This window comes from Pelecanus crispus, chromosome 15 (genome assembly GCF_030463565.1).
Source record: "Pelecanus crispus isolate bPelCri1 chromosome 15, bPelCri1.pri, whole genome shotgun sequence".
Taxonomy (NCBI): Eukaryota; Metazoa; Chordata; class Aves; order Pelecaniformes; family Pelecanidae; genus Pelecanus; species Pelecanus crispus.
The window spans coordinates 4,397,248-4,468,703 of NC_134657.1; the positions used below are offsets into that span (position 1 = coordinate 4,397,248).

The following is a 71,456-nucleotide window of genomic DNA, read 5'->3' on the forward strand; positions in this document are numbered from 1 at the left end:
TGAAAGCTACAGCCTTGACAATTCACATGCAGTCAGATTCTTATCTCTGCTACACCAGCACCATGCTGGTGCCACCCTAAATTTTAGTGGAAAGCTTCCCAGATTTGCCCTGGTGTAACAAAGATCAGCCCCTGGTCATGAAGGGAGACAGAACAGACACAGGTATTTTATTTATAAAGCCTCCCACTCTCTGCCTCCCTGCAAATCGCATATCCTGCCAAATCACTGCACGCTGAAACCAGAATTAAAATACAATAAATTATCTTAAGAAAAAAGTGCTGAAACCTCATCCTCATAACATTTCCACAGATGAAGACAATTGAGTACAGAGGATCCAATTAGGAATAAAGAGAGAAAGGCTCAGAAGAATGATAGCACTCAGGGAAGCAAAGTGGCCTTTTAAAGGGCTACATTTGCACGCAGAGCACAGTACAGGCAGGACAGGGAAGCAGCCTCTGAAGGTGGGACTGTCACCAGGATAAGCAGCAGGTTTTGGCTGACCTACTAGTGCCAGGCAGATAAGGGAGGGAAGCTTAAGCCTAGCTAGGGTCATTCTGGCGGTGGAAGCCTGGACACCCCCCAAACAAACAGGAAAATTGCTCACCACTGACTTCCCTGGGTGCAGGATGAGGCTGCTCCAGGTCAGGGCTCTGGGCCAAGACTCCAGAGCAGCTCACTCCTGGCTCTCCCATCAATCCTCAGGACAGGCTCAAGACAGATGAAGGGCAGAAACCCTCTCACGGCACCTCCTTATGGTGACAAATACCGTAACAATATCTCGGCAAATTAACAAAGCAGAGTCTGCCCAGCATCTCGCTTCCCCTGCACAATGAGGTTTACACCTCTGTCACCGGCCAGTCGCATCCACTTGGAGTGTAATCCTTCAAACCAACTGCATCCTTCCCCTTCACAAGGGCAGCGGGCGGCACAGGGGAGCCCTCATCTCAGCCAGGCCAGAGGCTTGTCCAGAACAAGTAATAACACTGTAGCCACAGAGCATATTGCTCTAGCAGCAGATGAAACCCCACATTAAAAAACCTCTTGCGGATCCTGCTTGCCCAGAACCACACCAGGGGAACATGAGTGTCCTTGAAAAGTCCGTGATCCACCTTGCACTTACATCACTCTCAAAGGCTATTCCTCACCCAAGATAAATAGCCCTCTGCTCAGCAGGGCATCAGAGTGTTTACAGATTAATTTTTTTCCCTAAAGAACATCTACTCCATAAAACAACAATTAGCTGCACTCTGAATTTATGAGTGTAATTTGCAATGCTGTTAAAGCACGGGCAGCCGTGGCTTTCACGCAACGGTAATTGTTTGCATTGCTGTGAAGGAGCCAGAACAAGGCACACTGCTGGCTTTTTCGGGGGGTGCTGGAAAAAGGAGAGACTGTTGGCCTTCATAGAAGAAAACTTCCACCATCTTCACAGGGGCATGGGGCACACACTGGTACCATTATCGCCCGCAATGATGCGGTGACCACACCAAAACCATTTGATTTGATTTCCAACACAGAGAGTTGGTAGGAAGGATTTTGTTGTGGGTTTTGGCTAGCACATTAGTCAGCTTGGATTACATCAGCAAGAACCAAATGAGGCAACAAGGACCAAGCAAAAGGTGGAAGCTAAACATTTCAGAGAAGCGACAGTAATTAAAATACTTCACATCATTTAGAAGTGAAGGAAAAACATTAGGAGCGGTGCCTCCCCCATCAAGCTACTTTCTTAAGTAAAAGTCACTAGTCTGATAAAAAATTATTAGCTTAGAAACTTAGATGTCTCCAGGGGAAACACAGGTACTAAAAGAGATGAGCCTTGATGGAGTTAATGGTGTTTTCACATAGCCAAGATCCCTAATGAAAGTGAATTCATTTACATATCCAACCACTCAGCACTAGCCTGTGCCAACTAACCAGCATTCTCCTACAAGAGGCAAAAAGGGCAGAAGCACCAAGTTTCCTTCCCAGTTTTTCCTCTCCCCCTCCACCCCCCAGGTCTCCCAGCCATCGCAGCAGCAAGCTGCTCTGCCCGTGACCCGACCCAGTGCAGGCAACCACGTGCTGCCCAGGGCCAGCTCCAGGGTACCAGCAGGTTGGCTGGAGTGCTGGCAGATGAAAGAGGCAGTTTTAACATTAGCTGGAGAGCTTGTGAAGCCAAGAGGCTGTTTTCAAAGGGAAGGGAAAAAAGGCTTTTAGTTCATAGCTGCAAGGTATTTACCTTAATGTTAAATGACAATTGCTTGCAAAACAATATTGCAGATACTCCCTGGAGGCATTAATCAGAGGTCGTATCTCCCACTCTCACTAAGCATGGAGAGTGACAGATACTTACAGATAGCACTGCAGGGCAGGGGCTTTCATCACAGGCTGCCAGCAGAAAAAGCATCAAACTCCCATTTGGGTTCCTAAATTGGCAGCCTCAGTGCCTTTATGGGTCTAGACCCAAAGCCTTTCCACAGGTTTCTGAAGATGATGACCAAGGCACTAGAAATCAGAGAGGTCCGTTATCAGACAAAGCCCTTCTGGAGCCAGGCGCTCCCCGAGTCCCTGCAAGCACAGTCTGCTGCGCCAGCAAACAGCCCTGCAGCTGCTGGAAGAAAACGGTGCTGCCTGCCAGATCACTCCCATGACCAAGGGAGGGTTTCCGATGCAGAGGAAACAAGTTGCTCTTCCCAGCCTTTCCATCTGTGGGGAGAAACGATCAGTCTGACTCACTACAGCTGCCCAGGGTAATGGGAGGCGGGGTTTGGTTGGTTGGTTGTTTTGTTCCCCTTCAAAGTACCAAGACAGCAAGGAGGTATGGGGAACAGCAGCATATGGGAGCTGAAGCCCTCCTCCCCAGCACCCCTCCTGCCTGTCAGCAGCCTGCACTCACAGAAACGGATGGTCCCTTCAGGTCATGGCTCCTCCAGACTCATAGCGTGCAGCCAAAGCCAAAAAGGCAGAAATAAATAGCATGAGATTTAAGGGGGGAAAAAAGAATTTCATACATAAGAGGCCAAGCCCCATCTGGCCAGAGGAAACAGCAACAAGCCATGGAGCACTGCTACAGACAGCTGGCACCAACGTGCCTTTCTGCAAGGAGAGTCAGGGCTCCCCCCACGCCATGAGGGCAGCATCATTGCTTCTTGCTTATGACAGACTTCAGCAGCACCGAGTCCTGCATCCCTCCTGCCCCATGCAAGACGCATGGCACTCGTGGTGGCTCATGTCAGGAAGACCATGGTGCTGTGATGCCAAAGATCTCACCCTGAGGTCTTTCCAGCCTTTTCCTCTCTTGCCACTCTCCCATCTTGTCCTGTTTTGGGTCTCTACCTCAAGCTGCTGCTCGCCTCCACTATCACCATCAGCCCGCTTCCCCTTTCATTTGCCACCTCTCATTCCACCTTCTGTCCCCGAACTCCTCTCAAGATGTGCTGTTGTATCTGATTTCCTGCAAAATATATACAAAATAAAGTGTATTCTACAACATGGGGCTCTAAATCCTTATTACCTTCATTGTACACATCTTAAGGCATCATTTTTAAATGGTAGAAGCATGTCTACAGATTTATGTGCATCTTTAAGGTCTAATTTACATAAAAAACAAGTGCAGAGTGTTTCTTAGCCCCAGGGCACAGAAGATACAAGGAGAACACCTAATGAATTAAAAAAATGTTTGGATAAAACTTATATAAACTCTTACATATGCTAATAAGATGAAAGGCTATAATTACAAGCTGAATTGTGTACTGACACAAGTAGCTCTGTGCAATAAACAACAGAATTTCAGTGTCCTTGAATCCAAAATAACATATTGTGAGAAGACACTTTCCCATAAATCTATCTCTGTAGGTTCTTTTCAACACCTCCGGAAGCACAGCCAATGCTAAGGGATGCAATAACAACCTCTCAGTTGGTATACATTTCATCTTTACAGGGATCACCCCCCATTTAAGGGCACCTTTCCACTTCCTAAAGAGCGCTGATAGAAGATAATTATAAGCCTTATCTCGCATGATTTGGATCATCAGCTGGTGTTCATAGAAAAGGTGTATCTAAATGAGGTGTGCATGTGCATGGAGGGGGTTTATTCTCACCAAGTTTCAATCTACTGATCTTTTCATCCAACATAAATTTTTAATGCAGGAGGAATTTAATTTTGCAATACAAAGCTTGGAAGCAATAGAGTTTATGTAAACAGCCAGCCACAGGGAGACTGCACTCCACAAATATGTACTGCCAACAAAATCCATTTCCACAGCCATTTAATTCATGAGTTACTGTCCGTCACGCTCAAAACATAATTCAGCACTCAACCTCCCCATCCATGGCACCAAATAACGCCCAGGGCACTGCTCAGGGTGTTGCCAATTTAGACTGTAATCTCTGTACAGCACTGCCTGCCTCGGTAGCCTCACGCCGCGAAACACACCCATGTGAAGCGGGGCTTGCAGAAAGCAGCTCTGCAAACAGGAGAGAAGCCCCTTCTTCCCTCTCATGACCTCAGGCGGCCATCTCTTCCTGCCCCAGTTACTCAGCCATGCGGTAGGGACAATAGCTCCTCATCTGCGAGAGGAGGAATTAATTAGCATTTCTTATGCCTCATGCATTAGGGTGATGAGACACAAAAAGCCCAGATCATCCATTTATTAATGCCAGTGCTACAGAAATGCTTTCCAAGCCAGTGGAGTTGCTCCAGATTAGCTCCAACATGACACCAGTCTGGGCCTCCTGGCAACTAACAGTTGACCAAGCTGAGATATCAATTGCTGACCTTCTGCTAGCACCTCAGGGCTCCAACCTTAGCTCCCTGTGCTAATATACACACGCCAGTCAGGCTGTCCCCTAAAGTATTTACAACCTTTGCAGGCAGGATGAAGTGACATAAGAAAAATGAGGGGAAAGAAAGTCACACAAAGGTGGAAGCTGACACCAGAGCAGTGGCGAGGCTGGAGACTGCCTCCCGGGCCAGGCTTGCAGCACGCAGTCCGGCCGTCGCAGCAGCAACGACAGCGCTTCACCTCCCGCCTCAGGTTGGTCTCAGACTCCACGCAATCATCGCCCCACTTTTAATCAATTTGGGGACGTGTTGTTCCCTTACAACTATAATTAGAACTTGGCTGAATGTTTTTTCCCAGTACTATGAACTGCAAGGTTATTTAACAATACCAAATCAATCAGCTACTTTAATGTACCACCTGGAGTTAATGTGCACCAAAAGAAAGTTATTATACAAGAAATATGCAAAGGCTGCAGTCTTTCCCAGAGTGCTTTCCTACCCCCTCTTTGCCACAGTGATGGAGACAGTCAGCACTTTTTTTGCAGATCAATACTGCACTTGAATGTGACCACCACTCCAATTATTGCCTCAATTAGAGAGGCATGAGTTTGCTCCAGCACACCTACCCCTTTATTGAAAAAACATAATGCATATGCTGCCCATTGAAATGATACCTGTGGGAAACCATTAACCCGCTAGTTTGAAATCAATTTAAAGTCCATTTGCCTAATGACATGAGCACTGTAAATTATCTATAAATTGTTAATTTATGAGAAAATGACATCAGAATTTTTGTTTTATTAATTGGCTTTTCCAGATGCAAGTTATTTCTAAAGCTTTATAATCCATGTCTCTTGGTGAGCAAACATTAAAACCCGCTTAATAAGATGCCTTTTATGCCAAGAAAAGGAGTAAAATGAGTAAACCCGCTCTTGTGAACACTCCAGTATAAGGGTTTATGCATTCATCCTAGCAATTAGAGAAGGAGAAGTCATGGGGAGAGTGAAAAAAGGTCCTTTGAGTGTCTGTTCACGTTCTTGAACAAAATTGGTTCCAACCACATTTGCATTTTTCAGAGGCAAAAATTCCTCTGAGTGCAGAAACCAACACCAGCCCAGGTCACCTTTCCCATCATCCTTGTGCCTCCTTGGCAAGGACTCAGCCAGCCACAGACTGAGCTAAGAACCTCACCTCTCAGCAAATATTTGAGCGACAGACTCGCTGGCCAAAGCATTAGCAGGAAATGATTGTCAAAGTCTGTGTCCAGGGACCAGGTTGTGATTTCTTTACTGATACAGAGGTACTAGAGACTAACTTTTCCTAACAACTTCAGTACATCTACTTCTAGTGTGGGAATGCAAAGTCCTTCTTCAGATTATTTTCTTGTAATAGCTTTTGTGGACCTGGGTACATAAGTATCTGGTCAACTAACTCCTATTTCAGTCTATCACTCCAATTGGATCTGTGTCCTTGATCTGTCATGCAATACTCCAGGTCCTGAATTTCCCTCCTACCCCATGCAGCTGCTTGGTAATTGCTTACACACCCATCCACAGCCACCCACAGAAATCAAGTCCATGCAATTTCTGTACCCCATGGTAACCAGGCAACATGACTAATTTTCAAATATTGATATCTACCAACAAAAATAAAAGTGTGAAGAAATTGGGGTTTGATTGACCCAAAGAGCAAATGCACCTGAGGAAACTGCAGCCTGCTCCCAGACAGTCACTGGGCACAGATTTATTGCAGATTAGTTTCTTGGTCCTAGCATTCACCTTTACTGAACAGTCGGGGGGGGTGTTGGGGGGAGGGTGGGGCAAAATCTCCAAGTGCACCATGACCGTAACAGGAATAAAAAAGGGAGCACAATGATTTTGGCTGCAGTCTGATGTCTAGCAAATCTTTCAGCACTGGATTCTCCAATTTCAGTACAATTTAAAGGGAAAAGACAGCACAGGAGTGAGGTAACGGGAGCTCAGCAGAGCTTTGCTTCAAAGCCCCAATTTCCACCTGGGGAGAAAGGCAAAGCCACAAGGTCTTTCCCAGGTCAAGTGTCCAGCAGCAACTTGCAGATCACCAGGCCACGCTGCTTTCAGCTATGTCTAGAAAAAGGCAAGTGAGCCCCAAAGCCGGCAGCAACGCTGCTCATTCCACCATAGCAGGCACACACGAGGCATGGGGTAAGCCAGCTCCACTCCCTCTTTTCTCTTCCTGATCTTTTTCAGGACCTGATCCAAAAATCCCCAAAACAGCACAAAGACTCTCAGGAATGCTTGTGCCCACATAAGTGAAAGCTCCTCTGTGCAGGGACCAACCACCCCTGCACTTGAGCAGCAGCCAGCACACAACAGAAAGCTCTGGTGTTGCCAGAATAGAAAGCTGCGATCTCAAACCTTCCCTCTCCCATTAATGCCCTATTTAAGTCTGTCTTTGAATCTGTCTGGATTACAAACCCACCCCCTCCCTAGACAGCCCTCCCCCTCTTCTCTGCTAAATACGTACTAAATATAAATACATACCAGGGAGAACTTTTGGCAAAAAGAGGGCTGGGATTTTTTAAAAGCTTCCCCCTCCTGCATCTATTCCACAAACACACACACCAAAACAGAGCTGCGCTGTTGTTTGCTTTCACAGCTCACAACCGAGAGCTCATCCCTCCACCGCCATTCATTGCCACAGCTCCTGCTGCAAGAGTGAGATGCTGGGAATCCCCTTCCCCAGGGATACGCCAAGCCCCTCTGCTGCTCTCCTCTAGCAGATCCCAGCAATGCCCCGGCAGGTCAGGTGATGAATGCAAGCGTGCTGAAAGAAAAACTGGCAGCCGAACACTGGCCCTGTTCCCCCATCCCCTAGTGAAACCAACCCAGTCAGAAGAATTTCTGCCTGCTAATATGCTAATATTTTAAATGAGCTTTAATTGGTTTTCCAACACTACCCATGTCACTCACACACCCATGCTAGTTCTCATTGCTGTCAGCCCTGTTGTGCTGCATCAGCACCCTGCACCATCACCCGTACAGCCCAAATAGGAGACACTGGTTCCCATGGGTCTGTTCTGCTTGCCCCACTTGTGCTCTGAATATATTTATTCCGGTGTGAAATCGCAGCACCACCCGTTCTGATCATTTCACAGTTCCCATTTAAAAGAAAACACCCTTAGGGTGGGGGAGAGCAGATAAGAAAATCCAGCACTCCTTGTGCTGGCTGCTCTTAGAAACAGCATGAGGGGAAGGGTGCGTGGGTGAAGGTACGTGTAGATTAGTGAGTCACACACCATCTTTAGCCTCCTCTGCAGCTCTTGCAGAGCTCAGTCCAAGAGTCCGTTGATATCTCTGCAGCTGACTGTCAGTAACGTACCTGCACAGGGCTGAGCTTTGCTGCTGCAGCAGATCAGACTCGCTCACATCATTTCCTCCAATTTTGTGCTGGCATTAAATGAGCATATCATTTGTTCCAGCTCTCTGCTCAGAGGGGCTATGGCTTACAGTCCTCCACGCAAGTTACTTGAAGCAGCAGGATGATGTGCCTGGCCCTCAGGAGGGCCGTGTCCCCCCCAATAACAATCATTTCCCTCCATGGCCCTCTGGAGGACCTTGTCCCCACTCCCCAGTCCTCCCTCCAAGCCATAAGGTCCCCCAATAACACAGCCTGCTTTGGGTTCAATCAAAACGACACTGTTCGACCTGTACGGCTTTATAATCAGACCAGAGGTAACATCACCAAGGACAAGAGCTCCGCAGTGTTCCCAGGGAAGAGAGCAGTTGTCTTCAGCTCTTGCAGCACCCCATGTTTTTGATCAGCACCTCCTCCTCCTCCTCTCCCCAAATTTTCTCCCCCAACTGCCACATCCCTCCCAGCCCATCCCCCCGGAGAGAAGGCAGCATAACCAATAGCCTGATGCAAGGGCTCTTGCAGCTGAGGCACCAGAGAACCTCAATGCTGTCTCTTCCCAGGTACAATACGAGGCCTTGCCTAGATCCCTGGGAACATCTTCAGTTTTACGTTTATTTTTCAGTGTGATCATCAAGCAAGACAGCAAAGAGACTCGTCACCATCCATCACGAGCTTCATTGTTTAGTAATAAGATGTATTGCCCCCTTGCAGCAAAATAACACTCCAGCCAGAGCTCCCATTTATTATGATCTGGCTGACTGGGACAGCTGTTCGTGTCAATGCTGTAAACACTCCATTTGGAGCAGAGACAGCAAATTTTAAGTGCTAATAAATGGGATTGCATGCTGCCGAGCGCATGCAAGGTTAGCAGCTGGTCACCACCACCCTTCCCCAGTCAGGCTCCTTCAGCAGCTCCAGCCCATTGCTGCCTGCCCACCCCAACCACCAACCCCCCTCAAACGCCGCCCAGGGAGCATGGCCCTGCTGCCGAGCTGCCCCAGCTCTGTCCCACACATCCCCCCCGGCACCCAGTTAACCCTGCTGGGAGCTGCCATAGCACAGAGAGTGCCCCCAAACACCAGCTGCAAGGTGGGCAGGGAGGGTTTGTTATCACAGCCAGTGGGGTAAGGTGGCTTTCTCAGCTCAGCAGGAATGGGGTCAGAGCAGCTGTGCTGGAGGAAGAACTTACTTGTCTCCATGTGTCAGGAGGAAGCTGAATCTGCTTTTCTGTAGTTAGCTTTATTAGAAACAGCCTCAGCAGATCAGACAGCAGAGAGAAGGCTTTCTGGAGAGCACTGGTGGACTTCTCCAGTAGCACACAATGATAACCTGCAGAGGACAGAATTAATGCTTAGCTGGGTGTCTCTGACCCGGTGCACTCTATGCTTTCCAGGGTTAGAGGCACGTTCTTATCTCAGGTTTATTACCAGCTGCACAGACTGCTCAGCCCTAAAGCTCCAGAGCAGCAAAGGGCCAGCAAAACAGCCTCTGGCAGCAGCTAGAAGATGATCATTGCATACTGGGAGGGTAGAGATTATCTGTCACCACACCAGATGCCTAAACACACATGGGGGCAGTTCAGAGCATGCTTTCTCTCCGCACATAAGCTCCACTGTGGCCAGCGTAAGCCAGGCCCCAAGTAAACAGCAGCCTTCCTGTATTCCTAGCTAGCGGCAAGAGCCCCAGAACGCTGCGAGGGTGCCTGCACAACAGCAGCTGAGCAAGGGCAGAGACTCTGCAGAGCAGCCTTTGATGATGCACGAGGGCCTTCTGGCAGCATCCATCAGTGGATTGCACTGGGGTCACAGCCTCACACATTAGACACAGATGTCACTTCCATTTTTACATCAGGAAAAATAAAGCTTAAAAGACATACAGACAAAGCACTGGCAAGATTTCATGATTTATCATCACTGTCATCCCAGGCATTCACAACAGCCTGGGTTTACCCTTTGGCTCCCTTATAGCAGCTCCTTTTAGAGGTACATGAATACCAGAGGCAGGGGACAGGTGTGCTGCTCATTCACACCTCTAGTATGACTCTGACAAACCAGAACTCTGACAAGCTTAAGAGTGAGTTTCTCTTGCCAGAAACTTCCCCCTCTCCAAAGAAAGGGCTGGAAAGAAAAATCCCACAGGCAGCAGATCCTTCAACACTGTTGGGCTGCGTCTCATTCAGGAAATGACCACAAGCCCAGGTGACACTCAAGGAGATGAACCACCACTGTTTACCCTCCAGTGACAAAACTATATTGTCCATCAAACAAAAACTCCTTGAAGCAAAGCAGAGTAGCTGTGAACTCATCATGCTCTTGAATACCATCAAGAGATAGCTTGTGGCTCTCATCACTCCCCATAACATGGAGCTCTTCTGACAGGCAGTCCTCAATGCCGAGACAACAAACTTTGGTCCAGACTCAGCCAGCCATTTGTGGGCCAGTAGCTTATGCGGCAACTGCTTGAGCAGCTCATCTCATTTTTCCAATCCCTTTGTTAGTCTGAGAAAAGCTGAGGGGAAGCCCAGGCCATCACATCTTGGGAAAGGCTCCCAGAAGCCTGCACAAGCCAGCCAATAGGTTTGGGAATGGGTTCAAGAGAGAACACCCAAGACCCTACTGCCTCTTCGTATGCCTCTGGGCATACAGCCCACACAGCCCTGGGAAGCTCAGCAGGACAAAGGCCACCAGCTAGAAAGGATTAAAAGTCTAGTGCAGACATGCAACCTTCCCTTGCAGTCACCTTGTACTTCTCACTTGGCACCAAGAGATTAAATTGATACGGTCATTAAAGTTTAAGAAAAAAAAAGCACCTACACACAGCTGTTTTAAAAGCTCACCCCAAGTTTGCCCTGCCCCAGGCTGTAAAGGGTCCCATCCCTTTGGTGTCTGCACTCTCTGGGTGGGAATTTCTTAATCACCCATCACCTGCTGTGCTCCAACAAGGCTGCAGAGCTCTTTGGTGATGGGGAATGAAACAGTGCCCACACCTGTAGCTAAGATGAGCCTAACACAGAACATAAACTAACAAGCATTAAAGTAAAGCAGTCATGACATAGCAAGAGCTGCTTGCCTTCCCACCAAAACCAGCCAAGCCACAATACTCTCAATGCCACATTTCAGCTGACCCCTTCAGTGACTGGATGTCCTCACACCTACCCTCATCCTGGGGACTCCAAGACTGCCACAGCTTCTACTGGAAGAGGCCAGGACCCTGCCTCTCTGCCCACACACCAGCAGATCAGCTACCCAAAGCAGCACCACAACCCCTCCTCTGAGACATCCCCCGCCTGGCTAGTCCACACGCAGCAGTTACCCATACCTCCTCCCTACCCTTATTCACCCCTCAGCAGCCCTTATTGTTGCCTCACAACCTCCTTTTCCAGAAGGAGAACCTTTCATGTTTAAGATGGAGGACATTTCACTGTCTGCCTAAATCGCAACCTATTTGTAATTTAATTCAACCTGCTGCACTTCCCATCACAAGCCAGTCTTTACAGTGCTGTTTACCAGCTGCTGCCTTTCAGCCCAGCCATGGCTACGCTTCGCTGGCAGATTAATCGATCCCCCCAGACCGAACATGCACGACCCCACCTGGCAAAATGGCTTCTCTGCTTCAAATCTGGGTTTGAAACCAAGTCTTTGGCAACCTTTCTCACCCCAGCCCAATGCACTTCAGGCCTTATTCCTGTCCAGGCTCCTTCACTGCTTTTCTCCCTGGCAAAACACTCATCAAGGTGCAACCAAGCTCCCTGGCCCTTCCTACTACATGCAGTCCGAAATGTGTTTTCATGCCGAGCTCCTGGGGCAATAAACTTGCTCTAACTTGAGAGGGGGGGGGGGAAAAAAAGTCAACAAGAAACAGCCATTGTGGGCCAACACTCAGGGAAACATGTTCCACAAGCCTTCCAAGTTCCCACTGGTTAGGGCTCACTTCAGCTCCTGCACTGGCTTACAGCAAAGGAAAGCCTGGCACCCAGCCTCTCCGGCTTTTGCTCATCACCATCCTCAGGGAGCACATAATAGCTGAATAAACAGCCAAGAGAATGGAAAAAAAAAAAAAGCATCCCAGAGGCACAGCTCCTCACAGGTCTGCCAGAGCTCTGCTCACTGCTTGAGAAGCCACTAAGATGTGTCATCTGCAGGGTGACAAATTGGCAGGGAAGGGAAGAGAGAGAGTCATCCTCTTTGACTGACCCTTGTGTCAATCATCCGAGGGAGAAGACTGTTGCTGAGCTACTCAGAAACAGGTAAGGAGCTGTGCGGGCTGCGCAGAGCCCAGGCAGGGCCAAGGCCCAGCCCCGCTCAGCACCGGGCGATGCCCCACAGGCACCGTGTAGGGGTTGGGCGCTTGGAGAGGGCAGGCGGGAGACAGCGACCACGGCGCGGGGGAGAAACGCAAAGGAGCAAGAACTACACTCAAGACTGGGGGGGGGGAAGATACATTAAAAAACCAGAAGAGCCTTGTTTTCGTCAGCGTGGCTGAGTCTGACGCGTGTAAGGTTTAAAAGCTCCCTGCGTCTGTGCAGTCACCTGCAGCGGGGGGGGGCGGGGGACGGCGTTAGCGACGGACGGACGGACAGACGGCGAGCGGGACCGGCGCTGCTCCGAGGCGGGGCGAGGCGGGCTGCCGCCCCTGCCCCGGGGCTGGGTCCCCCTCGGAAAGCACCGCAGGGCAGCACCGAGAGCCGAGGCGGCCCCGCAGCTGGGCGCGACGGGGCCCTGAGGGGACAGAACCCCCCCCCCCCCCCCGCCTGCCTCCCGGAGCGCCGCTCAGCGCGGCCCCACTGCTGCGGAGGGGAACCCACTCACCCGGGGCGGCGTGCCGTGGCGGGGCGGCGTGCGGTGCGGTGTCCCGTCCCGTCCCGCTCCGGCGGAGGCAGCCAGTTCCCCTCGCCGGCTCCCTCAGCGCCCGCCCGCAGCCGCGCCTTAACGGCGCCCTGACGAGGTAACGGCCGCACCTGGGCCCGCGCGCACCCGCGGCGCGTGCAAGCGCCTCGTGCCAACGCCTCGTGCAAGCGGCCTCGTGCAAGCGGCCCCTCGTGCAAAGGCGGGAGGGCTCGTGCACCGCCCCGCTGCCCCGGGAGCTTCCGCCGTTTTGGCAGCTTCCCCCCACCGAAATCCGGGGCGCCAACGGCCCGGGCGCGCTGGTGCTGAAGGGGGGCGCGTTTCCGCCTCCCCAAAAAGTCTCCCAGGGCCGGGGGGCGATGGAGGGATGAGGGCGCAGCGACGGCTCCTGCAGAAGTGGAAAGGGCAGGCTCCGACGCATTTTTTCAGCGAGAAGGTGGCTTTTCCCTTTCAAAGCCGCAAAGTCGGGGCTTAGGGCTTGGTTTCGGGGCGGGAAGGAGCCTGCAGGAGAAGGGGCGCAGGGTGCACCTGCTGCAGCACCCCGGGGTGTGCAGGCAGAGCCCCTAAATGCTGGTGGGGCACCAGGGAGGCGACGGAGACCTTGCTGCACCACAGCCTGACAGAAGGCCGGGGGTAATTTGCTGCGCTAATGAAGACTTCGCACCAGAGTCACTCACCTGGAAGAAGCGATGGGGCTCTGCCAGATCGCAGGCAGCAGGTTTCAGAGCGTGGGCCATCACTGTTAGCACAGGGGCCGAGCCAGCAGCCTGCATGGCCAGGCTCCCACAGATGGAAACGCAATTCCTTCCTGCCTCTGCCAGCTTGAAATGAATAGTGAGCAGCTGTCGCCCCACGCAATCCAGCCTCTGAGCCCCTTCCCTTGTCCCAAACCTTTCCCCAGCCCAGCAGCCTTTCTGTGAAGAGCTATGGAAACCCTGCCCCTCCCTGCCTGCGTCTGCAGCTGCCACACATACCCCGGGGTACCCCTTTCCTGTGCCCCCATCCCCACATTTGGCAGCCCGGGGCACTCACCACTGCCAGGTAATCCCACGGTCCTGCAAACTCAGAGCCACACGTGCCTCCTCTGTGGTCCACAGTCCGCACACAGCTCCCCACCAGTGTGCAAGGGAGTGCCCATTGCGCCTGCTCTTGGGGCAAGGGGCTGAATTTGTAGCCAAAACCAACCCCCTTCCAGCCCTGCTTGGCAATTTCCCAGCAGCAGGCTTGAGCATAAACCCTCCCCTACCTGCAATCCCCAACTTCTCATTAAAGGGGCCACATTCCTCCTTGCTGTGGATACCACATTCTTAGTTGTCAGACTGTGACCCTGAGCCTTCCTGTTATTTATCACAACAGGGGTTTCACCAGTAACTTTGGCCTCATCTGTAGAACCGAGGGCCTGAAAACATGGGAGGTTTTTGCTGCAATGTGCTGTCGGTGCTGTCCTTCCCAGCAGTATGGTCGCTGGGTGCAGCGTGAGCACACCCAGATGAGAGGGTGTGGGGAGCAAACCTCGCATGGTTGCAGAGAGATACATGCCTGGGTCTTCCTCCTGTGCTGCTGCCAGCCTCTGTATGCATCGGTTCAGTGTGGTCCAGGGAAGTGCAGAGTAGCACTTTGCTGCTGTGGCACACAACACGGAGACAAAACCTTGACCAGAAGTGCATGCCAGGCATTGTGCGGTGAGAAACTGCGGTGCCGCAGGAGCAGGCAGATGAACGCCCTTCTTGTGGGGTCAGCACCGAGGTGCGTTCTTCACCCACTGCAAGTAGCACAGTATGGAGCGGAGGAGTAGGCGGCCTCCGCAAAACTTGGATAAAGCTCCCACTCAAGCCAGCCCTCTTGCAGACTTGTGTGGGATCCTGAGGTGGCTTTTCAGCTTTTCTGGATGTGGCAAGCTGGCTTCAAGGGGCCCAATTTCAGCAGCAGGAGCAATCCTATGCACGTTGGGAACCAGTGCTGTGGCCTCATCCCCACTGCATTACTTACACACGCAACATGTAACATGTCAGTGCCACTCTGGCTGGTGCTACACTTACATGCAACAGTGACACAGTGATGAGTGAAGGATCCAAAGGTGCGAATGTCAAAATTTTTTATTTACAACAGTCTCCAAAAATCAAGGAACACTGAAAATAGTGAGGGTAGGAGACGACTTACAAAAGTAACACGTGTACGTTACATCAGGAATTGTGCTACATCACTCTGAGAACCGACAACCTAAGGTCTGCACACAACGTGGTGAAATGGCAGTGCCCTCCCTCCTTGGGGTGCTCACACCTCTTCTCCCCTTGGCTTTTGAACCATCCTCCCTCCCATTTGTTCTTTTTGCTTCCCCCTGCAAACCTTTCTGCTCATCTGCTTGTTGCTCTGCCTCTGGTCCTGGCCATCACCCTCCTGTCTCCTCCAGCAACTGCCCACAGGAGGAGCAGAGGGGAGAAAGCCAAACAACTACGTCCTCAGGACAGAGACAGGCCTTGAAAGACTTTTAGTTCTGGGACCCAGGGTACTAAGCCAGGGCACAGCAGTTAGCAGAGACCTTTGAAAAAGCGTAACCTGTGAACTATGGCTTGCATGCTACCTGGGGTGAGGAGTGATTTCGGAAGAAATAACCAAGAGACTGCGAGTTTGTCCTGCCTGGCTGCAAATCAATCAGCACCGCTTCCCTGGTGGACAGTGTGGGAGGATTTATACATGTCACAGGGTTAAATAAAAAGCCTTTTATAACCTTCCAGGAGGGCAGGCTGCTGTGTAAGAAAATTCAGTGCAGGACAAGCTAAAAGAGTTAGATGCCATGACATAAAGCAACATCCCAGTTTACTCTAGCAGAGACAAAGCCAGGGGTCTCTGGAGACCACTGCATCCAGACTACTGGATCAGTGGTCCCAGTAACTCTGTAAGCATGCCACAGCCTTCTCCTTGGCGATATTTCCCAGGCTGGCTTTGCTCTGGCATAGTTTCAGATCCAGCAGGGATCAAGAAACACAGCCCAGCTCAGCCACTGATCCCCTTTCAGCATCTGCAGCCTTTGAAATTGCCGAGGTCGGTGGCCAAACCCGATGCCCCAGTTGCCTGTACAGACCTCACGTGAACCCAGCACCTCGAGAGGCACCACAACACAAGGAAACAGAGCGAGGAGACCTGGGTCTATTCCTTCCTCTGACACTGATCTGTGCAAATCACATCAGCTCTGTTCCTCCTCGCTCCAAAGCTGATTTTGGCAGGGCTTTTGTGAGCAGAGACTCTCCCCCTGAATGTCCACAACCATGGGGAGCCTTCAAGTCACTCGGCAGCTCCGCTGAAGGCAAGCAAGGAGCAGCAACACCAGCTCTGTGCATATATCACAGTGCTTCAACGCTGGGGAGCAGTTCTCTTCTGCGACTGCCCTGGGCTGGCAGGGAGAGAGCTTCTCGTCAGGACAGGACCCACTCTGTTTTGCAGGGGACTGCACAGTTTCAGAATGACCCCCATCCTGAAACATTAACAACTTTTCAGAATGTAACCCTCAAAACAGGATTTACTGGAAATAAAGGAGTGGGCAGTTAACAGAAATATTCCCTTGCAGGGTGCTGTAACTGAAAACTCGCGTGCATTTCTTTTTAATTGCAGCAGGATTGTTTTGAAATGGAAAATCAGAGCATTCTCTTCCAAGTAAGTCTGGTCTGCTGTGTTCTACTGTTTAAAAAAAAATCAAAACCGACAGCTTCATATGAAGCATTTTAACTCCCTAGCTTCCTCTGCCTGAGAAATTCTCCCTGAGACAGTCTCCAGCCACTTTTAGTCCAGACTCTGTGAGCACCTTAGGCATGAGCAGCTACCACAGAGAAGGCTGAACCTTGGGCTCAGCAAGACAACAGGGCCTGAGAGATGGTCTGGGAAACAGAGGAGTCATTGGAGGAAGAAGATAGGCAGAGATGAGGGAGGAATTAATTTAGGGTGAGCATCTGCTCTCAGAACAGCGCCAGACAGGTGAGGCCTTGCTTTTTATTGCTACAAGCATCTGCCTCGGAGCACTGATTCCCAGCAGGGCTGTCAGCCCCACCTTCGCATTTGCTCAGATAAACCCATCCATTCTCTTAGCTCTATAATTTTATGAATATTTTCTAATCCCAAGGAGGATGCTGCCTACATGGAGATAGATGTACACATCTGCTACTGATTTATTGTCTCCACAGATGCTTGGGGAGATCAGGGTGCTGTAAGCATTTTGGGGAAGGCTGGGCCCCACCTCTAAGCTTCTTTCACTCCACAGCGCACGGAGAAAGCACCGGCCACCCTGACCACAGAGCTGTGCAGAGTGAAATAGTGATGGGACAAAGGTCTAGTTAGATCTTAAGACAAGTGTCATGACTATGTTTAATCAAGTTTTCAGCTTACCAACATCCAGTGGGTCCTTGCAGTGAAAAGCATCACCTAGGATCACCTCCTGGCTCTTCTGCCGTCCTACTACAATCTGGAGTAAGTTCCTCCTCCTCTCCTTGCCTCAGTTTCCTTGCTGGGGGGGGCACAATCTCCTCAATATGCCTTTGTGAATCATCTGCTACAGCTCTGCACTTATCTCAGTCTCTCATTTTCCTTTCTGAATCGCTCCAGCCATTGGTCTCTCAGTTCCACCTTGGACAAACAAGGGCAAGGGGATGCCCTGCTCCTGCTAGTGCCAGCCAGCCCTTCTGCACCCAGTGAGCCTGGGCTGGCCAGAGAGGAAGAAGGAAAGTGATAGCCTGTCCCTTCCCTTGCCTGCTCCAGGAAACAGGACAGATCCTGTCGGGTACCAAGAACTCTGTTATTTTTGTCTGCAGGTCAGACACCACGAGATCAGACCCAAGAGACATAAAAGATTTCCCACTTCTTTGAAATGAATTTTTGCCTTCCAACAGCGGCTGAATGAATGGTCCCAGCATGGTGTGTCCAGAATCACTCTGGAGGTGGGGGCCTTACATAGCCTCTTTATAGTGAGCACAAACATAGGACACCAGGGGCTTAAATGAACTTTAAACTTTGTGGGATTCAAAGCACATCTATGCCTTGTCTTAAAGGCCTTTCAAGGTTTCTTCATGCTCATAGAAGGAGGAAATCCTTCTAGGGGTGCACTCTGCACCTTATTCTCTTGTCTGGTAGCCTGGAAATATCCATCAGCTTTAATCACCCCAAGGAGTTTGAAGCATTAGCTAAATCAGGCCAAGCCACCAGCCAGAGCATCCTTAGGCAGCAGCACTAGGGCTACCTTGCTCTGCCCTGCAGCACCCACACGGGTCTCACGGGGCTGCATATCATCAACACACTGCCCACTATGCTCGCCGCCACTTAGGAGTGCTCAGGGCACCACTAGTAATTAAATTTGGAGAACAGACATAGGGAAAAGCACGGCTTACAGATCAACGTTGGGGCTGAGCTGTGCACTGCAGCCATCAAAGCAGCACAGCTTAAGGGTAGTAAAAAATCCTTTCCAAAACCATTTATTCATGGGCACAGGGTTCATTATGAAGGAACTGGTGCAGATGAGAGGTAGGTACCAAGGAACATTTAACATTTTGCAGAAAGGGGTAACTCGGCTGCACCATGGGATGGCAAGAAGAAGCCAGGTCTGTTCTGCTCATGCTCTCACCCCCCACCACTGCCTGCTGCACGATTGCTCTGGATTTCCCCTGGCATCAGTAAGAGTCCTGTCCTAGCACTCCTCTCTCCAGCTGACACCTTGGGGAACCTACTTGAGGAACAAACATTTGATCCAGTTTCACAGGGGTGACACGATGCGAAGTTGTAAGACTGGCAGGGATCAGAGAGGGGATACACTGAGCCAAGCAGCAGCAGCTGCTGGTCTGTCTCAGCAGCACAGTCCCCAGAACTTGCCTGGCAATGGGGATGGGCTTCCTGGAATTTCCATCTTAAAAAGGGGGTCAGTCTAGACGGAGAACACAAAACCACCAGGGACACGGTATCTCCAAACGGAGTCAGGCTGCTTTCTGGCCAACCCCCTCTATTGGCATCCCTGTAAATAACATTTAACGCAGTGGGCCCAACCCCTCCCCTTCTGCTGAGTACCAGATGTGCTGCATATCAATGCACACACACTTAGCTATTTCAATTTTAAAAATATGATAGAATCAGTGATGCTTATAATGTACTTGTTAATGGCACCAGTTTGCGATTTCATTTTACTTTAATATAAACCACCTGAGCAGGCAGCAGCCACAGGCTGAAGCTCCACTGCCCTCATGTCTCCACAACGGAGGGTGTCTTTAAGCTGCCACAGAGGATGCACCACTGTTTATTTGTGCACGCCACCAGGCATGGGCTCTGCGTGGCCACAGTAGTTAGCTCGTCCTCAGGCTAAGAGCTGACTGCTGTGACCAAAAGGCTCTGCAGGGACCTCAAGGCTGTCTGTTTTCTCTCCACCATGAAGAGCAGAGGCAGTGACTGGTGAGGTCACACACTGAGCAGGAGGTGGGACTGGGCATCAATACTGCCTTGGCCTCACTACTGCGATGAGGGAGAGGAGGGCAGGGCACTGAGGGCACCAGTTGCATTCCTGATGGCTGTTCACAGACCCAAGAGATCCCAGCGAAAGGTGCGCTGTCCATTCAGAAAGAAGGGGAAAGCCATGCGTCCTGACACCCCTCACAAATGATGAAAGCAGGTCACTGGAGGTGGTGCCACCCAACATGTCTAGTTTGGATCCCACAATAACACCCCTAAGGGCTCCTGTGCAGTGAGTTCACTGCTGGTCTAGCTTGGGCACAGGGCATGGCAAAGGGCTCCAGACAACGCTATTTCCCAAGCCTGTCCAACAGCTCACTGCTGGTTTTGAAGGCTCAGGTAGTGAGGCACAGGCTTGGCATGGGGGTAGGACATCACCTCAAGAGTCATCGTTGCAATGCTGACCCTGGCCAGGGGGAGGGAAAGGACAGAGGGAAGAGTTTTGAAAGGGATCAGATAGCCTTCTCAACTTCTCCCCTTTTAGCTTTGCGGTTCCAGAAAGCTCTGTTCATTTAAGGGAAAAAAAAAAAAAAGAAAGAAAAAAAAGAAAAGCAGAAAGAAAATTGAGAGAAGGAGACCTCCTCCTCTCTACTCACGGGCTAAGGTATTCCCTGGGCAGCCCTCACTGTCCTTCATCCATCCATCACTACTGAAATAAATACAAGTTTAGAGCAAAACCCATTAGAAAATAAAGTGCATCTGGAGTTGAAAAACTTCTGGAAAAAGGGGATTTTTTTCCTCTTTTTTTTTCTTACAAAAAATATCCTTTAAAAAAAAGAAAAAAAGAAAGGGAGCAAGAGGACAGAGCATGTCGCTCTTGGCATAGGGCCTACAGGGCTGTCCCATTAGGCAGAGGGATCTTAAATCCGCTCTTCAGCAGGGCAAGGCAGATGCATAGACCCAGCAGGCCAGCAAGAAGCACCCCCACCACAGCCTTGAGGCACGAAGTCCGGCTGCGGATGAAGGTGCCAGGCCCCATGATGCTCAGCAGGGCTGTGCTCACAGTTAATGTATACAGGATGGAGACTCCTGTGTTGAGGGCCACGATTTTCCCAAACTTGGCAAAAGGAGCAATGATGCAGAAGAACAGCGGAACAGTGGCAATCACTGTGGTGACAGCACTCGAGACAATTGCCACACCCACGTGACGGACTGCTTCAATTGTCCTCCACTGGCGGCACGCTGTGGGGTCCTGGCAGAAGGGACAGCAGTGTTAAGGGGGAGTGGGGACAAGCACATAGGGCTGCACTCATGTTTTAGCCTTTGAGAGGGTGGCTTAGCTCATGGGGTCCTTGTCCAGGTCAAAGATGCTGCATGACTGCAGATCAGACAGTGCGTGCAGTCTCTGAGCACACTTGGGCAAACAGCCATGAGGTTAAAACCCAGTAGAGGCAAAATCTGCTGGATTTTGTGCCTCCTTTCAGCCACTTTCAGACTGACTGCTGGGCCTACGCAACAGAGGCACTGCATGCAGACACTATACCTGGGATCAGAGATGCCCAAGCTTTTGTGGTCTCCTTCTTCCCAAAGACTGAAAAGGTGTTAACAAGGCTGGAGAAGACCTGGAGGTCCAGCACAGCACAGCAAAGCAATTTGCAGAGGTTACAGAATAAGTGGAGGGCCATTCCAGCACAAGACTGTCTTTGCTGGGGCATGAAAGAGGGTCCCTTGGACACAGCTGTGGCCAGTAAGAAAGGGACAACCATGTGGGTTGGACCCTCGTCTAGGTTTATTGTACTCAGGTACACAAGCTCATACCAGTCTCTGACCAGTCAGCTGGACAAGCAGCAAGCTGCCCAGGCATGCTGTGAGGGTGACAAGACACATCCCCCCTTGCCCATCATGCCTTAGGTCCTGCATCACAGCTGAGTGGCACGGAGGGCATGAGGGGAATGGGTACAAGGCTATAGGAAGAAAACAGCTCACCTCTGCCTGGTGTAGTGGCAGGTTTTCCCCTGCCAGCAAGTAGCCCTCCACCAAGTGCACACAGTAATCGACAGAGGAGCCAACGAGGATGGAGAGGGAAATGGCTTCCACAGCTCCCATTTCCCAGCCAGACCAGTACATGATGGTGACCACCAAGCAGACCACCCCTGTGTGAAGAAGGTCACGTTAGGCAAATTTAAAGGACTCTGGGACTGCTGCCCAGGCCTACTGATACAAGTCAATCACCGGGCAGTTTGAGATTGTACCCTGCAGATCTGCACACCAGCCAGTCTGAATCTTGTACACACTCCCTGCTGCCCAGAGGCAAACACTTCCCTCACCTTCCACCGGCCACAGGGACCATTCAGTCAGGTAATCAGACCTGCTGGGGACAGTGAAGCACCTAATTAAATATTAGGCAAACTGACAGACTGATGCCAATCTAGACTAATGCTTGCTAAATGAATTCAAGCCCAGGCAAGAGGGCCCTTTGTTTTGCTTGCTGGAGTTACACACAGGCTGAGCGCATGCACAGGTTTTTCTTAAAGGCAAGAGTGATGTTTGTTTGTGAGTCATGTGTGGGAGACTAAGTGGTTTTAAAATGATAGATTTGATTTTTAAACTGAGAAGTTTAGCAACACACTTAGTCCACAATATCATCAAATCACCAGCCAGGGAGAGAGAACTATTTACAAATTTCCTTCAAATACTAACAAAACCGCTAAAATATTCAGCTTTTAAAATCTCCCACTGCTTGGAAACAGCAGCCATGGTGCAGATCCTTGGGAAGTAGTGCGATTGTTATTCAGAGCATGTGGGACTTAATCACATTATTATACATAACAGGCAGGGATGGCATTTGTGTAGCTAAAACCCTTATTTAAACAAATAGAAGGGATTGTGTAGATAAAACACACTGGGAATTAGACACACAAATCTACTTTCCCAGTGAGGTTCCTGTGCCTTTGTTCAGAGTTTCTCCCGTTCACCTACGTATATCAGGACTGGTTCCTGGAAAGCCAAAAGGGTTTACACAGAGTAAGAGCAATTCAGTTCAAATCACCAGAGACTCAGCAGTGCCACAACCCACCAATTTCAGACAAAAGGGAGAGCTTGACACATTGGAATTGATGTTTTTACCTAAAATGCTGAGCAGCACTGGCAGGAGGAGGAGGATGTGAGTGGTAAACACCGCCACTGCAGCCACACAAATAACCAGTGAGAGGACGAGACCGTACAGGGCACTCTGCACTCCTGGAAGAAAAGAGCCAGCTAATTTGACTCCTGGAAGGTGACAGCTGGGATGAGAAAGGCACTGTGTCCCTGCTGGCAACAAGGCAGGCAGGGACTCACACTGGGGGAGATGCAAAGGGGAGGATGCAAGTGGAAAGCAGGTGATCAACTTCTTGCCTCCCACAGCAGCAGGGCAGGGTCCCTTCCCTTCTCTACTCCCCTGAGTTCTGCCTCGGATTGTGACAGTATATGCTGCTTGGGGCAGAAAAAGGCTTTAGGAGTTTGCCCAGCAATGGTAAGCAACTGAAGATATAACACATGCCCATCAGACGGGACAGAACGTGCTGTGAAGATGTATCGGAAAGCGTGGGCTCCTCAGGGAGAGAAACATGGCAGTCACTTGCCTATAATCTCCATGAAGATCTGCTTCCAGTGCTCACAGGTCTGGAAACCATGCCGGAGAGCAGAGCCCTCTGGGAAGAGCTGGAGTTGCTGCTGCAGGAATGTCTCCCATTTCAGGTAGTCAGCATATGTCTGGAAGGAAGATTTCCCTTTGTAGGTTGTCTGTAAGAAGATGAACATGTTATTCTTGTGTCCTGCTCTTTGGGGCAGGGTATGCATGGCAAGGGAAGAGGCAGAACAAGCCAGCTGGAGTTGTAGCACCAGGCAGAACTGGCAGTGGCAGATGGGCAAACCTGCCACCAGCTCTTTGGCTGAGCTCTCATGGTAAGAGCGAATCGTGGCATAAGCAGCCACTTCTAGCAACTTGCGAGGAGAGGCATCTGTCTGCAACAAGGCACAAACACTAGCAAACACTAAATCATAGCTGCAAATGGAAGTGGCCAGTGCAGAAAGAGCAGAGCTAAACCCCCAGAAGTCACAAAAACAAATTGTCACAAGGATAGATGGCGATGCCATGTGCTCACCGATTCAAACGCCATGGAGATCCACTGCACCTTCCCATCCTTCACCCCCACTGCCCCATGAGAGAGCTGTCCAGGCAGCAGGTTTGGCTCAGGGATGTTCTTGCACTCAGGGTGCAACATCTGCAGAAAGGAGGAGATGCTGTAACCTGGAGAGAAAGAAAGAGCAAGAGATGGAGGACAGGACAGGGAAAGGAAGCACATTGGAGCAAGGGGGGAAAAGAACCAGGAGGAAGTTGCAGGCCCCATTTGTCAGCAGCTGCTTCCCCTTGCAACTCTGACTTGCCAAAGCCCTTGAGGTCTCAGCACCAGAGCCCTCAGCTGCTGCTAGCTTGAAAGGGCACTCTGTGCCATCAGCACTGGACAGGACACTACCCCTGCTGTTTGTCCCCAGCTGTCAGGAAGCAGTACAAACAGCAAGCGCTGAGGAGCTGTCTGCCTGGCCTGGCAGGGATTTTCTCCAGGCATGAGACTGGCTTTTGGCCTGAAGCCAATATACACTTCCTAGACTCAGTTCCACAACGTTGTGACCTCTGAAGTTGGAAGAGACAGTCACTGGTTAGCTATGTGAAGCCACAGGGGCAGTGAGTAGCCTCATCACAACGAGGTCAGGTGTGATTTGCTGGTTATTAAGGAGCTACAAAGAAGACATTTACTTGTCAAAAAGATTGTAAGTGTATCACAAGCAATACTCATGACTGGAAAGAACAGATATAATTCTGTTCTTATCTTCACTGGATGAAATCCTGAAGAATATGTCCAGTGTCTTTGGAGTTAGAGACCATTTCTCTTTGTCATGTCCAAGAAAGCACAACCAGGGGCGTGTTCTAGAAGGGTAAAGCTGCCTTGGGAAGAAAAGGAGGCAATGAGTTGCAGCCACCCTTTCTGGTTTGCTGTTGAGGACCCCAGCTCAAACAAACACTGCTGCAAGCAGAGCTGCAGAACAGGAGTCTGATGTTCCTGTCCCACTTGCTGTGTATTTCTCATCCCCAAAACAGTTGGCACAACACACGGAAGCATGAGGTGAATGCCCCATGGAGATGGGAGCTGTGACTTAAGTCAGGTGGAAACAGGCAGAACTGTGCTGCAGCCAGGTCAGGAGAGCTGACTGCTGAGAAACACCTCTCCTCCCTGGACTACCTGCATTTATCATTGACTGGTACCTCCCTTTCCTTTCCCTGCTTCATCAGGCTGGGATCTGAAAGCTTAAAAGCCCTTAAGCAGCCACACTCCTCAGACCAGAGGGTGAGAACCAGCCTCCAACCAGGGACCCAGGATCTCCCCAAGGACTCTGCGGCTGGCGTTGGTCCTACCTACCAGAGGGCAGGCACTGAGCCCCTCCTGGCTTCACCAGCTCAGTGTTGCTGGCAATGGCTTTGCAGAGGCGGCACAGGTTGCCAATCTCTTTGAAGAGGTCGAAGCTGTCATCATAGATAACGCTGCCCTTTCACAAGGAGACACAACAAGAAGAGCACCACACGTGAGGCATACACACAGTGACTGGCACAAGAAGGCAGAAGCTGAGTCCTCTCTTGGCTACACAGCCTGGGACTAGCTTATACAGACCACAGGTTATAGGGTGGAAAAACCCACCAGACATCTTTGCCTCACCAGATAACCCACAAAGAAACTACACACATCTCCCCCACCCCCAAAAAAGAAAAAAAAAGAAGAAAAAAAGTCAGGCAGTACTACAGAAGCACTGATAAATGAACAGCCACCATGCCATGCCCAAAACCATCAGGGTCTGCCTAAGGAGCAGCTCTGAATCCCTCACAGTGCCCAGCACGGAACTCCAGCCTTCTGCCCACTCTACTGCCTGCATTTTGCACTGCCCCCTCCAGAAGAAACAGGAAAAGGCTGATTCTGCACAGTGCCCCCAAATCAGAAGGCAGGAAGAACAGTAGGAAGCTGAAGTGCATCTGCCAAGTGACCAGAGCTAAGCATAATTTCTCTGGGGAAAGGCTGTAAAAGTGTCAAGGTATCAGATCTGGGAGATAAGCTGTTCTTGGAAAAGTCACATTTAGTAACCTTTCCCCTGAGTAATTAATTTGTATTTTTTTTGTGTTAATATCTCATATCAAGATAAGTAATTATAGAAAAAGATCAGTTCCCTGGATCTTGAATTTGTAGTTGAGATTTTCATACTGAGCTCAAGATGGGTTTGCTTCTAAAATCCTCAGGAAAGCCAGATTTAGACTCAAAATTAGAAGGCTAGATATTACACTCAGAAAGGGATTTTCTGAAAAGTCTGAAGTGATTTCAGTAAGAGCTTCCTGATCTCCATTATTTGGGAATTTGCTAAAACAGAAATGTACTTTTCGCTCATCACAATGCTACCATCTCTGCTATTCCACCTGTCTAGACTGCTGGACCACGCTGCGTGGGCTGTGAGGATTAACTAAACACCACCCAGGGAGACCACCCGTCACTCTTCAGCCCCAAGCATGCCTGTCCAGCATGCCAGAATGTGTGTACCATGTCTCCGATGACGTGGTTGTCCGGGCGTCTTGTGCGATTAACACCTCTGATACCAAACACAACAAACACCATGGCTCCCGTGTCTACCAGTGGCCGCACCGCTGGCTTCCCACAGCCTGTGTTCATGCAAGGATTAAATCCAGAAGTGGCTGACAACTTTGCTTTGGGTGCTGCTGTCAAATACAGAAGAAAGGTTGGTTACATCAGAAGGCAGCAAATAAAGGTCTGACTCTGTGGACCAGACAGCCAGACATGGCTGAACAGGTCCTCATCAGCTTACCTTTCTCACTGGGAACGTAAAGGATGCCTTTGGTGGGACCATCTGGGCTAGAGCTGAGAAGACAGCCTGGGGGTGCTACACACACTCGGCCATGGTAAGGGGGCTTGTGCGACTGGGCAAAATACAGTTTCCTGTGCAGCAAAGAAAGTTTGTTATGGGGGACCAGAGGTAATAAAGATGATGTGTCCAAAGCATTACATGGAAACAAACATTCTCAGGGACAGAAGGAAAGGAAAAGGTGAGCAACTCTAGACCTGGATCCCTAGCCATTGCATATTCTGTGCTGCCTGTTCAACCCAAGAGTTCAGGCGGGTAAGAGCAAGACCAAGATCAGCAACGTCTTTTTACCACCCAAAGAAGCCTCCAGTCACAGTCCTGCACCTGTCAAGCCTTTGGCACATTAATGATGCTACAGGCCTGCAAAATAACTTTGCAAAGATGGGGCACATTTGCAGTAAAGCGAGTCCTAGGGCCATGGATGTCACCAACTGGGGCAGGACTGGCACTGGACATTAGGCATCCCATATCAGCCACTCGGCTGTGCTTTTTGTTGCCTGGCCCTGAGTGGGTTTTGGAAGGTTACCGTGTTCGCTGCTGCTCCTTGGCGGCCACGTAGAAACTGAAGTCGAACTTCCAGCCTCTCTTGGTGTCACAGGACAAGGTGGTCATCATCCACTTCCTGGGGCTCGTCTGCTTAAGCAGCCCTACTGTGGACACACAAGCTGTCAGCTTCCTGGTGAAGTTACCGAAAGGCACTCTATACACCTAAGCAATGGATTAATGAAAACAGACACTTAACTCCACAGGGTTGCAGCCTGTTGCACATTAGCATCACACACTCCCCTCCTCCCTGAGCACTGGCACAGCCACACAGAATGAGCACTGCAGGCACAAACCCAGCCAGCCCCCAGCCTGCCTCCTTCCCAGGGTTGGCCAGTGTGTGATGGGGCCCCTCACCACCCACATTCTCTGTGGCCTAGGCTGAACGGTGGCTGCTCTGTCCAGGGTGAGGGACATCTGAAAGCGAGTCCTCCTGGAGGGGTGTGTCCCCAATATGGCCTGTGCATAAGCAGTGCTGCCTGCTCACCTATGTCTGTGGATGGACAGGAGGCGGCAGTGGGAATCCAGCTGTCTCAGTAGCAGTTTCTACTAGAACGAGCTCAGCTGATGATGCCAGGCCTCATCTGATCTCCACAGACACCCACACTTCTGCTCCCATTGCTGACAGTCACATCGCAACAGCAACAGGTAAGTACTGTGGCAATGTGAGGCATAATCTCTAACGATGCCAGGCACAATGCCCTCCATGTTAGCTACCTTACTGCAATGCCCTGCAAATTTCACCCTGAGCTACCTAGGATCCCATGGAGAAACAGGAGGAGGCTCTTGTGCTCACCTGTTGAGTGCTGCACTCTTGATACAGGGATCCAACATCCCTGGACTGACTCACCTGGAATGAAGGCACCTCCCCGTCTCCCGGTGACACCATCTGCCAGGGGGCAGGGACACTGGCATTGAGCGAGAATCTGTAGATGGCTGGCCTTCCCTTGCTTCTGGACTTGGAGATATACACAGTCCCCTGAAGATCTGAAGAAAACAAGAGAGCATGAGGGCTAGTGCTACTTCTCAATCAGCAAATCCTACAGACATGGGCAGCAGCAAAAGGAGGGTTCTTGCAGTCTCCTCTGGGGCAGCAGGCACAGCCTCTGCCTTCTAGCAGCACAGCACACCTTTCAAAGGTCTTCACAAATATATCCTGAGCAGCAGTAATTCCTCGTGGCTTACTGATTTATGTCATTTCAGGACCTGTCCCAATAACTCTTTTATCCTCAAAATCCCCTGCAAAGCAGGCTGAATTTACTCTCCTCATGGCCTGCCAACAGGCTTGTGACACAGGACTGGCATGCAAAAGCTCTGAGCTCCTAGCCCTGTACTCAGGCCAGGCAGACCAGAGGGATGTTGTCACGAGATTGTTTTGCCACATGGGTTATAGGACCATGTCCTAGAGAACAGTAGGCATTCAGGGAAAGGGGGATTGTACCGATGCCCCTTACATCCAGCACCAAGCTAGGGCTCAGCAGGGCAGAGTCTGAAGAGAATTATTCCCCATCAGCTATTCAGAGATCATATGATTTAGTTTTTACTTGAAAGGATCCTTTGGCCCTGGACCCAAGTGTGGTCAGAGTCATTATGCCCCACTTACCTTGCTGCCCTGTATCACTTATGCTCCCTTTGCTTCCCCAAGTTGACCCTGAGCCCCTCTTCCTTTTTTCCAAGGATGTTCGGATGTTGTTCTGCAAACTGTGGGGCTTTTCCTGAAACAAACCTGTCCCACAAGGTTAGTCAGGGAGGAAAGAGTGAATGGCATGACAAGAGACCTACCAGCCCTGCACACACCGTGGACTCTGCTATTGAACACCAAACCCTAAGCAGGGAACGCAGAGCCACAGACCCCCAGTTGGTGACCAGCACTTATGAGTAAAAGTAGCCAGTTTTCACGGACTACAAAGGAATTGCTCCAGCAGAAACTCTTGGCAGTTAGTTCCTGGCTAAAGCAGGAAATACTTTTCAAAATACTCCACTCCTACAGGCCACTCAACCATCCCACTCCCAATGTGCGCCTCCCTTCAGCAGGGTCCATCCAATGTCCAATGAGATACTTGAACATTGTAGGCCTCTACCTCACGTTTCAGCTCCTCCAGCCCAGGGCTTAGGCCAGGCTGCACCCACTGTGGTCTGGGGACCAGCACTCTCACCTGAGCAGGTAATGCAGGAGATGCCTTCAGCACTCAGGTTGTATTTCAGGTCTAGCAGCACCTGGATGTTAGTGTCTGGCCGGAACAAGACTGGAGCACGGCTAGCTGGATGGAGGCGGCTAGCAAAGAATATGGACAGGAGCAAAACAAGGAGAAAGAGCCCTGCAACAAGAAACCCAGGTAAGTGTGTGGGACCCTACATGCATCTTACACTTAGGACATACTCAGACAGCAAGGGTGTGGCAGAAAAATGGTATTTTCAACAGGAAAAAGGAACAGCCCCTAAAGCGCGCTGGCAGCTGGGCTTTCTTGTAATGAGCCCCATGCCTGGATAACCCCATCAGGACTTGCCATTTCAGATCTGAGTGAAAGGCCAGTGATGGAAAAGTCTCAGAGTTCCTCATGCAGTTCCCTTAGGGACTGACTGTTCTGGGGACACTCTTTCACTGAGTTAGAAGCCAGCTATTATGTCCCTTTTCTCAATCTCTTGTCGCTAATAATCAAGGCTTGGGGACTGACTGAGATGCTGTCAAACCCCTAAAACCCATGCAGATGGAATAGCCCCCTCCTTCCTTACCCACAATCACCCATCTGCTCTTCACTGCAGACCACAGCACCCAGTGTTCCAGCAGCTCCTGCAGATGAGTTATCAAGTGACCCCGGTTGCTCTTCTCTGCAGGGAGCTGCAGATTTTCTGGCATCACAGATACCAAGGGGACATCCCCCATTTCCAGGGAGACTAGAAAGAGAGAGAAATCAAAGGGAGCCTCAGTGCTCAGTGTCATGAGTGTGTCTCCTAGCTTTCTGCTCTCCTTTACAAAAGCTTCTGCAAGGTGCTGTACAACTCACTCAAGCTAAGGAGATGGAGTAAGACCCAGGCAGAGGCAGTGACTTGCTCAGGATGTCAAAGGAAGCATCTTTCTCATGTCACTGTCACATGACAGCTACACTTCTAAATCCATAGTTCAGTCCAAAGCCTATGCTTCAGGCTATTCTTCCTCTGCCAGATCCCAATAACATTGTCCATATGGTCACAGGGACACTGCACGCTTCTTGGGCCAAGCAAAATTTGTCCCTGTCCCACTAAGTATGTCTTGCAGCTAGTTACACACAGCTGACTGCCTCCTGACTGCAGCCTGGCTCCTATCTGATCTCTTTACTCCAGCTCAGGGATGCCTAGGGAACTGCCCTCTTCTCCATGGGCGAGAAGTGGGAACTTGCTGTACTGGGATCAAAGTGTGCCTGGCATGCTGTACAGCTGACCCACAAACCATGCTTGGTCACCAACTGGAACAAGCTGCTTTGCTTCTTCACAAGTTACCTGATGCCCAGGGGCCCGTGAAGAAAAGCATCCTGCTGTTTATTCCGCTCAAGGGAAGGGAAGGCGTTATTTCCGTACATTACCACTGCATGTGGCTCTGGCATCCTAAGGAGACAGCTCTTGCAGCACAGTGCCAAAGCTTAGCTGCCTGCCTATGAAAGGCAGCTCAGAGCCTGCTCTGCAGGGAGGGGGTCTGCACACTGCTGTGGGATTGATGGGCTCTCAGCCATTGATCCATTTGCCTCCAGTTCCAGTTTGCTGCTAGGCCTGAAGGCTACTCACTGCCCAGACCACTCCCGTTGTGGGTTTTTAAAGAAAGAGATCCCAGCAAGTTTTAAAAGCCAACTACAACAGTGCATGTTCCCATAAGCACCCTTATCTTTGATCAGGGCTAGAAGGATTATCTCCTGCTAACAAGAGATAGAGAATTTCTGGGCTCTTTTTCTAGATGCTCATGTGGTCTCAGCCAAGTCATTGCCCCCTTCTTGCCTTGACAGAGGACATGCTCTGAGGTGGTGCTGCAGAATAACAAAGTGTTCTTTCGCCTGCTTCCCAAATGCAGCGCTCTGAATGGCAGGGAAGAGGTGAAAACTCTTTACTCATAGGTGAGCTGTCCTGGTGCTATTGATTAGATGTTTCATGGCTACATCCATGTCACAATCAGTGATCCCAGCCAGAAAGTACAATCCACATTAGACCCAAGAGGATTAGCAAAGCAGTCAGACAGCATGTATTGACACCCACTGAAGATCTCAAAGCAACTTACAACCATTAATGAGTTCAGACTCCTACAACCTCCTGTGACAGCACCATCTCCAGCTTAAAAGTAGGGAAACTGAGGCATGGACCAGTGGCAGGGACAGGAAGAAATGCAGGATGAACAGGGCAGTGTGATCCCCCTGAAGGCACTACACAGCAGGCACATACCAGGCTCCTCCTCCACACTGAGCAGTGGGATGTCATCATCGAGATAGGGAAGTGTCTCTCTGCCTGCTCTGGAGGCGGCCTCCGAGGCAACGAAGAGATCTTCAGCCAGGTGCAAGGCACTCTTTTTGGTGCACTTCTGACTACAGCTGGATTGGAGCAGGGAAGGAGACAAAGGCATGAGTTTTAAGCCACATACCCTGCAAAGAATTGCCAGTGTGCTCCTTCAGTGACAAGGAGAGCAGCAACAGCCTGCTCCAATTACTTGGAAAGGCAACAGGCAGTGCCATAAGCAATTGCCATTGCTAAGTGCTGAGAGGTCAGGGGCTGAGCTGCTACGGCAAAGCAATAGCAGGCTGGGCTGGACAGACAGAGCAGGGTTGAGCCATGAACACTGGGCGCTGAGTGACAGAAGTTTCAGCAGTTCGTCTCCCTGCTAATGAATTAAATCAGGCCAGGTCATCTGCACTACTAAAGAGCAGGGGAAAGGGAAAATGCGCTGACTTTCAAATACAAATCTGCCGGCACTGCTTGTGCTCACGGGCAGGAGCAATGTTGATCTGTCTGCCTTGCAGGGCCTGTGTCTTCACAGCTTGAGGATTTAGCTGTGCAGTAAGTGCTCCGAGGACACGAATGGCTCCAATACTCCATGGGATTCAAGGAAGAGGTATGACTGGCAGTGCAGAGTCTGGCTGCTGGGAGGCACCTGTGTGTACACCAGGGGGAATGAGACCGGGACATGGCCCTTCCATTTTGCTCCAATCTGGAATGGCAGAAGTTAAATTTCCCTTCTGTTAGAGACTAACAGGGAAAGGCAAAGCCAAACTGCCTGAGGGGGATGAGGATAACTAAGAGGATAGGGCAGGGATTTGCACGCTACCTTGGCCATGAGTTCCACAACAACTTCCCACCCACACAAGAAGGCTCCAGGGCTCACCTGGTTTGGCAGGAGCTCTCTAGTGGGGACACATAAAGGGTCCATATTCCAAGAGCAGCTGGCATGGTGAAGAGCACAGCTACCCAGCAGCATGACACAATCAGCGACATGAAGAGTCCAAAGTCATGCACGGCTGGGATCTACATGAAAGAGAAGATGGAGTTGGGATCAAATGGGGCAGGAGACCTTAAGAGACATCAGGCCAGAAAGAGATATCTGGGGGAACCTGAGAATACCACGTGCTGACCTCAGTCATGGTACTCAGCAAGCCTGGCAGGTACAGAGCTGAGCTGATCAGTGGCACAGGAAATACTGCCTTGGATGCTGATACAGGGAGACCGTTCACTGCCTTGGGGCAGGCAGGGGACAGCCCTCTAGGGCAAGCAAGTCTGACATGCCCCTGTGCTGGAGAAGAGGGCAGAAAGAGGGTGCTGGCAGCTTCCCTCTCTATTAGGGCCTCTGGCAGAAACAGAAAGCCCCAAATCCAAAGCTGCAGTGTACCTGAGAGAAGATGTTGGCAGCATATGCTGCAGCCGTGGTCAGGGAAGTGAAGAAGGTGGCCTTTCCTGCTGTCTGGACAGTATGGATCATGCGCAGGCGCAGGTCCTTGAGGTGGGTGGCTTGGCGGTAGGTGTTGACGAAAACAAAGACATCATCAACCCCTGGGAAAAGAGCGGGGAGATTTTGATACTTTGCTCACAGCACGGACACATGCTAAAAATCTAATTTCCTCTCAACACCTGACCTGCAAATACGTCACTTACAGGTAATGGAGGGAAAGGGCTTGAAAATTCAGTCTGCATTTGCCACCATCACCTTTCTCTCTCCTGCAGGCAGGAGTTTGGCAAGGCAGCACAGGTAGGTTTTGAGTAAGGATGTGCTTACCAATCCCCACAATGACAAAGGCAGCCACACCATTGAGTATACCCAGGTACTGGATCCCAAATACGACGTGGTACAGGAACAGAGCCACCAGGCAGCTTAGCCCAATACTGGCAATGCCAAAGAACGACAGGAACACTATAGGAGGAAAGGAACATGGAAAAAATAGTACTGCTGGCCACCCCCTAGAAGAACAGACACCTCCCACCTGCCTTGTCAGAATACTGGTTCCCAGCAGTGTGTTGGTGACAGAGAATAGCTCAGGGCTGCAAGAGTACTGCTTGCAGACTCCTTCCCATGAGGCCCATCCATGAAATTACATCAGCTTTACACCAGCGTTAGTAAAATGGGAATATGCATCTTATTCCTGTTCTGCTCTGAGCCTTCCCCCCATCCTGCCCACAAATGTCTGCTCTGGAGAATCGGACTTGCATGACCTTCTGCATGCTACTGTGCCACAAAGTTGGGCTGGTGTCAGGGCATCAGAGCCTCTCCTGGGGTTTGCACACACACAGGGAGTCATAGCATATTTGGCTTTGTGTGAGAGCAGGGCAGTCGTGACTGCAGCCTACCTGAGCAGGAGGTAAGGATGTAGACCAAGACAGCTATGCAGCTACTGCTGATGAAGGCCAGCAACATGTCATTGTTGAAAGTCCTCCTCACTTCATAGTCAAACAAATCTGTCCCTCCGTACAGCACCTGGACTTTGCTAGGGTGGGAAGATATGAAGGAAAGAAGAAGAGTAGGCAGAGTTGAGTGTAAAAGGAGCGGAGCCAGGGGATTTAACAAAGCAGGGGATTTAACAAAGCACAATGTCTCCCCCAGAGCCAAAGGAGGTCACTGCTCTGATAAACTTGGCAGTTCTCTGAGGAAACAGCTCAAGAGCAGTGAGAGCAGGTTGAACAAGGTTGCTGCTGGAGGTGAAGTTCACACAAGAAGGGAGAAGAATAAAAGAGCGAGTCTAATATTTTTAAAATTCCTCCAGTGCATGGTGGGTCTTTGGCACTAATAGACTTCTTGCTGTCAGCAAACAGCTCCTGAAACCTCCAAAGCCAATTCCATCTGGAATCCTAATCATTGCTTATTATATTAAGCACAAAGGTAATAACCAGCAGATGCAGGCAGAGTGAGAGCTTATCAGAAACCATATGATTTACCAGCTTCTTCTTCTGGAAGCAGGCTCTGAGCGGAAGTAATCCAAGATAATTTAACCAGGAGTACAATAACATTACACCATAGGAGGCTATCAGGAATCCAAGCTTCAGAACTGAGCCTTGGTTCCAATTCCCTTTCGGCTTCCCATAAGTGCAACCCACTCCGCCAGTCCATTGCTGAGAACGCTCTGTGGCTGCCTGCTTTCAGGGCTGACAAGGGCTGGCTGCATTTCACTCTACTTTTGAAGATCAGTATCCCTTCGTTCTGGGAGCTATTGAGATTCAGAGCAGTAGAGAGCTGGAGACTGAGAAGGTACGCTGACACTGGGACTCACTGCCTTCCCTCAGCTGTCTGGATACCGCACTACTCTTTCAGTCCTTTTAGCTCTATTTTACCATCTCCTCCTCTCAAGCACTGAGCAAAGCTCTATTTAACCAAAGTCCTACAGACCTGGTGGTGAAAAAAGCCTGCATTTCCTGAAACTTATCCGCCCCTGAAACTCCCCTCTCCATCTCTCTGTAAAAAGAGCAAACACTTCTGGAAGGAATTACACTGGCATGAGTAAAAGCAGAATTGGATCCACAGGCTGTTGCCTTGAGTAAGGACCATTTCAAACGCTGCATCAGACCAGCTGGGGCCAAATTCGGACCAGGAAGGCAGAGAAGCAGCTCTGTTGGAGCCAGTGGAATTGGACTTGTGAGATGGAAGCAAATAGATCCAATGCCAGACAGGGGCTGAGTGGAAAAGCAAGCCCTGGCTTCAATCTTTGGCTCCCTTTCATTGTCTCTATTGATGTCTCTGGCATGTTGCTGCAATAGGAAGTGGCATTAAAGGGAAGCATATGAGTGGTTTTCTGCCATATGCTCCCCACCCTCACTCACAGCACTGTGCCTGAGCCTAGCTTCAAAGGAGATGCTTTTTCTCCTTTGTCTGGAGCATTATGCCATGGCCACTGTTCAAGACTGACCAGCAGTCTGAGCTGGCATGCCAAGCCTTCTGTGCCTTCCAGGTGAGACTGAATGCTGCAGGGCTATCAGAACGGAGCAGGCATGTCTGCCACGCATAAACCTTAAGACAGAGCTTTTACACCCTGAAGGGCCTATTCCATCCACTCTTTTAGTGCAACAGAAAGCATCACCCTTCCAACCTCTGCCTTTCCCTGCTCTCACCCACTTCCAGCAAGGCACCTGTCCTGTCTGCACAGACCCTCACCTTGTGGATTGCTTGGCCAACATGGCCACGTAGGTGATGACAAAGTTCTGGAACTTGCGGCGCTGCTCCTCCCAGCGGTCCTCCACCGAGTAGTAGTTTGGCAGTGGTGCCCCAAAGAGGATTTCGCTCCGCAGCAGGGAGCTTTTCTTGTTCTCGGCAGACAAGCCCTCATCCACGTACCAGTAGAATTCAGGGTGGGTCATGGCCAGCTCCAGGGACCCTGCGGGAGAAAGCAATGCCACTTTTGTTAGGTCCTGCTTAGTTGACTTAGCAAGACACAGGGTCTAGTCTGACAAAGGGAAACTGGGAGTGATTCTGTCTTTCATCAGTCATGCCAACTGCTGCTGCCTTACAGAGAGCAAGGAGGGCTGGGGAAAGCTGGATTGCAGAGCCTCATGTTCCACTTCTGCTTTGTGACTGCTTGCAATGTTGCCTACATGCAGTACCCCGTCAGGGACACATCTTCCACCCAACTGATCTGACCCACAGTTCCCCCAAGCAGCAATGCACACAACATCCCCATCAATATTCCCACTGCTGGATGCACTTCGTTCTAGTACATTGGGCCGATGTTCACTCCAACACACTGGGAAGCACAAGAGCTTAAACAACACCCACGGAAGATGAGGAGTCCTGGATTTGCTGTGACCTGGTACCTCTGCCACCTGATAGTGTGAGGGATGCAGAGATGGAGGCACTTAGCTAGTTCCGAGTAAGAGACACTGCCTGTCTACCCCCAAAATGCAAGCTCCCTTGAGTTCGTACCAGAAAGACCCAGAAACTATGCTCTTTCCTGTTTTGGCAGCAGAACTGTTACTCACACTGGAGCAGATGGAGTTAATTCTTTGCCTGCTCCCTGTATGGCTCCTGGACAGCTGCAGCCTGCGCTTGGGAGACAGATGGAGGCTTCATCCCACAGCCACATCACACCCACAGACTCCTCATGATTCACCTCTTTTTCACCATCCAGAGCCTCTGCTCTACTAGAGGGGCATAGTACAGGGTATGGAGCTGAGAGGAGGAGGCAGGGCCTTCCTCCTCCTCTCCTTATAGAAGCCTTTCCAGCTGGTGACTCACAAGCTGCCTTTCAAGCTCCAGAGCAGTCCACAGACCTCTTTCATCTGCTCCACAGTGCAGGGAAGTTCATCCCTATTGTCTGTCCAAGACCTGACATTCCTCTGGCTACCCACAGTCTTTCACAGGGGACAAGGGTCAGTAGAAGGCATCTGTACAATGCAGGACTCCCCCACATTTGTACCTCTTGCTTGACTGTTGGGGCCTGTGTGACCCATGACTGGGGTTGCAACGGCTTTGCTGAAAGGGCAGAAGAGTGGCCCTAGCGCAGAAAAGACTATTCTTCAAGGCACAACATGGCAGGATCTTCCTCTCTGCACAAGGCAGTCACCCCTCTTACCTGCACATGAGTAAGATGCATGCCTTAAACACGCCAGCCCTTGCCCCCAGCCCTCAGCTCACCTTGGATGTCAGCAAGGTCTTGTCCCATGCCATCATAGTAAATTTTCCCTCCTCTTTCAGTGGGGAAGAAGTAGGTCATGAGGGAGCTGGGAGGGGAGCAATAGGAATACGAGCCCAGGGGCAGGTCCTTCAAGACCTCGTGGGGCTTCCAGCAGAACTCCCGGAAGCGAGGGTGGTCCATGATCTTGCGCTCGACCTCGTGGATGGTAACCAGGCGCTCAGTGGTGAAGATGTTGTTTTCAGAGTCCCCCCGAGCCAGAAAAATGAGCTCGATGCGCCAGTGGGCATGTGTCTGTGTGTTGGCGCTGATGTAAGTGCTGGAGTAGTCCCAGCGTGGGGCACCCCTCTCAACTCGGGAGGTCCAGTTTCCTGGGTTCAGGTGGGCATGGGGCTTGGTGGAGCTCGTCCTGCCCTCTGGAGTGCTGCGCTTGACTCGAGCGCTGACCCCGAGATGGGAAGCATTGAGGTGAAGCTGCCGGAGCTGCTCAAAGATGAGCCTCTGCAGGGTTTCAGAGGTGAAGTCAGCCAGGTCCCGGCGATTCCTCCCCCATGACCCAAACTGGGACTTGAGGGCCAAGGCAAGTGCATCAAAGCACTGAGAGGACTCATGGTTGCGGATCTCAAAAGCATTGTAGGAGATGTCAATATCCAGGGCTGGGTAGTGGAGGAACATGACAACAGCAAGCACAGCGGGGATGGCACAGCCCAGGAAAAGGATTAAGCCAGCGCAGTACGGGTTGGTAAATACCCAGCCAACAATATTCCAGAAGCCAGACACTGGCAGCGTGGCACGCAGGGGCTTGACTCTGCATGGGCTTTTCCCACACAACAGAGGACCCTCCCGCTTCTTCCGGGAGCTGAGGGCTACCTCTTCGTCTTCCTCATCTAGCCAGGCATCCTGTAACAAGGGGTCATCCTCTGTGTCCATGTCCAGCACCTGCACAAAGAGGTAGAAAAAAAGCAGTCAGCAAGGCCCAGCACTGGGTGTCACCAGGCACAGCCATGAATCCACAGCAGTTGCCAAAGGATCTCAGCAGCAAAGCTGGGGAAGGAGGCATACTCCAGCTCTCCAAGCCCTGTGCCCTCAGCAGCAAAGCATGACTCCTTTCAAGCCCTACAGATTTGCTACAGCCACTGAAAGAACAGGCTCACCATGGGGTATTCCACACCCTGCCTGGCAGAGGAACCAGAAAGGGGAGAAGTTCAAACTACAGTCCCAGAGCTCAGTGCTCTGGCAGAAGAGGGCTCTGCAAGGCTCCAGGAACACCAGGCATGGAGATGGCAGGGGATTCACAGTATGCTGTTCAGACTGCAGCAGCAGGAACATTTAATTAGCTAACCTGGTTCTTGCGTCCACGAACAGTTCACGCTTCCAGATGAAAAACGCAAGGGGCCTTATCCTCCTCTCAGTAAAACTGACAATAGATTTTCCCCCAGCTCTTTATAGCTGTACTCATCTTTTGCACAAAGTGTGCATGTGCATGCACATGCAGAAGCACATGCACCCATGCCTGCAGACAAACACGTATGCACGTACTTGCCCATACTGATCCCCACAGATGCCCCACTGTAACCCTGCTCTAGTTCCTGAAGGACTATCCACCACCAGCACGGGAAGGGAAAGGGCTGAACACCCCTGCGGAATATTGTTTATGGAGTGAGTTTTCCTGGTTCCTATGGAAAAAACAGGAAGCAAAAGCAGTCACTGCTCCCATGGAATGACAAGGAGGAAACTCTCCCTGATCAGCCCACACTTGGGCAGGAAAGAAAGAAAAAGAGACTCCCTGGGAGGTGCTCTCCTTTGCAGGGGGCTGCCAGCACACACAGGTTCTCAGACTTTCCCATGTGCCCCTGCTGGGTGTCGCCTGGAAGCCCCTCAAGCCAGGAAGCCAGAGGTGGTGGTCCCCAAGAGCAAAGCCCAGAAAGCCCAGACCCTACAAGTGTCACTCCCTTTCCCGGCTCCCAGCAGCAAAGCCTGCAGCCCCCCCTCACTGAATGAATGAACAGATTCAGTTCCTTGCTTGACCCCGAGAGTTGCAAGCAATTCGCACACAGGCCAGAAGCAATTTACGAGCTGTGCTCCTAACCAGTGTTTCTGTTTTAACAGGACTGCTATCAGCAAGAAGATGAATTGCCAGCACCCCTTAACTCTAGATCCTCAGAAGACCTGGGAGCTACCCGAACTTGGACCAAGAGGAAAAGCAATGGGGCAGAAACGCTCCCTGGCAGAAAAGGGATGTGCACAGGAGCAAGGGTCACAGCAATCTCCCTGGCTCTGGTCAGCCTGGGTGATGCCTGCGGCTTTGCTCACAGGGAGTTCATGGGAGCTACAGCAGCTCCCATGGGATTCACTCTGCTCTGGATAGCATCTGTGCTGGCAGGCTGGGCAAACACTCCCAGTGCTGCAGAGCCTGCGGACAACAGGGAACCTCTGAGCTCCAGCCCCACTGCTCCTGCGCACACTAAGGAAAACACAAATGTTGATCAGTGGCTTTAATCTGCAACTGACATTGTCTCAAAACATCTCGCCCTTCCTGCCAGTGTGAGAGCAGGGACCCTCCCACCCCCTCGCTGTGGGTGGGTTCCTGCAGCTCAATCACCCGCCTCAGCCAGGCTGCAGAGAGCTGTGCAGGAGGGGACGGGTAAGCCTGGGCTGAATCCTCCTCCTGCTCTGCAATCTCACAGTCCAAAACCAGATGGGCACCGCCATGGCAGATGGCCACAGTCCCTCTTCTGTCAGACCTCCACATCCTCAGGAGGCTAGGAAATAGGGTGAGGAGAGGGCGGCTCACAAAACTCCGCTGTGTTGTTTCCCCCTTCACATGTAGGCTGTTAGACAGCAAGAACAAAGCAAAGGGAGGGTCTTTTCAAGTCTCTGGACAGGGTAGTAGAAATCTAGCTGGTTTTAGTATCCATTAAGATTTCTTTAATATTCAGGATACATAATTCTAAACAGCCAGGGAGCGTCTGAAAGTTTCCCTGAACAGTCACGCGTTACTGCATGAGCCTTGGGCCCGGGGGCAAGGCCAAGAGCATACAAACAACACTGCCCAAGACAGCTACTGGCATGCAGGTGCTCCTCCGCCTCAACTTCATGGGCGTGCATACCCATGTGCTCTTCTGTTGTTGCTTACAGAGAGCCTTACTTGCATCTGGGTTAGCTCAGTTGGTTAGAGCATGGTGCTAATAACACCAAGTTCACAGGTTCAATCCCTGCTTACTGCAGGGGGGTTGGGCTCGATGATCTCTCAAGGTCCCTTCCAATCCAAAGCATTCTATGATTCTATGATCATGACAGGGCAGAGGCTTTCCCAAGTCCCTGAATCTGTATACAAATCCTCTCCCAGCTGCTCCTGACTGCAGTTTTGTCTTCTCTCCCACACTCTACACTCCCAAACTCTCCCCACAGAGCAGCCATAATCCCATCAATGCTGACAAAGCAGTGGAGGGCAACAACATCCTCCTCTGTGTCCAAAGCCTGCTGGCACACCAGCCCCCCCGAACACAGCACAGTGCCAGCCCCAGCTCACGACGCACCCCACACTGCTCGCCTTTGCAGACAGACATCCTCCGCACACGTAAGCCCTTGGCCAGCGTGTAACTCCCAGCCATCGCTGGGCTGACGAGTACTATCACCCTTCTGCCTCTAAGAGTCAACCAAGCTACAACTTCAGCTCATGTTAGATCGGTGCTGCATGAATGTAGGCGCAAACCTCACTCATCCCATCGGGGCCAGTTGGTGCGTACGTGCAGTTACCTCCACTCCACCCAGCTGCCCTTTCTCCCATTGGCCTGGGCTCTCCTTCAACAGAACGGAGTTACTGCAAGACCTGATCAAGCATATGCATTCTCTCTTTAGAAAGACAGGTAAAGAGCCATAATAATTTCCCATTTATTGAGCTACTGAGGAGAAGGAGAGAAAAGATTCTAATCCTGAAACAGAAGAGCCTGCACGTGACAAGAAAGGGAAATGAGACAGACTGAGATAGTAATAAGCCAGCAGAAAAAGGACAATACCATCTTCTTTTTTTAACCAAGAGCTAAATCCTCGACTCAAGGAAGGGATCAGACCTCAGGCATCTCCCTCTGGCTCCCCCATCCACTCACATGGTGACTGCAAAACCCGCCTTCTCACAGATGGGCACCCACAATGTATCAAGGCCAATGCATGCTACCCTCTAGCTACAGACTGGTACATACAAATTCTGATGCTGGTGTAGACCCCAGCACAGGAGATGCTGGAGAAGTCCCAAGGTCATACGCACTCACATGAAAACTGAGTCAGGGAAGGATCAAGATTTGGTCCAGGCAGAAGGGCAAGGGCAGGGAGGGAGGGGGGCACCTGGGCTGTGCTGTCCCCGATGGTGACAGCCTCCCTCTGCATGCGGGGTAAGCACGTGCAGGCATCCTGCCCTAGTTCCACCACAGCCCTGAACTCCCTTCAAAAGAGAGTTTACTACATGATTCGGCTGCAAAGCCAGGCACAGCTCACTTAGCATTGCCCTTGGGACTCGTCTGGCTTTACCGCCTTCGTCAGATCCTGCCTGCGTCAGGATGAAAGCTTATCCAACCCAAAACACAGCAAGCTGAATCGGCGGGGGACATAAACCCTGAAATCAGCCAGAACGGAAGTGAAATGCATTTTTTCTGCTCGAATTCTACTTGGGGGCTGGCCTGTTTTCCCTTCACCACTTCCTGTACTACCCAGGGACTCCCAGCATTGAAGCATGGCCCAGTTACTTTTTCAATTCCAGGATATGCACAGTGGACCTAATCCTGCAGCCCTAATCAAAGCTCTACCTCACTTCTGTGCAAGCTTAGCCTGCTCCAGGTTGGAATGAGCAGAGGATAAGAGCACTCCTAGGAGCCCTGGATCCGTTTCTTTGGAGAAGAGGCACTGATTCAGCCTGCTGAGGTAGGCATTCAGATTTCCTGGGCTTCCTTCTGCTCCTTCCAAAGCAAACAGGCTTCCTCCTGGTTCAAAACCAGTCAGGGCTCTGTAGGGTGGCAGAACCTCGTGTAAAGAAGGTTCCTGGCTCAGATTTAAGGCGCTGCTACAGGCATAGCTTCCGTTAAGTCAGAGAAAGGTAAAGGAAACTGGGTGAAGTATTTAGTAAATAAATACTTTAAGAGAAAACCTCCACCACCACCCCACGGCAGGTCTGCCTCACAAAATATCCTCTGCTTCCTGAGTTGAATGCTTGGCCACACAAAGCCACATCTTGCAGGAACCTACAACGCCACATTACAGACAGCCCTGATCCAGACTGCAAGCAAGAGCCACAGCTGCAGTCACCATGGGATGCCTCACGTCAGGGACCCCGTCCCACTGTCCTGATGCTCTCAGGTTTTTCCACCAGGAACATACAAACATCGAGTAGATGCGTGGTGAGAAGGGCCTAGGCTGCCACCACACACCAGTGAAGGACAGACCCTTAACCAGCTGCTTGAGCAAAAAGAGCTCCTCAAGCCTACCCACACAGCCTGCAGCAGCTCCTGCTTTCTGCACAGCCATGCAAAGGCACATGGTGTGAGCAGACTGTGCACACTGGACAGCCAGCTCACGGAGCAAGACTGGGGCAAAGCAAGGGGCAGGTGTCCCCAGGGTACCTGACATGGGGAAGATGGGGCGTATGGTGCCCCTTCCCTTCCCCACACTACCACGTAGGGATGAAGTTCAGCAGCAGGGTTGCACAGCTCTGCTGCATAGCTCTGCTCTGCAGAGCTGCCTACAGAGAGTGTGCTGTGAAGGGGGGACAATCTCAAACCTTTTGCCTAATGGCTGCATAAAAACCACAGAACCTGCATTCCTCTGGCAAAGCTGGGCCTGCACAGTTCATGTCCAGCTCACCCACCTCCTAGCCTGGCATTGGCACATGTTCATCTGTGCTGCCTTGTTCATTCAGCCAGCCAAGAAACACCTGGGAAAGGGGAAGGGGGGAGACGCAAGCGAGCTGCTGACTCAGCAGCACAGCTGAGCTTGGAGGGACCTCGTAGAAAACTAACTGAGCTGGAAACAGGGGTAGGAGAGGGATTCAAGAGGGGAAGGGAAGGAGGAGTCTGTAGTACAGTACATGAAAAAACCCTCCTCCCTTTGCATTCAGCCTTCAGACTGCCAGGCAGTTTCAGCATCCTCCCAGGATGAAGATCCTTCCTGATCTGAAGATGTGCATTCAGAAAATCCATCACAGTGGAGAGACTCACATCTTCCAACCCTGTGCTGGTACAAAGACACACAGCTTTATGGAATGTACCAATAATGCCAGGATCTAGCTGATGATCTCGTTTGCCTTTTCACAGCCACAGCAGCAGAGACACGATTAGGAGGAAGACAAGGAAGGTCTCCTTGCCAAGGCTATTTTTTTCAGTGCCAATGAGCACTTCTGTCTAGAGGAGCACAAAGGCTCTCTCACACCAGCTCTGAGCCACCCCCCCAGCCCTGCACACCAGACAACCTGCAGCTGAACCTCAGCACCACAGCCATGAATGCTACCACAGGCCAATGGAAGACGCTCACCCCCTTCCTCCCCAGACGACTGTCACAGATGAACCAGTGACTGGCAGACTGGGCACCCAAGCCCCTCGATATTTGCACCAAACCTGGGAGACCTTAAGACCGGCAAGAGTTTTGCCCTTGACTGCAGCAGGTGGGATCCAGCTCAGACCCCAACAGCCCTGCAGGTATTGTCACTCACTTGGACCCCAATCAGGAAAAACACCCATGCAGCTCCCATGTGACAGAGTTTTTCTTTTCGGTGAAATCTAGGATAGAAGAAAGTAATTGACAAGTTGGGGAGAGGCAGTGACAGATGAGGAAGCTAATTACACCCGACCTGACTAATTAATGCTGACTTTCAGATTAAAAAAATCCTCACTAGTGTTCCATTTCAATTACTCAGTTGTTCTTTCTTACAGGAAAAAGGAAGCCTTGTGCATCAGCAAGCTAGAAAGAAAAAAGCAAAGAAAGCACAAGGCTAGAAGGGGAGGGAAAGACAATTTCTGTAATATGGAAGATTCCTATCGACAAAATAATTAAACTTCACATTCGTTTCTCCCATGGGCAAAGCTTTCAGAGTGGAGCTAGCAGTTGCATGGTCCTATTTGTATTCCTGAAAACTCTTAGAGTTTCTACCAAAGGCAGCTTTAGGCCCCTTTGTTAGCTACATAAAGTTCCTCTAAGAGGGAGAGAAATGGGCTTTGTGCTTGCAAAATCATTCTAAGAGCATCCAGCTCCTGCAAAAAGCTACCTCTGTAACGATGCACCGCCGGTAGCAGGGATGGACACAGTGCCTCCCAGGCCCCGTTATGCTGAGCAACACCGTACACAGCTCTGGCCGTGCAAAACAACTGGAGGGCATCATTAACGTATACCCACTCTAAAGCAGGGCTCCACAGTGACACTGAGGCTCAGGACCAGAGTTCTGCTCTGCACTTGAACCACTGAGACCCATCGAGAAGTATCATTTTAAAAAACAACCAAGAAGGGCTTTCTCAGGTCCCTGCTCCCCTTTATCAGCACAGCTGTAACGGAGTGCATGCAGTGAAGTAAGTGTGTTGCCCTTTGCCAGTGCACACAAGCCTTACTACCTTTCATGAGTGGGAAAAATGAAACAGTAAGGAGGAATTCGATAAAATTTCTGGGCCCCTAATTGGAGGTCTGACTTTCAGAGGTGCTGCACCCCTGGAAAAGCAAAGCAGGCCCAGGAAGTCTCAGACTGGGCACCTGACCCTGAGTCTCCTGAAATTCTTCTCAAAACACTGGCTTAATTCAGCCATTGACCAGAACCTGTGCCTGAGGATAAACCCAGAATGTATTTCAGTGGGATGCAAACCCAGAGATGTACATGGTGTTTAAAATCACTGGTTTAAACTGCTGGCTGGGCTGGCTCCACCATTATTAATCAAGCAGGTCTACTTTCCCAGCTGTACAGTACAATGCAGAAACAAAGCTTTAATCTGTCTTCTTTCTAGGCCCTTTGCATTTCCCTTCCCACTTGCTTTAAATCCTTTGGAAAGATGCACAAAAACATTGCCAGACCCCAGGCACTTTGCAGATGAGAATGACATCAAAATGCCCCAGCAGCACAGTGCTGTTGGAAATGCAGTGCAATGATGTAAATATGTGCTTGCTGGGAAAAAAGTTCAACAAAATTATTAAAAAAAAAAAAAAAAATTTCAAGCTCTATCATCTGCAATTCCACTTACCCATGGGAGGCAAGACAATAGATAGGGCTGCATACAGGATGGAGGACTGTCTGATCTCCCAAGCTTTATGAAATCAAGTACATGCATGCACACTCACTCCTACCCGAGGTGTCCTCTTTCCCCGCTGACTGTCCTGCCCTTTCTTCCCCCTACAGACACTTTTACACCCTCACTAAGATAAGAGAAGCTGGAAACGGAAGGAACCAGTCAGATCTATCTACCTGCTCTCAGAATGGACAAAGGCTGGTTGGAGCACTCAGCCTACGACATCCAGGATCTCCTGCCTGCACCTGCCTGCTATTCCAGGTGTCTGACAAGCACTGATTAGATCTACTCATAATTGCATGCCAAAACCAGCGTGGAACGATTAGCTGCAAAGTCAAGCACTCACCAGTCAGGAAATGCCAAATTCAGGGCTGACACAGCATCCTTAATTTGCCCCCCTTCTGTAAATGCTTCGCAGTGCTGTTTTTCTTCCAAGCCCAGTGTCTAAAGGCAAGGACTCTGGCCTCCACCAGTGCAGGCGATGGATGATGCTCCCTGAACCCAGCAGCTATTCGCTACCTTGTTCTCGCCTCATTGTTCAGCGTGTGGTCTCACGCCTCATTTCCTGCACGCTGCTCATGCCTGGCTCAGAGGCAGAATTATTAATTTCCTCATGAGCTTTTCAACAGTGCCTGTCACGACAGAGTCTGAGGGCTGAACAAACAGGACTGAACTGAATCTTCTCCTAGCATCTCTGAGAAGGAGGGGGTGGTGTAGTCCGCATCTGACAGATGCGGGAGCTCAGGAGATCAGAAGGAAAAAATAGACACTTATTTTGGGTGCCTGGTTTAAGACACACAAGATACATAATTTCTTAGAGTGCACAGAACAGCACAGATGGGGGCTGTGTGCAACAAACTGCAAACTCCGTTTTGTTCTGTGAGCATAATTTGAGCTGCAACATCAAGCTATGCTATGTGAGAAGCCATACCTGCACACAGAACAGACCAAGAAGAAAGTGGACAGAAGAACTAGGTAACCTTACAGCGGTGATCCACACAAGGATGTACAGCAAAAGTTTTTGCTTTTGGTCGTTGCTTTCAGAAATCAGCAGCTCTACTGTGCTTTGCTAGGAGTAAGACACCTGCAAATAAGAACTAGGCTCAGCCATCCTAGTTTCCTGTTTTAACATGACGCTTTTCCCGAATGTTTCCTTAATTAGGAAAAAGATCCCAGAGCCTTGGATCAGGGGGAGACCTTCATATGGCACTAGTCTGGGAAATTGAGGCAGCCCCACCATGGCTCCAGCAGGTACCAGCTGTGAGGTCTGTCCTAGGGTGCTACTTTGTAAGTGACTCCAGGAAGAATCTGTATCCTGAGAGATTCTTAAAAAAATCCAAAAGGACACAATAAATTGCCCCAAAATACACGCTTCAAAGTATTGACACTGGCACTTTTCAAAGAGAAAGGTTATCGGGATTTGTTGGCATCAAACCATGCATGTTTGGTGCCCTGTCATCCCAGGATTGCTGCAGAGGTAAACCTACACAAGAACTTTGCTAACATACATGTCATTGCCAAAGAAATTAATTTCCTGATACAATAATTTGCTCCTGGTTATTGTAGCTAATGATTGTGGGTGTTGGAAGACAGCTCCTTGGTTATAATCTCACGAGACATGCCTTGCAGCCTTGTGCCATGTTTACGACTTGAGTTACTTGCTTGTGTTAATGATAAGGCCCCACTGTCACTCAGGCATGTGGCACTTACAGGTTCCTGCACACAGGCGCCAAGCAAGCTGAGACTCTGATATGCTTCAGAAATGACTTACCTAGCCACTACAAAAATTACTTAGATCTTGTCTGAGCCCCAGCCACTTGCTGCTGTTAAGTAAAGGGTTGGCTTCTGGATGAGCTGTGTGCCTTTGGGTGCCTTGACGCAGACTTCAAAAGCACCCTGGATCCCACCTACCAGGGGCCCCAGATAACAAGCTTGTTAACGGTGTGTGGATTTCCACACTCCAGTGTCTAGCCCTGAGTGCCTGCGTTCACAGCAAAGCCTTTACACATCATTAAATACAGATGCCTGCCACAAACCAGGGCCTTGTATCCCAAGAAGTGTCACTCACTCCAGGAAGGAATCTCAGACCACAAAGAATATTCACCAGTTCCCAAGCCCCTGGAATAAACAGCCATCCCCAAAGCTTGTGTGCTGCTCTTTTATAGATAAACCCAAGCTTCCCACACCACTGTCAGCCTGAAAAGGAAATCCAAGTCCTGCTGTCAGCCCCTGCCAGTCATTTATTATTCCAGTGCGTGCTCAGGCTCCCCAGTTTACATCACTGTGGGCACTGATACCACTCTATGCTCAGCTGCATGATTCCCAGCTCTGACCCTGCTCCCCACACCTGCTCCTCGCAGCAGGAGGAAGTATGAAGACAAGGGCTGGCTGTGCACCCTCCTCCATCTGCAGCTCCCCAGCAATAGCCTGCTTGTGTGCACGCTGTGCTTCTGGGACTAATCAAAACACCCTCTCCTAAAGGTCCCTCTCCAGAGCCTCCCCATAAGCTGCTAGTTCATTACTGAGAAGGAAGAGGGCAATTTCTTCCTCACTGTGCATGTGAGCTGCTTTCTTGCCAGCAGCCTAAGTTGCAGTTTGGGCTGAGGGGACTTTGCTGGTTCTGGTTCTGTGGGCAGCAATATGAAAGGTAATGTAGGAATGTCAACCTATGCTGCCAGTCCTTCTTGCCAACCACAGCACAAGCAGCTATTTCATCTCCACTTCTTGCCATTCCAACATAAAAAGTACAATAAGGTTAAAAGAAAATCTTGCAAGTACTCCACTTCACCTGAAGTGTCTGTATTCAGCCAGCTCTGCTCATCATGCTCTGACCTTCCAGGAAAAGAAGGTACAGGTAGAATGTCCCACCTGCACATGTGTTGGAGTCGTATGGGTCAGAGTGTCTCATTCCAGATACTACCTAGCCTCACTCTGATGGATCTAAAGGTCTTGCCTTTTTGCTGCTATAATTTACTGACATCAGAAAATGCCATATTCACAACAGGAAGGCTCCAAGGAGTGCAATCTGTGGCGGGGACACAGCTCCTACAGCATTTCAGTCATACTCAGTTCTTCAGCACAGCTTTTCCACATACTGGCATGAAAGAGAACTGGGTGATGCTGTAGTCCTCTCAGAAATGAGGGGGCAGAAGACACACCCAAGGTCATTCATGCAGCCTTCAAGCTCCATGCACTGAGCTGAGCTCATCCGTGGTATGGACATGGCCTCTTATTTCTGAGAATGTGAAGGCCTGACTTCTGGGGAGAATTCATCCTGACAGTCACTTCAGCTGAGCAGGAATAACTGCAGCAAACTATGCTCTATTGTCACCCATGGAAAACTTACTACTGTATCAGGAGGGACTCGCAAAGTAGCTTGTAGCTAGCTGGCTCTCAGCAGCCTACGAAGTGGGATCTGAGCAGGTATGTCTTTGTCTTTCTTACTTCCCACACTTCTCTCTCCCTGAAACATATGCAGCTAGCTGCTCTCCTCCCATGAAAACCTGGTGCTTCTGGAATTAGATTAATTAGCACTGCTTTTTCATCTTCCCAGGATCAGTGAGAAATCTGGAAGCAGAGGTGTAAAACCCAGAGGCTGGAGAGCCTCTAGTGCCACAGCTGACTGGTCCAGAGCAGGACCTGGGTGAAAACCAGGTTTTTCAGAACAGAAGGAAAACTTCCTGAGGGGGAGGATGTGGAGATGAGACAAGATGCCTCAGTGCCTGAACAGCACGTCATCAGATCCCCTGCCAGTACAAGGACTTAAAGCTTACTGCCAGCTGCACCAACCATGCAGAAACTCACATTAAATGTTACCGCGGCTCAATGAGCACAGTCCTGCAGACTGTTAGCAGAGGAGGGAGCTGGGTCTCAAAATAAGCAAACAGGCTTTAATGACCCATTAATCTCAGGGAGAGTCCAGGATGCTTCCTAGTACACACAACAGCCACTAAGAGCTGGTTCCTGTTAGCCCCTGTGCAAGGGAGGGCAATGTTGCTGGCAGCAGCTCCCAGAAGCTGCCAGTGAAGCCATGTCTGTAGGATACAGGTTTAGGCTCCAGGACTGAGCTGAGACAGCAGCAGCGTCCCTTCTCTCGCCCCTTTTCTCCTCCCTCCCAGCACAGACGTGGAGGAGCGTGATCTAAGCCTAGCACAGGAGCAGTTCAGTAAGAGGCAGGCATCACCTTTGTCCCTATTCCCCTTCGACCACCAGAGATTCAGAGATTATCAGCCATGCGAGCTGCATGAGCTCAGGAGCTTGTGAATGGCAATCATCCAAAGGACACCAAGGGACTGACATCTGGCAAAGGATCAAAGCATGTCAGGCAATGGTTCCTGGTTCCTTACTGCATCCCACACCTCTAAGCCAGGCATTCACAGGCTGAGATGCTACTTGTGCTAACTCCGGGACCAAGTCCTGCAGATAAAACACAAACAAAATTGAAGGAAAGATGCTGCTATTAGTTTTTCTAGCTCTCCTGGGGCAAATCACATCATCTGCTTCTGAATGGCTCTCATATTCTGGAGTCTGAGACCCCACCTTCCATCCTTTCACAACATGCTTTGTCCCAAAACCTCCTGGGATCCCTCTCCACAAGCAAACACAGGCTACTCTTGCACAAACATTTGTAAATTGATTTTCAAAGGGACTCACTCCACTGTCCTGTGCTGAAGTGGAACTGTGTCTGGCCCTCAGGAAACCAGGCCCAGCTGGCTGAGTAAGGGAGCAAACTCACTGCAGGCACTCCCTAAATCAGCCAAAGGAATGGAAATGCAAACAGTACCAGGATCTGCAACATAGCTGAATAGATGGGAATGTAGGCAGGTGGTGTACACGCAGGAATGAATTTGGCTGCATGTGTGCCAAGATTTGGATCCAGAAGGAATGATCTCCCCCACAACACATCAGAAATACAGGAGAAATACAAGAAACAAGAGGAATGTCATCACAGTCTTAATTTAATCTCTCTCTGCTACTTACAGTATAGCTCTCTGGTACTGGAATCTAAATAAGGTCAAATGCTTTACTGTACCAGAAACTTACACAGAAACCCATGCTACAAACTCTGCAGTTAGTGTGAGGTAACCTTCACCAAGGAATTGGTTCCAGATTTACAGGAATGAAGCTTCTTTTCTTCAGCTTCAGCAGTGCCACAGGGGATGAAACATTTACCTGCTGATATATCTTGTTTCCAGTTGTCACAGGCTGGCATTTTATAGCTCCCAATGATGCTGCAGCATTTCTACCATGCTCTGTGCACAACATCAGTTGCAAAAATGAAAGGGACTAAAGAACACCAAAGACCACAGCGCAGTTGCCCAGTTGCTGCCTGTCTCAAAGACCCCCATGTGAAGGTACAGAGCTGAGATGTAGGGTTTAGGATTGGGCAAAAGAAAAGGGGTGGCCTTGGAAGTAAAATTCAGTTTGGATGTGGAAAAGAATGGCTCGAACCATACACATCAGACTCTGAGACACTCCATTTAAAAGCACGTCTACAGATTTGATGCTCAGGTGAGTCCAAGGTGCTGACAAATGCTCAATGGGTCCTGAGGAACCACAGCTTGCGACGCCTGGGCCTGGAGTCTGGAAATTGCAACTGTTGGCAGGAAGCACCAGAAGCAGCAGCTTTCTGCGTGGTTCAAGAACTAGCCCAAGCTTCCCAGCAAAATAGATTTAGCTTTCAAAACAAGCTGTTGTCTATATTGTCCAGACTCAGAGCCCTCAGTTTAAATGGAGCCCGCTGTTTTATTGAGTCACTTTCATGCTCTTGTGGGCCTGTCCACCTTTCCATTTCAACTCAGCCATAAAAACTGGCTTGGAGATTAAACTTGGCGCATGAGTTGTTAGCTGGAGAGCAAGTGGGAGGGAGGAGGTGGAGGGAAAGAGGTGGCAGAGGAAATATGGAGACAGAGGATTTGGCCAGGTTTGATTTACAAGCAGGAGCGAGGGTTGCTTTGGGCCTTTCTCAGACGCGTTTAAAATGCCCTGTTGGGCTCTAGTTCAAATCTGAGTTTCCAGCCCCATCTTCTTCAGGAATTCATTTGCCTTGTTAATAGGAGGAACAAAAGGACAAATTATTTGATTCAGGGAATCAAGTGTGCTGCATGTTCAGCAGTTCCCCAAGCTGTAGAAAGGATTAGGATTTCCCCCCCTGCCGCCCCCAGATTGTCTCCACAGACCTTAATACAGCACTCAAAAGCAATTCATTCTCAGCTCCTGGGTATAAAACAAAGTCCAGAAACAAGTCAACATATAGCACATCCCCCTAGGAGCAAAGAGCATTTTGCATTTGTGCATCCTATCAGCTTCTATCAGAGACTGCATAAACCCTTTGTGAACACCTATCAGATCCAATTCCCTTATTCCTCTACGGAAACAGGTCAGATTATATGCAAGTTTGCAAATGAATTAAGCAAGGCTCCACAGTCTAGCTCCAGCTCTGCTGGAATTCAGCCATTACTTTTGCTGACTTTAACAGAAGCTAAATACAGACCAGGCAAGTCAACTAATATTGTTAAGCGGACTCTGGTTTTAGTTGCCATTTGGGGAGCAGCAGTGGTGCCTATGACTCCAGTTAACAGTGACACAAACTAAGTGCCCAGAAACTAAGGCATCCAAAATCCAGCCTCTTATGCTACAGTGACCTTCCAGATCTGCTCAAAATTACAAGATTTGTGGCAGAGCAACAACAGGACCCAACTCTTCCCAGTCCTCTGCTTTGATTGGCAGATGCCCCAGCTCCTCCCATGTTCAAAATCATAAAGTGGAAAGAAGTTAATACCCAGCACAGGCCTGTGATGCTAATGCATCAAGTTCCTTCTCTGCTACTGGTCTGCAAACACACAGATCCTTTAAGAACATGGAAAGGCAGGGGAAACCAGGGCTCCTATGGTACATTTTTGTAGACAGACTGTGAAAGCAACAATGTATTGAGCCAAATGATCCTGGAAATGAAAGTGCCAATTTAATGCAGGGCATTATTATTATTTATTAGATATACATCACCACATATAGATGAAGAAACAGAGACTCTGTGACTTGCTAGCCCAACATCAGACAGCCAAGTGAGCTGAGTAAAACTAGAGATTTCCTAGAACCCTACTCTGTGTTCAAGTCAAAGAAATTTCTGCTATGCAAAAATAAGATGGGAAGAAAATCTGCAGCAGCATCAGACAGGATGCCCTGAAGTCCATACATGCTCGTCCACACAGTTATCTTAGCAGGTAGATCCTGAGCTCACATTCCCAGTAACAAATCCAAAGTGACTTCACTGACGCGACTGCATTTACACAGAGCGAGCGAGATCACAGCTGCAGAACCAGGCCCCAGAAGCAATAGCATCCACACCCTGAAGTCCAGGCAGAAAATAAACGATGCTCACCTCTGACTCTCCCCCATAAAGAAGCAGAGAGTCAAGACCAGCAGCAGTTTAAGAACCAGACGACTGCCAGTATGTGTTTCACCCCCTGCAAAACGCACTGGCCTTTCCCCCTTCTCCACTATTTATGTAACATGAACTGCCTTCTATTCAGGAGTCACCGTTCTCTATTAACAGAGCTTGGCAAAGATCAGGAACTAACTGTGCCAACTTTCAAGCCTGCTGCCTTAAGGCAGATGGCAGGGGAAGTATCCCAGCCTTGTTCCCCAAACCTCTTCTCCCAGCAAGCAGAGATAACTCAAAACAGGAAGAAGGGGTCAGGTATCTATGAAGCCCGAATTTCAGTGCAGGAGACAGCCTATGCCTGGGGTGCCCCGCTCTGCAGCGGGCATGGTTGCCTCCCCACAGACAACCAAAGTCTGCCACACTGCCAGGATCTGCAGGCTGAGAGCAAGGGCACATGTTTCACTGGAAGTTTTATACTTCCAGAGTTACAACAGGTAACTTTTGCAAGTGCCTTGTTCTTGCAAAAGGAGGGCATCATCCCCACCTCTAGGCAACCAAAATTAAACCTTTGTAGCTTGTTTTGCCAAACTTTTTGTGTCTGTATTTTCTTCTGTTAATGGTGTGGCGCTCTAGTTATTAATATTTTCTGTTTTTCAATACTATAAAAGCACGACTCAATAGCAGTGCTGAGACCTCAGAAAACTTCTCTCGTGGTACTGCAGAGGACAGTTCATGACAGGGTGACAGGCAAGAGGGTCATAAATAATACTCTGCTGGGTGCTAATTCAGACAGTTATTGTAGCTCATGCCTGAAGCACACTGTCATCAATAGGACAACTTACAAACTCACAGTCAAGCCCATGCTGAAACATATTCTGGACTAGAGTCAATGGAAAGTCTCTTGCTGACTTCACCTAGAGCTGGATTAAGCACTTAACTCTTATTACACTGTCTCCTCCATGTTCCTGAATTATTCATTAAGGACCAGACACTGCAATCCATACTCACACTGTGCTTAATCTGTCCTTTAAATTGACTTGCATTAGTCTGAGTCACAGGCACCACAGCACCTTACTCTTTAAACAGTCTCACCGAATGCAGCAGAGCTATTAATGAAATAAGGTATTCCTCTGCAAGAGGAAAGCAGGCAGGATCCAGCCCTTAGAAAAGACATCAGTAAGGCTAGAACTCAGAGAAAATTCACCCTGGTAAAGCTGCATCAAGATGAATGAACTCAAGTAAATCTGTGTGAAATCAATCATTTAAAGAGATAGCCTGTTCTGTGGTATCACAGGGGAGACATAAGGGAGTGTTAGAAACTAATATTTCATTGTTCAACTTCATCGCAAGGTCTGGAAACACATTCCCCTGCCCCTGGCCACACATTCACAGAACCAAATGGCAGCTTGCACACACACCTCGTGAGGACTGGTTTATCTTTCTATATAGAGAGAAAGAGGGAGGTGTGCGGAAGGAGGAAGGCAAAGAACATGTTCCACTCCTCTTGACTGGCACAAAAGGAGCAAAACGTAAAGGGGACTGCTTGTCACCAAGGAGGTAACAAGTACCCACACTTACCAGCAACTCCTTCCTCTGCCAACCTTGCAACTTCCAGCAACCAAGCCTCTCAGACCACACTGCTGGCTCTGATCCCGAAATCCCTTGAGGCTACTTAAACAGCAGATAAACTCATGTCGCAGGAGAGCTTACCTTTCACCACTGAGCCCAAATCTATAGTCGGATACTTTTAAAACAAACAATGGATAAAAAAAAAAAAAGCCAATCAGGTAAGTGAAAGGACAAATATTGTGCACTACATTGAGAAATGTAACAGGGCTTGATTTTTTAGAATGAATTGATCTGTTCAGTTCTCATTTATGTCAGTGCTTGATAAGATTAGAGGATTAAACCAACTGTACGCTAAATGCTTCGTGCTGAAGAGAGCCTTGCCAGGATTTACTGCATGTTGGCATGCACAGAGACCATGGCAGCATCACCCAGAGACTCTGGCACTCACAGTAGGACCTGTTCAAACTTCAGAAATAAAAATCACAGCTTATCCAGATTTTCCATATGCCGTCGGGGTATGAACTCCTATTCCTCTTCAGTTTCAGTCAGGCTTACTTATTAAGTACTTGTACCCAACAGGCAAGTCGTTGTATAAGCAGCACTTATCTCAGAGCACTGGCATTGCAAGAGGATTTCAGATGTGCTGTGGCTTTTGGATGCAAAATGTTAACACCGTATTCGTATCCTCCCCCAGTGCCATACCAAAATGCACGCATCCTATCGCTCTCATGCTATACAGTTACATATACATACGCACACATTGCAGCTACTCCCATAAACTCCTGCACAATACAGCTTGTTAAAAAACACTTCTCTTTGACAGTTCAGAAATGACAGACACAGAAGTGATCAGAGTTCTTCTGTAACTTAACCACTTCTTCTATTGGCCTGACAAAGGCATTTGTGTTGTTTAATTCATTAATACTGAAAAAGTACATGAACTTGGGAGGCATGACCAAGGACATACGAAGTATTGAGAAAATTTTTAGCACCTAGCAAAGGCGTTTTCCCCAAACACCTGAAAACTAACAGAGATTTCACCAGTGTGAAATCCCTCATTTCTGTGCCCCCAAATTACACAGAGGCAGTTGGATATTGTCACCTTGACTCCCTGTAAGTGCCTTACTCCACTGTTGTAAAGAGACAGTATGCACAACAAGGTATTTGTCAATATAGCTAAGAACACTAGAATATAGCCAGCGAGGTAAACCTAGATAGAGTGGCAGTGACTTCAGGTGGTGGGGTTTTTTTGGGTTTTGTTTGGGGTTTTTTGTTTGTTTGTTTGTTTTTCCACCCCAAGGATGAATTTGGCCCTGTACATTGCAGGAACTGAATCACAATCTTCACCACAGTGGGTGATCGGAACGATGTTGATGCTACTTCCCAAATGCCAATCTGGTTCTCACATATTATACCGTTCCATATTGCTCTGGGCCATTTGTCCCCTAGCTTTTCCCCATGTGTGTCCACGTGAAACAGTCACAAATACTGATGGCTAATTTCCCCTTGAATCATTTTTCTATCAGATGGGCATTCTCCCTCCCTAGTGGAGTATTTTCCCCATGGGAATACAGCAGGTATTTGCAGGGGCAGCAGGAAGAAAGGAGGAATGGATCTTTTATCATATTAAGCATTTCTATTCCATCTTTGTTGTCTTTTTCACTAGCTCAGGTCTGTTTTATTCCAGGCTCCAAAGCGATAAAGAGACTGGCTTGATGAGTCTAACCTCTGAAGATGCATCCAGTGTGATAAAAGAAGCGTAGCTATTGAAACATCTCCCTTCAACACAGTTATTGTGTTGCTAGGTTTCCATCTAGACACACAGCCTAAAAGAGCAATCAATGGAGGCTGATGCTGTGGATAATATCTTTATCAACACTTCATGAGGTTGTTGGGGAGGAAGAGGGTAAAATATTGTCCCCGAGCAAAGTTTTACTGGTGAGAATAGAAAGCTCATTTCAAAAGCTCACCCAAATTTTCATGGGAAAACCGTTTTAGAAAATTGAGCTTTTAGGGTAGCAGATTTTGTGCGTACACACATGCGGCTTTGTGAGCACAAAGTCTGTGTGTTTGTTCTGTCATTTGAATTGTAAAAGTACTTCTCTCCCAATACGCAACTTCTCATCCCACTTAACTTGAGTCATGTCTTGCAGCCGCAGAAGAGTGCATGCATCAGCCTCATTTCAAAGGAACTTATTTGCTTGCGTATTACATTAAACCCTAACAGACTCAGCACAGCTGTCAAAATACTATCCTAATAATTGCATAAGCTAAGGTTGCTAACCAGCATGCTGCTGTGCCTGTGCGCAAAACAAAAGTGCAAGCGACACAGGATGCAGCGGCAAGGCAGATGCAAGGTCCTATACGTGCCCCAGGGATCTGCCGCTTTCATCTCACTCCCTCTCTCCCGGAGGTTTTCAGTTTTTTCGGCTCCCAGCAGTTCTCACCCTTCCCAAATGCTTTCAAATACCTGGGCAGCGGCAGCCAGCCCCACTCTTTCGGTTTGGTCATCGCATCACCAAATAGGAAAGAACATGCAAGAGTTCATTTTCTCTAGGACGCAGACTGTTTTGCTGGCTTGTCTTTGGAGACCACCTGGAATAGTAAGGGCCCAGGACTGGGCTGCAGTTGGGACTGTTGCTAAGCAATGTAACGCCATTACTAAGTGACCCAGGGATTTTAGGCAGGAAAAGTCAATTTCTACACAAGCCAGTATAAAACTGGAAGGTTACCTTACATGTGCCAGGTACATGATTCTCTTTACATCTTCTAGACAAACATCTGATACCAGCTGCTGCCAGAGATGAGGGTCCTGCCTGGCTGGACCTGCAAACATCCCTGAACATGGAGAATGCCTCTGCCTGCTCTCCTCCTCCTCCTCCGGGAGGCAGGCCAACCCTCCGTGAAGTCGGGGACACAAAGCTGCTCAGTTCTGGCGCCCAACTTTTCCCTCAGGAGAACAGCCCTGCTGCAGGCACAGCTCAATCAGCTTATTATAGAGGCAGCCTCCCCGGGAAACGCTCTCCTCTGTGCATATTCATGAACTCTCCGGAGCTTCCAGGGAGAGTTGGCTAAACACACAACTGAGGGATTTATCTCTTGTATTCGCAGCGGAAAAAAAAAAAAAACAAAAAACCAAGGCGGGGGAGTGAGTGGGGGGTGGAGGGCTTAAAAAAAGAAGTAAACAGCGGAGCAGGGCGAAGGGGAGCGACTGCAAGCTGTGCTCTCCTCTACCCACCGCCTGCCACAGCGGGACCCGGGAGCCCGACCGACCCCCGGGCCGCCTTCACGGGCAGAGCCGAGCGCCCGGGAGCCGGCGGCGGGCAGCGAGGAGCCGGTACCGCGGGAGACGGCAGCGCCCACAGCCTCCCCCCTCCCGGGGCCGCCCCGCGGAGCGCAGCGCAGCGCAGCACTCACCTCCGCCCGAGCGGGCGGCTGCAGCCGTGTGCTCGCAGCGATGCCGGGGCAGAGCCGGCTCCGGCGGTAGCGGACGCCTGCACCGCTCCCGCTCCCCGCAGCCCTCCGCCGGCCCCGCCGCCGCCTTTTAATGCCGCTCCGCCGTGCGCCGCGGCCGACTACCAGCGCGGCCCGCCGGCCCCCGGGGGCGGAGGGGCGGGCGGCCGCCAGCCCCCGCCGCTGCGGAGCGGTGCGGAGCGGTGCGGAGCGGTGCGGAGCGGTGCGGAGCGGTGCGGAGCTCCGCGCCCGGGCGCGGCCGCTGCCCGCTGCCGCCGCCGCCCCGCCGGGCTGCGGGCGGCGCTGCGGCCGCGCTATAAACCCTGCCCCGAGCGCGGCCCCCGCCCGCCGGCCCCGGTGCGGCGGCGGCGGGAAGGCAGAGCCCGGCCGAGGCAGCCCCGCCGCCGGGCCCGGCCCCGGGCCGCCGGGTCCCCGCCTCCGCGGGCGGGGGCGGCGCGGGGGAACGCGGCTCTCGCCCGTGGCGGAGCGGGCAGGTCCGGGGAGCGGCCGCCGGGGCCAGCGGAGCGCTCGCACCCCTCCGGGCGGCGGGCCCAGCCCGGGGCTGCCCGGGCTGCCGTAGGCGCTGCCGCCGGCGGAGCGAAGGCGGTGCCCAGCGGAACGCGGGGGGGCGAGGCCGGCTCTGCCGGGGCAGCCACGACTGCCGCCCGGTACCAGGATCCCGGAACAGAAACTGCCGGGAAGTTGGGCAGCAACTGGCCAGCGCTGCAACTGGCGTTAAGGGCCGGGGCCCGGGAAGGGCTCATCCGGTTTCCCTGCTGGTACTCTCACCGCCAGACAAATGCTCCGTACAGGAGACATCGCTCGGTGGCAGAGGTATGCAGCAACGATCCCTGAACTAAGCAGGAGTCATTAGATGGGAGGTGGCAAGGCTATTAACTAGGGTGGTAGAGAAAATCTTTTTCACACTCGTGCTTGCCCCTTACTCAGCTAGGCGTTCAGCACGGCTGGCCATCTGACGTGACCACGGACCCTTGCCTTGGCTTTCCAGAGTCCAAAGAGTCCCGCTTCCGATAAAGCCATCCCTGAGCACAGGGGCTTTGCTTGCTGTTGACAGGAGTCTCTAACAACCGTGCTGGATACAGCGGTCTTGCATTTATTTATTGTGTGCTCTTCTGTGACTCACTCCAGTTTTGGAGGCAGGGAGAGAACAACATTCCCCCCATCCTTGGCCTGTTTACTGGGGTGACCTCTTACCACAATGCAGACTCCTGCAAGAGCAGGATTATGTCAGTAAATTGCTGAACCACTACCTGATGGGAATGGCTTTTAATGAGGCTACATTACAGAGGTGACCTAAGCATGTTTTTCCCAATATTCTTGTTTATTTGAGTGTTGATGGCGCCTGGGAAAAAATATCCCCCCACCCCAGTTTTTAGATAGATTTGTCAAGTCAGTAAGAGAGAGCAGCACAGTAAAATAGGCCCATCACCTGAGCCTGCCTCCAGGCAGGGCTGTGCCAGAGGCATTGCGCTCTTTCTGATGCATCACCCGAAAGTGAACAGAAAGCCAGGCAGACAAAGCCAGACCATCATCTTCCTTGTGGGGCTCCAAAGAATGCAAATTTAATGAGGCTCCTGAAGTAAAATTGCAGTCCACCAGCTTTGTGCATTTCTGCCAGTGATGGAGGTTTCTACAGAGAAGGTGATTGTGAGGGGTTAGCGATTTTGTGGAAAACTGCAAGCCTACAGTAAAGGGAAAAATCACTTTTTCTAACTTTGCCGGTGATGCGAGCGGAGCCCACGCTGATGCGAGGGACAGCGCTCAATCAATCACACAGCAGAGCCCAGCAAACTGCAGGGAGCTATCAGTCAGCGCTGCGTACGAGCACTCAGACAATAACACGGTTCTCCTCGGCAGCGTTTCTGACAGCCCTCCAGGTGCAGACAGGCAGATGAGCCCATCGTCGGCGCCCCGCTCCCCTCTTTGCACAAGCATGCAGCACACCGAGTCCTGCAATGCACCCACGGGCAGACACAAAGCGATGCTGACACACCTGTTCACGGACGAACCGTACCCATCTCCTCTCCGCACGCAGTACATCAACTTGACAGCTTTACCTTTTAAAACTTGTACATGGTTTTGCAACAGCACAAACACATATGACATCTTCCTTCACCACACACATGCCACAGAGCTACGCTAGCCCTAGTTGAACTAGATGTTTCTCTCACTGTGTTAGCGCCTACAATATATACATGAAGAATATGCCTTTCCCTGTCAATACAGAGACACTCAGACTGCCACATTCATCTGTTCAATATCACTCCATGAACACACAGGGGTCTGCACAGCACTTGAAAAGCTCCGTAATGGAATTCTCACCTGGATGGGAAGGGGTGACTGGGAGGTTGACAGTCCTGCTCTATGGCAACTTCTGTGATTTCAGTTTCTTTTCACTCTGCATTGGAAGGAAATAAAACATTTCAAATATTTGGGGATGGGAGGGGCAGGATGGTGCATAGTGGAAACCTTCACACCTGGCTTAACATTTCCTTCCATGCCCCTCTGTGCTCAGAGAGTATCAGCCTCTGACTGCTATCGTTTCCCTCCCTTAGGCCCCACAGAAGTGTTCAACAAAATAGCATGTGTTGCCAAAATGAATAAATAGTTCATTACTAGTTTAAATCAGCAACACTGAACGTTTTACTCAGACACACAGGTTAGAACTGTCTACATAAGCGGCAGTATCTGTGCACATAAACACAAACTGTATCGAGCTGTACCTACATTACTTGCACATACCCGTACACAAAGGTTTCAGTGCTTTATTGCAGACTCCACTAACAATGCAAATACGTCTACAAAGAATTAGCATTATTTGTGGCCTTTATTAACCCCACACGTGTACAGGCAAACAGCTAGCACACAGACTGATGTGCTGCACACTGCTGTTGTCCTCATTAACCACGCAGGTACACAAACACACGTGTGACACCAAGAGACATTAGCACTGTACTGCAGTCTTCATTACTAAGCTGCGTATTCACAAATGCCCGGCCACATGCACAGAGGCACACAGCCATAAGCAGGCAGGAAAAGGATTGCTACTGCACCTAAAGCCATTCCTGGCTAAAGGATGCCTTTTGGAGTGGGGAAGCTGAAGGAAAACATCTTCTCCTTTATTCATGCTCTCTAATCTTCTCACAGTCTCAGCACGACCGCCTTCCATGCCAAAATCCAGGTACCATCGGCCATTCCGCATGCTTGTATTTATGGCCCCTCTTTGAAATTCTGACTGCTCATCTATGCAGAATAAAACTACCCAAGCAATCTTTCCTGTTCAGGTGCTCATTACTAAAGTGTTAAATAATGCCAGACAGGCTCTTTTAGGCCTTGTAAATTTTATCTGGGGGACTTCCAGCTTCCACAAGGTCTATTACTGCCTGATTGCCTGAAAGGCTTTCAGGTTTGTACCAGACAGCAAGCTATACAGCAGAGAAGGCTGGGTAACAACCGAGCACTGAACTTCTATTAAACACCACTGCTGGCTTGGGAGCCAGGCTTGGGAAGGTGAAATGCATACATGTAGGTGCGTACGCGTGAGTGCCTGCAGAGTCTGCCAGCGTGTCCCTGGAGAATACACAGGGCTACCAGTGTTTGCGCAAATGAATGCGTGTGCTTGGGCTGTTAGGAGAGAAGCGCCTGGACCGAAGGGTGACGCTGTGTGTGAGTGAGTACAAGATTGTGGGTGCATGAAAAAGGAGTGGGCCTGTGTCTGTGGGCCTGATCTCAGCTACACAACTGTCACTGCAGAGGAGGTGCTTAGGAGTCAGTGGGGTTTGTGGCGGCACAGCTGAGAACAGAATCAGGCTCTGTGAGTTGACCTTTCCTATTTGAGCAGCTTTCTCCAAGTGCTTGCTGTTAGCCAGGGCTCAAAGCAAGGCTGCTTGAATACACCAGTAAGCTTAATAAAGTGGAGAGAAAATAATGGAGAAACCCAGGAAGAAAGGGCAATAGCCCCCAAAGCCAGAGAGGTTCTGTGTCATCGGTTGCCAGCTAAGTGTCCCAGGAGAACACCCCTCAGCTCCTGGGGGCAATCCCTAAAGGATACTGAGCCGCAGATAAAGCATATTTTCAGAGGAAAAGAATGGGGAGCAGGGACTAAATACTGTGTTTAGAAACATCCCTCAGCCTTTCTGAAGTTGTGCTCTTTGTTTCCTAGTGTCTTCCTGTCAGAGAACTCAGACCTTTCCTCCTCTTTCCTAACCCACACATCCTGCTTGATGGAACAGCAAGGAAAGGGATATTTTCTATCTGTCCACAAAACTAACAAAGCCACATCACAAGCCATTTCTGTGTGCCGTGTATTTATAAACCTCAGCCCTGACCCGACCAAGCAAAACAGTTTGTAGTTACCACTGACTCAGGCCTGAATTCAAACTGCCAGCCTATTATTTCTTACTCGGGCAACACTAGTACTCAAAAATTATGTTAAACATTTCCCAGACGCAGAAACAATCCCTTCCCCAAAGAGCACAGAGGTGAAGGCACACAGCCAGCCAGCCTCCTCTTTTATTGGATAACATTTCTCCTATATTTCATGAGAGCCAGATGGCACCATCTGAACAGCAGTGAGGCTGGAAGCCTTCAGCCACGCCAGCCAAAGGGAAGCGTGACCCAGCCCTGCGTGCACAGCAGCTCAGCGCCGGAGCCGGCTCTGGCTCAGGCAGGGTGCAGCTGCAGGCCCACGCTGCCTGCAGGCAGCTGCCTCTGCTCGGGCACAGGGGCACAGGACAGCGCAGGAGGGGTAGGCTTTTTTGCATTCGGGCAACAGCATAAATTTGCATGTGGAAACCTGAAGCGCTACTGCTGACAGGTACAATCCTAGACTTTTGAGGACAGGACTAGAGTTTCCTCAGTCCTGAAGCTCTCCGGGGAAGGGAGGCCCATCTGCAGATTGCCTGAGAAAAAGAAATAGGCATAAAGAGAGACCGTGTATTCTAAACCCCCGCTGCATGTGGGGCTGTTCCCTTGCAATTAAGTGAAGCTAATGGTTTTATGGAAGCTTGTCGTTCAAAAGGCACTGTTTAATGGAGTTTCACCACCATTCCCCAAAGGCTTCCAGACTGCATTAGTATCCCACCGCCCACATCTTAATCAAACAAGCCGCCTCACGCAGGCATCTCCCACCCGGTACGTATGGAGTGCAGGGGTATCGGGGCTGCCATGCCTCCCGTGCTCGCCTTTCCACTGGAGTCTTGGAGCCCCAGGATGTCATGAATATTCATGACATAAACATTAGCAATAACTATTGTGCAATTTGGACAAAAATATATATTAGGCAAAAGAACTGGGAGAGAACAACTGAGGGAGAATCTTTACTCCTGAGCTCCAGGAACTACTGAATAGCATTTTCCTGAGCTGTAACTGGTGGTTTTAAAATGCAAATTAGTCTTGGGTTTTTGAGAGACATTGTTAAAAAAAAAAAAAAAAAAAAAAGACCCATGCAGCAAAGCGTTATTGTATTGTAATGAATGCGGGATTTGCAGAGCTGCTTTGTGCCAGTGAATGCACAGTGGATGCAGGCCAGGGACTCCAGAAGCCCTGAGGCTCGTCCCCAGCAAGCTCTGCCACTGACTCACTACGTGACCTTGAACATGACATCCTTTCCTCTATTTCAGTGTTCTCATCAGAGGACATAGGGGAGGGGAGAGAGATGAGGCCATTTCTGTGCCTCCTGGTGAGGTTATACATTATAGGCCACTCTGAGGTGGAAGTCAGCAGAACAAATGTAGCAGCTGTCTCCCTGCAAGGACCGATGAACTGGGATAGTGTTGCCCTGTTCATAATGGCCTTCCTCTGGCAGATGCTGCTCAACCTCTCCTATTCCTATTCCTATTCCATAGTTCATCTCTGGCCTTGTGTCTCCCTTGTGTTTTTCTATAGAGCTGGTCCCCTCCTTGAGTCCCAGAGTCTGTAGAAAGCCCTCTGCAGTTGTTCAACTCTTCTTTTTCACATCCACCTGTAGAGCATCTAATACCATTTTACCTGCCCTCTAGTTAAAGAACTGTCCCTAAATGGACTCCACCACACAGATCATAGTAGGAGTTGAACATAGAAAGGAAGACAGAATAAGTGAACTGTTACTATAGATATATTTTCTTCAAATTATTCATGGTATAAATATAAATAATAACAATCTATAAAGAGGCAGGATGGTCTGAGGCACATTGCAGTGCAGAGGACCCCTCTATTCCTCTATTCCTGGACCCCCAGGATCCAGTCTGGGATCTTGAATAAGTCACTGGGTTATCTCTGCCTTGGCTTTCTGCTAGCCTTCTGCTCCCTTCTGGTGATGGAAGCCTGGTGGTGGAAGAGGTTTGGGGTGCCATTTTTTTGTCCACTATTACCTCCTCTTATCAGCTGCTTTCACCACACTCAGACCCCAGTGTTAGCGAACTCTGCAGGGTAAATCGGCGATTTCTAAACTTGCCCCTTCAAAGCTGCACTCTCCATCCACAGCCTGCACATACCTCCTCCCACCATGTCCAGCAATGCTCTCTCCCATGTACAGCACTGAAGGAAGGCTGCTGAATTTGGCATTTAGAAACTAAGTTCGCTCTACAAGGTCACATCAAAGAGGCCAAAAATCACAGTCAGCTGGCACTAGCCTTCACTTATTACTCACAAGAGAGAATATTAACTGGTAAAGCAGAGGCAAAGAGTGCCATATTCCATTACCAGTCCCCTGAGCCCCCCTGACACCACGGAGGGAGAGCTGTTAACTGAGCTCCTCAACTGCATTTTCACTGACAGAAATAGCCTAGCAGCTGCCTGACCTTCCTGTAGCAGAAGTCTCAGGTCCTCTCAGCTGCTGCATGTCACAGACAGAAATTGCTCAGAGCCTTCTGTGTCCTGATGCATTTCAGAAATTATCTCTCTGATGAAGGCAAGATCCCTAAGGAGGAATACACCACAAGGAGAAGCAGTTACACTGGGGGAAAGTCAGGGCATTCCTATAAAAAGCCAAGATGTTCAAATCCAGATGCCAAAACATACGTTTTCAAATCCATATTTAAACCCCTGAGCATCAGACCTGAAGCTCCCATTACCTGTAACAGAATTTGTGAGTGCTCAAAGCTTTTAAAACCTGGCCATTTGTTTCCAAATACAAAAACAGGAATAAAGAGCTTCTCAAAAAATGCGCTACTGTACCAGCAGAAAATTTCAGGTCTTCACTGGAAACACAAATCTTTAAGAGGCACTGTCTGGAATCAAAATATATTAGTTTAAGCTAAAATATTTGGGGTTTCAGATATTCCTTTCTCAAGTAATAAAAAGAAAATATGCTTAAGCAAAGCATCCTTTCTTACTCCTTCCCTACCAGCTATGCAGTGGGAACTATCAGAAGGTTTTGCATATTGGCAGTAGCAGTATAAAAGTGCTTCTGAGAATCAGATGGGAGAAATGCCTGCTCCAGGAAGCCAGAACAGAATATGAATCAGAAAAAAAGGAGGAGGACAAGAAATCAAACAAAACCATTCACATGCTGAAGCAAGGGTGCATAGCCACTACCACTTTGGAGACACCAGGAATTGTTACTGATCTCTTCAGCTACTGGAGAACCAGGAGAGCTTGCAGAAGTGATTATGGGTCAGAAAATCACCAGAAAGCAAAGAATTCCTATAAACCAGAAAAGATTCCAAGAAAGAAAAAAAAAATTCTGGCAAGGTTCTAGCTCAAAAAATTCCTAGAAAGCAAACAAAAAGATTCCTCAAATCAAACCTTCCTGTCCTGGTGTAAATTGCTGTGAACAATATGTGGAAAGCGTTCCAGTGTGCACCTAGCAAACCCAGGGCACGTTCTGGCCTAATGATTAATGCAAGAGAGGATGTTGTTCAAATTCCACACTTGTATATCAGGTATTTTTCCTGTTATTGTTACCATTGTGGAAAAAAATTAATTGTGGAGGGAAAACATGGACCAAATTCATATGTGCTATAAATCAATCCTGTTCCATTTTGACCTCAGAAAGGTTGGCCAGTTCCTAGCAGTGGAACATATGACTCATTACCTGTCTATTCAAACAGCCAGCAGTAGGGAGTTCTATATGGCACCCGCTTGGCAAATAAACCTTTTGTCCTCCCCTCTAAAACAGCACATACAGAGTTATCTCAGCAACAGCTACTTACATATTGGGAAACTAAGCAGCTAAATATTCCTTTCATCTCTGGGTCCTTCCACCTAGCCAAGAAAAGCATCCTGCCTTAGATTAAGAAACAGAATAAAAGCTTGTGCTGTTTTCATACCCTGAGCAAACAGGGAGTGCAATTGAAAGCCTCCACTTATTCACAGTGAAGCTTTCTATATTGCTTTGTGCAGACATTTCCATCTGAGCATCAGCCTGCTTGAACTGCTGATGTGGGAGAAAGGCTGTTCCACCCAGTGCATGAGGAAGCCAATGACTGCTCTGGTGCTCTCTGAAGGAGCAAAAAAAGGGGCCACGTGTGTGTCTGAGCACCGCAGCCCAGGCAGACAGATGTGGATTGCCTTTTGCCAAAGAGGGTGGCTTCAGGCTCTGACAGGCCAGCTCTGACTGTTGTGGTGGCTCCAGATCATTCACTAGAGCCCTTCACACCCGTGTCAGTGGGTTTGTGTCCACGCGGAAGGCTCTGAACCGCAGCCATGGCAGTGCGGGGACAGATCCAGCTGTGCTGCCTCCGGTGTGGATGCGGTGATCTCCAGCCGAGGGCAAGGCACACGGCTGTGGCTGAGAACTGGAACCATCACTGCAAAAGAGCCCCTGGTCTCTCAAAATGGAGAACAGTGTCCCTTGGGAGGTGGGGCTGGAGAAAGATCTTTTGCAGTTGCTTTTGGTGGCATGCCCCTATTTGCCAACACAGTGTTATTAGTATAAAGATAAAGTGAGAAGTATAAACAGGCAAGCAGACAAAACATAGCCATAGGAAAAAGCTAAACTCTACATAAACCCAGATTGGCAGATTGATAAAATATTCTTAGGCAAGAAACAGACAGCATGAAAGACAGGAAAATGGAAAGAGAGATTTAGAACTGAACTTAATACTTCTGTGATTTATTTGCATGAAGCTCAAGCAGCGTGTGTGGCTCGGGTTGTATTTATTTTGCTTCCTAGACTGCCTCAGGTGCTGGCAGAGAATTGTTATGTTGAAGTTGCAGTCCATGGGATGTTTTGGAAATTCATTGTCCCTGGGGAAAAATTAGGAGAGTTTCATAAATTCTGGAAAAGTTCTGCAAGTTCTAAAACTCAAAAGAGGAAGCGTTACATGTGAAGTAGTCTGGATCTCCTCCCTATAGTGAAAGCCCAGCTTTGTCTCCTCAGAGCCAGAAGGCCTTCTTACTGCACTTTGCATGAGGACATTCTGCAAATTATGGAAATTTTGTGCATCCAGCCATCCTGCAACAGATGGCAAAGCAGTGAGAATGGCCAGAGCTTGTGGGTGGCGTGGATGTGTTTACTTTAATAAGGCCCAGAGATTAAAGTTCCACCAGTGCCCATCAGCAGTCTGTTACATTCATTCATTTATAATTATTTCCCATTTTCCCCTGCAGTTACATTTTAGAATTGTAGTTATTTGGCTCTCTATAACCATACAACGTAGTTCACATGACCCTGCCCCAAAACAGGGCATCCAGGATCCCTCCCAGGATCCCCCTCGTAATCCAAGCCCAGGCATCAATCTGTGGGACACTGAGCCCCTTTCAGCCCATAGAGGTAGGGCTGTGGTCTCGGGGAACCTTTTCTGCTGTGGTCAGGCTGTCCAAAAGAGCAGGAAGGAAAGTGAAAAAGCAGGGGAATATGTGGGTACAGGAAGGAGAAAAAAGAGTGAAGGAGACAGGTGAGGGGATTAAAAATGGTACAACAGAAGAGGAAAAGTACAGCATAGGACCGGCACCTATAATCTCTGCTACAGCATTTGTGCAAGATGAATAGAAAAGTTGCAGAGGAGGAACTTCCTTATGTCTAGCATGAAAAGCCAGGAAAAATTGTAACAGAAAGGAAAAGGAGAAAGTTAAAATAGGAATAGGAGACAGAAAGTCACTGAAGTTGTGCAGTTAAAATGGTAGCAAGCCCAAGTACATGAATGCTGGAGAAAGGGGAAGGGAGAGGTAGCTAATGGAGGAGCTTGTTTGAACATCATAAAAAATCAGTTGCTTCAGGACGTAATGTGCTCCATGCTGCCTGCAAAATCTCGGCTTGGAGCACCATCCATTTCCTGGGTGCTCAAGCACCAGGGAGCTGCACTTTCTCCGGTGCTGTTTGCTTTTGATAAATGCTGCTGTGACAAATGCACTAAACCCAGCGAAAAAGAGCTTTATTAGACTCTGAAAACCAGAGTCCATCACTGCTCAGACTACTTATAAAACAATCTGGCTTGAGAGTGATACCAGCTTTCCCCGGGGCACGCAGGGAGGCATTGCTTATGCCAGCATGAGTCCTCCCACATACACTGTCCGCATCTATTCCACGCCCTGCAACAGAGAGCAAACTGGGTAGCTGCCACATCCCCTTCCTACAATTATTAGTGTTTCCGCTTGAGAAGACTTGGTTTTAGTGGCAGGTTATCATGAAAGCCTCAGGTGGGCTTCAGGAAATTGCATGTCACCCCTAGTCATCCAGTTTGCAGGAGATCCCTGTGTGTAGGACACAATGGAGTCTAATTATGTTTTTAACTTATGGGATTCAGATCATCACAAGAAGGGTCTATGTGTAAGCTGGGTCACAGGACAGGGATGTGGTTTGATCTGCTCTGTGCTTTACTAAACCCACAGACTCATTATCCAGCTCCTGTTTCCAGGAAGCAGCAGAGGGTGAGAGCTCTCCCTCACTGTGACTCCAGAACTCAGCCAAGGGCTGACAGACAGAGTGTCACTGTCTCCTGCTGTGGCTGTGATTTATGATGACTCTTCGTTGGTGTTTGAGCCAAGGATTGTGCCAGCCCAGTTGTGACCTTCTCCGCTCCTGAGCCTGGATCATCAAACACTCCCTATCTCCAAGCATCTTTTGCAGAGAACCTCACTCTCTGCTCCTGTAATGAGTTGCACAGCACAATATGGAATTAGCTGACTCTCAGTTATTAATTGTCTACAACAATTAGCCAGGACGCTTGGGCCTTCAGGCACCTTGGTTACGTGTGGGAGCCAATTACAGTCTCATACATATTCATGCCACTTCATCCACAAACTGAGAGCGCTGCTTCCCCAGCTTTCTCCCCATCTCCTTTACTCTGACTCGCATCCAGCCCACCCTGGGCCAGGAAGGAGAAGTAGTTTCCTTTCCTTTCATGTCTCACTGAAATCAAATATTTGCTGTGGCCATACTTGATGTAATGGAAATGCAGAACTAGCACATTTGACAGGGAGGAACAGAAATGGCCTGGTCAAAATTCGCTCATGCCTTACAAGAGGAGATGGAGAAATCTCGCTGGATCCCTCTCCCTGCAGTCACCTGCTCTATCAACACACCACAATCCATCATCCAGCTGAGCTTGATGAGAGATATTCTCACAGTAAGCAACCACCTCAACCCTATCTGAGACCACAATTTCCAAAATATCAGCGCTCATGGTGTAGATCAGCGTGGTCAGTGTATTGCCAGTGAATCAGATGGATTTAGACCAGTTTATACCCACTGAGGACCTTGACAGTAAGTGCTGAGTGAGACACTGGGTTGCACTAGGTAAGTCACTTAATGCCTGCATGTGTCTAATTCTCATGGGTATGCTAACGCTTCACTGCTTCCTGGGGTTGCTCTGAGGTTACATCTCTAAATATCCACGTGCTGTGCTCCTAGGAAAATAGCAACCCTGCGAATGCATGACCTAAACTATGCTTGACCCCAGCAGGAGTTGGAGCTGGTCCTGGGGTGAGTGTTTGGGGCTGCAAGTGAGCTCCACGGGAGTCTTCTGAGCGCCTTCACCACGCGGGGTCAGAGCCTGACCGAGCTGGGACACGTGTGTCTTGAGAATCCACTGATCCACCAGCGTGCCCATTGAATCTCTCTCTCACAGCAGCTATCCAGAAGCTAAAAAGTTAAATCCATAACCTGCTCTCTAGATTTATTGTCCTGAAGGCTGTTATGACTTTTGTGAGCTTTGAAGTGCAAAATAATGTTAGAAACACGCGTTATTTATCAGACACACTAGAGTGACTCCTCCTCAGTCGTCATTGCTGTGGAAATAAATCCCTGCTCTGTGTTTAGGAAACAAAGCTATTTCTGTCACATAGGAGACCAGCTGAAGCTTTTGAAATAATCTGATTTTAATATTGCTAATGTTTGCTTTTTGGTTTTGCGCACCCAAACAACTTTCTGAAGGGGTCCGACTGATTTTGCCTTTCCAGTCATTTTTAGTCATTCTCTTCTTAGGCTGGTAAGAGGCTGGTCACAATTTCCAAGTGACTTGTGATTTGGGCTGCTTCACTTCCGTTATGGACACCACCTCAGTAAAAATCAATAACAAATTAAATCACAGTAGGCAGTGTGACCAGTGAAAGAGTGGCTGTGGGCTGCGAGAGGGAAAGGGTTTGTATTTTTTTAAATTAGAGAGAAATTGAAAAAAAAAGATAACTTTGTGGCTTCATCAGAACTACCCATGTTAGAAGGGTACTGGTATACACAGAATGTACTTTAGCATCCTACATCATATTAACTCGTGACTAGGACACAGTACTGGCCACTGCTGGGAAGTGAAACACCTGTGTAGTACACTACACAGCCTGGTTCTCCCTCATTACTCCTGATTTATGCCATCTAACACCATTAACTTGAAAGTTCCTCCTCACTTAACACCAGCATGAGATCAAAACCAGATTCCTCATTCTGAGAAGGGGGAGCAAGAGAGTTTAATGCAGTCTTCTGCTCTAGCTTCCTACAAACATTTTCCAGTTCCTCTGCATCTGTGAGGAACAAACCCTTCTGCTTTACATTCACAAACCTGTGAGCTCCCCCAGGGCAGTGGGGACACCACCATATACAGATTCTAGGTCTGCCCTGTGTACTTTTCAGTGTCTGTTTTGGTTCCCTACGTACTCCCCTGAACGACAACAGCAGTGTGATTTGAATTGCCCACAGTAAGTTCTGGACTCTGCCGATCTCAGTGTCTCAAGTTATTGGCTGGTTTTATACAAAGGTTCCTAGCATGTTGCGATCTATGGCTGGTAAATGCAAACATTTTCTCTCTCAACAACTTAATTTAACCTCTAAGCTATCTGCTGCTTTCTTTCTTCCCCTTTGTCTGCTTCCAGGTTCATAATTTTTCCCTTTTTATTGCGGGGATTCTGCCTGTTAGGGGAACTTTGCAGAAGGGAAAATAAACAGATCAGTATTTGATATTATGCTTTCTTTTTAGAGGTTTGTTTCTCTTTCTTCTTCCATTGCATCAATATTAACATGTTGATTCATAAGCAAAATAAAGTAAGTATATAAATATACTCTTTTTCTTCTTTTGAATCATAAAACTCAAAGTTATGGTTCCCACAGCAACTGTAACTCAACCTCAATGTGCACATACATTAAAAGCAGGGAAATTATCACCCAAGGCAGCAGTTGAATATGTGTGAGGGGATCACGTTACTGACAGTGGAAGGACTGCGAAAGGTTGAAATCCCAGAGATGTGAAACATTTCGGGTCTGTCTGCGACGATGTCACACACAAAAAAAGAGAAGATCTCAGAGATCTTGATCTTTATGGACATAAATGGGATGCAACTTTGCGACATGCAGAACCACTTGACTGAGGTGATGTTACCTTTATTGTTGAACTCCACTGGCCTCAAAGATGCTAAGGCATTCCAGAGCCAAAGATAGTGCCACTG

At 49.6% G+C, this 71,456-nt stretch overlaps 1 protein-coding gene across 1 annotated transcript; it reads right to left on the reverse strand.

Moving 5' to 3' along the window:
• Positions 1–20,308: 20,308 nt before the first annotated feature.
• DISP3 (dispatched RND transporter family member 3) lies at positions 20,309–60,014 on the reverse strand. The gene is made up of 21 exons (XM_075721544.1): positions 59,985–60,014; positions 36,986–37,922; positions 35,510–35,729; positions 33,715–33,851; positions 33,146–33,280; positions 32,762–32,922; positions 32,261–32,400; positions 31,327–31,472; positions 29,656–29,817; positions 29,079–29,240; positions 28,526–28,648; positions 27,773–27,909; positions 26,906–27,087; positions 26,323–26,453; positions 26,040–26,215; positions 24,879–25,005; positions 23,565–23,710; positions 23,043–23,202; positions 22,546–22,659; positions 21,406–21,572; positions 20,309–20,671 (listed from the first exon to the last, which is right to left on the reverse strand). The coding sequence occupies exons 2-21, from the start codon at positions 37,911–37,913 to the stop codon at positions 20,309–20,311; spliced, it is 4,017 nt and encodes a 1,338-aa protein (XP_075577659.1). The 5' UTR covers positions 37,914–37,922; positions 59,985–60,014.
• Between the last annotated feature and the right edge of the window lie 11,442 nt (positions 60,015–71,456).

Coding starts and splice junctions, on each gene's coding strand:
- DISP3 (XM_075721544.1), bottom strand. CDS start 37,913: ATGGACACAGAGGATGACCCCTTGTTACAGGATGCCTGGCTAGATGAG. Junction 27,088..27,772: donor GGGAGGTGCCTTCATTCCAG/GTGAGTCAGTCC, acceptor TCCATTGCTTAG/GTGTATAGAGTGCCTTTCGG. Junction 22,660..23,042: donor GATCTTCATGGAGATTATAG/GCAAGTGACTGC, acceptor CTTTTCTTCCAG/GAGTGCAGAGTGCCCTGTAC.